Source organism: Panthera tigris, chromosome D1 (assembly GCF_018350195.1).
Source record: "Panthera tigris isolate Pti1 chromosome D1, P.tigris_Pti1_mat1.1, whole genome shotgun sequence".
Classification (NCBI taxonomy): Eukaryota; Metazoa; Chordata; class Mammalia; order Carnivora; family Felidae; genus Panthera; species Panthera tigris.
The window spans coordinates 67,871,096-67,941,979 of record NC_056669.1 but is presented as its reverse complement, the minus strand read 5'-3'; the positions used below and the strand labels follow the sequence as shown (position 1 = coordinate 67,941,979).

The window sequence follows — 70,884 nt, the reverse complement described above, 5'->3', positions numbered from 1 at the left end:
AAGAGGCCATGAGGAAAACGGGCAGAATGGGAAGCCTGGTCTCAACAGGGACAGAATTAAGTCACCGGCTGAGGGATTCTGAGGGGTTCTGTGGGGCAACAGATTGCATATTCCTCCTTGAGCCTCCTATGATGCCAATCAGATGAGGACTTTGCACCCCTAAAGGGACTGTGGGTGTCCATGTTCCCGATACGGGGCTCCTGCCTTGGACTCTATACCACTAGTATCCACACCCCCGGCAGGCCTGTAGCAGACCATGACCTTCACCAGACAGGCCTGGCTGCTCTGTGTCCTGGAAGCCTGTTCTCCTTCAAGGAACAGGAGCCTGCTTCAAACCTCATCCAGAGGCACCTGGGCGGCTCAGTCGGTTAAGCGTCTGACTTTAGCTCAGGTCACGATCTCACAGCTCATGAGATCGGGCTCTGTGCTGACAGCTCAGAGCCTGGAGCCTGCTTCGGATTCTGTGTCTCCCTCTTTCTGCCCCTCCCCTGCTTGTGCTCTCTCTCTCTCTCATTCTCTCTCTCTCTCTCAAATATAAAATAAAATAAAAACATAAACATTAAAAAAAAAACCCTCATCCCGAACTGAAGCTGCATTTCCCATTCCCCTGATGACAACTCTGGGGACACCCCCCTGGCTGGGCCCCATACTTGTTTTGCATGGGCTGGAGCTGCTTACTGTCTGGACGCTGGCCCTCCAGAGCCACCTCTGATTTACCCTGCCAGCCTGCTCCTGAGCACACAGGCCTGCAGGAGGCCCCCAGGCCTCAGCCACCCCGAGCCCTGTAGAAGGAAGTAGAAAGAACGCTGCTTGGACAAGGAGATGGCGCTACCCCCTGGCTTGCACCTTAACCTTTGCAGTCAAGGCCAAGAAGAACAAAACGCACTTGAGCCTCTGCCAGCACAGTGGGGCAACGCAGTTTCTGTTCCCGCCAGCACATTTTTCTAGGTCAGTGTCAGATCAGGGAAATCCAATACCACATGTCCCAACTTTTTATTTGAAAATAGAGAAGTTGCTTTCCAAAATAAATAGTGTTTACAAGCGGAGGCTGGAGAAGCCTCCATCAGACATGGTCTCAGTGCCCAGGCAGGACAGATTCTTCCCGGCCTGGTTGCTGTGAACCCAATGCCAGCCCCAGCTCCAGCCCCAGCAGAGGCCGGATCAGGAGGAGCACACGTGTATATACACATGTGTATTGATGTTTGCCTGCATGTGTGCATACACGTGCATTTGCATAAATGTGCATATGCACATTTCCTTAAGGGTCTCTGGGTATGATGAACATGCACATGTAAGTTGGGGCTGTACGCATGTACTTGTGTGGGGGGTACCTACGGGCACGTGCACATAGGGAGAGGGGCTTCTGCCCTGTGAGTCTGTATCCAGCCCCGCTTCTCAGACCCCTAGTCCAGTCTGGAGTCCCCTCCCGCCTCCACTCACTGCTACATCCCATCTCAGCCCTCACCCTGTTCTTTTTCTCAGCTGCCTGAGGGGCTGGGGCTCAGATCTGGATATGCTGTGAATGCATTTCCTCCATCCTGCTTCCTCTCACTACCCACCCTCTGCCCACGGCCACCTGGACTACTGGTACAAGCCAACTGAGTGCCCTTTCTGGTGAACATGTATGTGAAGGGCCCTCAGTACAGGTCCCTGCTGTCACAGCTTCCTGACAGTCACCTTGACTCCCTCACAGGCCCTCCTCCTGATGCTGGCAGCACAGGCTTCCTCAGTCTCTGCCTGGTTCTCAGTGCAAAGCCCCACCTGCCCAGGAACCACCTGCTTCATCAGACTCAAGCAACTCAGCCAGGCTTCCAAGAGCTGCGTGATTTTCTTAGCAAACCCTTCTGGCTCCCCCTCCACAAAAACCTCGGCTCAGCTGCCTCTCACCGCTCGCACGTTAACCCAGGCCACTCCTTTACCCACCTCGGCTTCTGCCTTCGCTCATGCTGTTCCTCTGCCCTGGCACCATTCTCCAATCAGCTCTGCCCGTCCCACCCGATGCTACCTTGCAGACCAGATCTCTTCTCACCCCTCCCTCTACGAGGCCTGTCACATAAACCTCCTGCCCTACAAATGCCTTTCCCGTTGGGCCCTGTATCGCCGCACAACTCGCTGCCCTGTGTATTGCCTAAGAATTGCGTTCAGGTTGCTTCATGCACTTATCTTGCCCTCTCACCTAGATTGCAATCTCCTTCTAGAATTAAGCCCGGTGCTCCCTTTGAATAAACCTCGGGACCCGACACAGGTCTGAACATAGTAGAGACCAGAGATAAGGGCTTTTGTGGGTTGAGTGGATGCAAGAAGACAGAATCAGGCTGGGGTGGTCAGGCCATAAAACTGCATGCCAGGCATTGCCTCTGGTGACTTACCTGCCCTACCTCATTTAATCCTCCCAGTAACCAGGGCTGTGGGGTGATACTGTCCGCATTGCCTAGATGAGAAAAACGGATGCTGACAGAGGCGAAATGACTTCTCCAGGCCCACAAAACTAGTAAATGGCAAAGTCAGGGGTGAATCCTGGGTCTGTCTGACTCCATTTCTCTATCCCCTGTTGCAAAAACCACAGCAGTAGAAGGTAGTGCACTAGAGTCAAAAGCTTTCTGAAATTCTAGACCACACCCTGTCCCGATGAGGTTAGAGTAAGTTCTGGATTAGCGTTATCCAACAGAACTTTCTGCGATGATGGAAATACTCGTTTCTATGTCGTCTGACATGGGAGCTGCTAGCCACAGTATGGCCACTGAGTGCCTGAAATGTGGCAGGTGTGGACTTCAAATTTTTTAAAACTGTAAGTCATTTAAATTTAAATAGTCACCTGCGGCCAGTGGTTAGCGTCCCTACTGGACAGCAGAGCCGAAGATAAGTGCTTCCCAATCACGTTCATTCCAAGTAAATACAGGTTTGCTGTCCAATCGTAGAACGTTCCTATGAAACCTTTCACAAGCCAAAATGGTGTAAAGCAAAGAAGCCATTATCATTAATTCACACGTGCAGACCCAAAAAATAACCTCTCAGGCCCCCCAAATAACCTCTCTTATACCTTAGGACATATCTCGCTAGTGGATACACAAAATACACCCAGATAAAACACAGTTGCTCACAGACACAGTTCAAAGCTGTGGCAGCTTGGTGTGAAGATGCTGAGCAGGTTCCCGGGGAAGGAGCTTGGCAAAGCTGATCTCTCTGCTTGGGGTACCCACTGCCTCTGTAATGGCTCACTGCAAAACGAATGCTGAACGCTATTTTTGCTTCTTGCCTCTTTTCTTAAAAGCCAAAATCCTCTTTGGGTCTCTTGCAGTGGGCGAAAACAGATATCAACATAGGTCTCACATAAAGCAGAGTGATGTAACATGAACTTTTGGAAAGCGGATATACCTGTGTAGAAAATAATAATTGTGCAATGAATGAGGCTGCTTCTTGCCACAGGCAACTGGCTCAAGGGGTCCCACCCACCTGGTTCCACCAGCCACCCCCAGGGCCGGGACCCCGAGAGTCAATGTCTCCATACACTTGTAACCCATTTCAGGCATGCCAGCTCCTAATAATGGTCAAGTTCTCTGCCAGCTCCCAGTCCAAGACATGGAAATCTTTGTGATGATGGGAAATCCCAGCATAGGAAGTACACGGACAATGTCACTCCTTGTGTGAAATTCTGTCCCCCATTCCCCACACAGACTGGTCAGGGGCTGGGGTACAAAGAGTGGCCCAGAGCCCAGCCTGATGGAGCACGGGGCCCCTGTAATGAGCAAAACGTTCCTGGCCTTCACTGTCAGGGAGCCATTGGAGGGCAGGACCCTGTCACAACAACAGAACCTAAGGCGGGCTCTGGCCCTGAGGAGGGGGAGCCCACCAGGCCCTTCTTCAGCACTTTGGCGCCACCTCCTGGGCACTTGCAGAGTGCCAGCGCATACAAGCTTGCCAGGAGGAACCAAGACTGGGCACTGGTGACTGGCTGGGGCTGTCAGAGACCTCCCAGGTCCCACCTGGTTAGGCCAAGGGGGAATGTCAGGCCGCCTGCTTAGGCCCACTGGGACACTTTCCTGCAGGGAAAGGGCACTTAGGGAAAGAAGGGAGGGAAGCATTGTCCAGGAGCACTGGGGGAGGGGGCGGAGAAGGCTACTCCTGTGTTGTTCCAGTCTGGAATGGGAACATTCCAGAATCCAGGACCTCGTTTACACCTCCATCATTACACTGTGCCAGGCCCTGGATATGCATGGAGAAGCAGAACAGGACTTTGGTGGTGGCCATAACAGGGTGACCGTGGGAAACAGGGTGAATGAAGGACGTGATGTGTGGGCTGGTCTCTGGGGGTAAGAGCAGGCTGTGCATAGAGAGGCAGTGGGGAGCAGCCTGGGGACCAAGGCCTGGAGGTGAGAGGGAGAGTGGCTGGCTGGGGGCGGCTCCAGGCAGCCAGCCAGGGGAGACCGTGTATGGGGAAGATGGCTGGAGCATAAACAGCTGGGTGTGGGACTGAAGGGGTCCGGCTCACCCAGGGCCTTGTTTTCTGCACCCCCCACCTCATCCAGCAGACCCCGAGTCAAACCCCCAGGGGCTTCTGAGCTTGAGTGGTTTTCTCCAAGGCTGTCCACGACAGATCCAGAGCTGCCAGCAAATGCAGTGGATGGACGCAGGCTACGTAGTTTGGTGGTAGAGAGGGGTGCAGAGGGGGGACGGGAGAGCCCAGGATGGGAGTCTAGAGACTGCCACTGACTAGTTCCATGACCTGGCAACATTCCCCCTCTCTGCGCCTCAGTTTCCCCATTGAGAAACTGCAGGGATTGACTGATGGTCTCCAATTCCAACTTAATCGGTCCTAAAGTACAGAGGGAGTGAGATACGCAGACGTTTGTGCTGGGAAGAATGTCCCTCTGGCCAGAAGGCGGGGGCACTGTTGCATGCAGGTGCAGATCAGTCGTAAACTGAGTCTCGAGTTCTGTCACTGGGAGAGCTGGGGCCCTCGTGGAGGGCATACGCCTGCCTGAGCCAAGAGCCTTACGGGGTTCAGACTTCAGCCTCACACGGTTTCTCCACAGCACCAAAGGAGGCCTGCTTTCAGGGTGCTCCGGCGGAGCCCAGACTCTGTCTTGCTCAACACGTGAGAGGAGCCCAGAAAGAGGGAAGAGGCCCAGGAACGAGGCCAGGGAATCCTTTATGGGAGCTGCAGTCAGCGACATCTGGAGCTCTGGAGTCTGGGCAAAGAAGTCAGGGCAGCTTCTAGAAATCCTCCGGAAGCAGAGACGGGCAGACATGACAGGAATAAGGGGCTTCCCTCTCACTGGAAAGCACTTGCTGTGTGTCCGCGAGCTCTCACAGGCTTGCCCTGAGTGGAGCGTCTCAACAACCCCTGAGGCAGGCAGAGCAGGGCAAGGCATGGTTAGGCCTCGTTTGGTGATTGTAAAGCTTCCCTTCAGGAAGAAGCATCAGAGATCAGCAGTCCAGCCCCATATCCCATAGGAAAGGACAGTAAGACCCGCATTAGAGAGTGATTTACGCTGGGCCACAGGGTACATCGGTGACTCAGTGACAGAAAAGAGACCCCAGATGTCCTTAAGAATAGGGCCTGTGGGGGGTGCCTGGGTGGCTCAGTCGGTTAAGCGTCCGACTTCGGCTCAGGTCATGATCTCATGGTCCGTGAGTTCAAGCCCCATGTTGGGCTCTGTGCTGACAGCTCAGAGCCTGGAGCCTGCTTCGAATTCTGTGTCCCCCTCTCTCTCTGACCCTCCCCTCTTCATGCTCTGTCTCTCTGTATTGAAAATAAATAAACATTAAAAAAAATTTTTTTAAATTAAAAAAAGAAAAAAGAATAGGGCCTGTCGTAGGATACCAGTGTCAAATAAACACCGAATTTCAAAGACTTTAGTACAGGGATGGGGGCGGGGAGGGGGGTGGATAAAATATCTCCCTGATTTTTATTTAAAATTTTGTTTAACGTTTATTTATTTTTGAAAGGGACAGAGCGTGAGCAGGGAAGGGGCAGAGAGAGCAGGAGACACAGAATCTGACACGAGCTCCAGGCTCCCAGCTGTCAGCACAGAGCCCAACCCACGTGGGGCTCAAACTTGCAAACTGAGAGATCATGACCTGAGTGGAAGTCAGATGCTTAACCAACTGAGCCACCCGGGCATCCCTGATTTTTATTTTAATTACATGGTGAAACAACAAGCTATTGATATATTGGGTTAAATGAAATATGTTATAGAAAGTAATTGCACCTGTTTCTTTTGACTTTTTTCAAGGTGACGACTAGAAAATGTTAGATCAAAGACGGGGCTTGCATCCACGGCAGGTGGTGTATCTGTGTGGGACAGAGCTGCACAGGGCGGTCAGCTCTGATGCTGGTCAATCCAGCTCCTGGCTGTTACCCCGGGTCTAGTCTACTGAGTGGAAGAGGGTGGGGACAGACGTGGGAAGCTTTGAGGACTTTCCACGTGCTGGGCACTGGGTGAAGTCCCTTACATTTCGTTTTATCTTCCCTGCCACCCTGTGCCAGGGCTGGGAGGACAGGGAGTGCAGGAGGGCTCACTCAGGACCCCCGGACTGGGGTCAGGGTGAGGTCAAGGTGAGGGGTAGTGTCCTCTTGTCCTCACACGTGTCCTGAGTTTCTTGCCCTCCCTCCGTGTACTTTCTGGTGTACCGTCTTCACACCTCGGCCTCACACACGTCAGTTGTGAAATCTGTCCCCTCTCCTTTCAGGCTCTGCCCTCCTTTTCTGGACGCAGACACTGTCCCACGAGGCCCACCTCCCAACAACCACACACCCTGCCTGGTAGCCCTCACTGGCGTTGGCAGTGTGGCAGCTTTCGGAGAAGGGCTGCCAAGGGAGGCAGCTGGGCCTGCTGCTGGGGAGCAGCCTGGACTCTAACACCTGCCCCTTCCCAGTAAATTGAGAACCCCCATTTCCAGGAGTTTGGTCCCCCTAGGAGCCAGCACTTAGCTCTGGGACCAGGCAGGCCCTGCTCCGGCAAGTGACCGCAGAAACCACAAGGTGGCGCTATTCCCACAACCCTCCACTTCCCAGGACTCTCCGGTCACAGGTGCTGGCACTCCAGCATTTGGGAAGAGGCTTTCCCCCGACCGGTGAATTTCTTAGCCTTCAGCTGCCGAAGGTTATTCAGACTCAGGAATGCTGCACTTAAACATGGTCATCTCTGAGCACAGGCTTAAAAATAAAAGGCAAGCAGGCTACAGGTTCGTTGCTGAGTCTTTAAAAAAAAATTTTTTTTTAATGTTTTATTTGTTTTTGAGACAGAGTGAGACAGAGCATGAGCAGGGGAGGGGCAGAAAGAGAGGGCGACACAGAATCTGAAGCAGGCTCCAGGCTCTGGGCTGTCGGCACAGAGCCCGACGCAGGGCTCGAACTCACAAACTGCGAGATCATGACCTGAACCAAAGTTGGGGGCTCAACCGACGGAACCACCCAGGTGCCCCTCGTTGCTGATTCTTAGCAAGGAATTCTGTACCCAGAGGCTCTCATGCACACCTAACACGTGCAAGAGGAATGCATACACGTGACATAAATAGCACAAATAGCACATGGGTCCATATGTGTGTGAACATGACAGAAAGAATGTTACAGATTATTTAGCAGTGAGGGTTTCTTACCCTCCCCCCATTTTAATTTAGCTCCAGGATTTTGGAAAGAAAGAAAGAGAGAGAGAGAGGAAGTTGAGGGAGAGAGAGAAGGAAAGAAAAGAAAAAAGAAAAGAAAACCTTACAATAAAGCCAAATATGTAAAGTTAGGGGAAATTTTTTTTTAATGTTGGCTGCTCTAGTTGTAGATGTGGGGTTAGAAGAGTGTCTTCCCAGTGCATAGTTTTCTGGAGCATAGTTTAAAAGCCATCAATCCAGTCCCCTTGCCTCATGTCATAGGAACATAAACAGACACTCAGGAAGGAGAAATGACTCTTTCAATATCACACAGCTACTCTTAAATATTTTCATTGAAACCTAAGCCCCCCAAAGCAGGTGTTTCCACTGAGGAAGGAAAAAAAAAACAATTTCTATTTTTTCTGACTTATGTCCAGATTCTCTGCAAGTTGTGGTGACACCCCATGACTGGATAGAGGGCAGTAATGGTGACACTCAGACCAGCTCCCTCCATTTCAAGCCCTCTCAGCATCCACTGTCCCGTACGACCCTCCCTATGCCCCTGAGGGCAAGTAGATACCCCACGAATCTTCCCCAAGAGGGGAAACCAAGGCACAGAGACGACTTGATTTGCTTTTGAGCACACAGTGAGTGAGTGTCAAAAAAAAAAGTACGAGACTAGCACACAGGACTCTAGCAATTATTCTACACACTGGTCTAGAGTTGAGTTAATTCTAGGTCTGGTGAGAAGCTTTTTTTTTTTAAGTTTATTTATTTTGAGAAAGAGAGAGCGTGCATGCACACACGTGTGAGCAGGGGAGGGGCAGAAAGAGAGGGAGAGACACAATCCCAAGCAGGCTCCAAGCTGTCAGTGCAGAGCCCAACGTGGGGCTCCATCCCATGAACTGTAACATCATGACCTGAGCTGAAATCCAGAGTCAGTTGCTTAACCTACTGAACCACCTGGGTGCCTTAGGGGGAAATATTTTTTAAGAGGGAGACAGTTGCTAGGTATGGGTGCTCAAGCTGATGAAAAAGAAGAGTGAGAACAAGAGACTGCTCCTTAAGAATGGGAACCTTCTGGGGAGCGTGGGTGGCTCAGTCCTTAAGCATCTAGCTTCAGCTCAGGTCATGATCTCACAGCTCGCGGGTTTGAGCCCCGCGTTGGGCTCTGTGCTGACAGCAGCCTGGAGCCTGCTTCAGATTCTGTGTCTTCCTCTCTCTCTGCCCCTCCCCCACTTGTGCTCTGTCTCTCAAAAATGAATAAACATTCAAAAAAAAAAAAAAAGAATGGGAACCTGCCTTCTTCGTTTTCGTGTCTTCAGGGCCAGGCATAAAGCAGCCGGTACATTGCGGGCCTCTAGACATTCCCTGGATGAATAAATAAATGTGACATAGACACATAAATAATACATTTGGTTCCTGAGACCAGAAATTAAGATTCTGCCCATGCTAATACCATTTCCATAATCCAGTAGGCAGAAACCCTGGAGAGATGTCTTGAGAGGAGGAAGGGCTCGCAGCACACAGTGATTTGTTGGTCTTTCTCGCCTGTCACTCTGAACAGCACACTTCCGGGAGTAGGGTGGCCTTCTGCAACATTTTTATTATGCAAATCATTCATTTAGCTAACATTTTTGTTCCCACCTACTAAGCGTTAGGCCCTGAGGGGTGTAACACAGATCAGATAGCATATTTAATACATTTCAGAACTTTGACGGAAAATTAGAACATTTAAAAGGAACTCTGTGATCGTGAACAAGTGCTGATTCATAGTGTAGGTGGGGACAGGGCAAGCAATAATTAGCCATTCAATCCAGCAACAATTCACTGAACTCTAATAGCCCTGAACACAAGTGCTAGGTGAGCACAGGAACAGGGATGATAGGACAAGCCAGTGGAGCTCACCAGACAGATGGGACAAGACGGCCCCATAAATAACTACAATGTGAGGTGATCTCTGCTGAAAAATAAATATTGTAAGCCTCCCCATTCAAAAACCACTAATGGTTTGGTATGCTTCCCACCTTTGACTTGTGGTTATATAATGAATACATTCCCTTTATATATACAGTTCTCTGTTTTTTCCCCACAGAAATGGAATCATATGGTCCATATTTTTGTACACTCTATCCAGATTAACACTCTGCAAGCAGCTTCATTCTTTCTACAGACTTGGGCACGCCATTCATCCTTCACATAGCATATACCAGGGACCATGCTGGGTGCTGTGTAATAGGGACTAAAACATGGTCCCTGCTCTCGGGTAGCTTAAACCACATAGACGTACCTTAATTCAGTACATAATTTCCTTGTTGCTGGACATTTCCATGGTCACACTGTTCCTCTGTTTGTAGTGATAATGATAGGTAAGATTTATTGAGCACCTACTATGGGCCAGGAACTGTCAGAAGCACTTAATGTGGATCATTTCATTTCATCTTTGTAAAGAGCCCCCTGTTATAATTTCAAATGTAGATGAGGCAATGGAAGATAAGGGCTTATTAATTTATTCAAGACCAGGTAGCTATTAAGTGACAGAGCCCGGATTTGAAGCCAGGCATTTTGACTCCAGAACCAGTCTCTCTTCCACTGGTAGGAGCAAAACTACGATGAATATACCTGTTAATATACCTTTTCACATTTATGTGAGCATTTCTGAAAAATGGATTCTTGGAAATTGGAATTAGTGTTTCAGAGTGTATACAAATATCTTCTAAGTACCCCAGAGACATGACTTTTAAAAGAGAAAATGGAAAGATCTCTTTTGAGTTGTTGAAAGATCATTTTTTTGTCCAATTAAACCTCTGTTTGTCAAATATGGCAGCCGCCAGTCATATGCGCCTGTTAAGCACTTGAAATGTAGTTAGTCCAAACTGAGATATGCTCTAAGTACAAAACACATCAGATTTTGAAGACTTAGTATGGAAAAATGTAAAATATCTCATTGGTAAGTTCTATATTGATTACAGTGGTAGCACTTGGGATGCATTAGGTTAAATAAAACCTATTATTAAAATGTATTGTTTTAATTTTAATTTAATATAATTTTAATTTTAACTTTTTAAACATTTTTTAATGTTTATTTATTCTTGAGAGAGAGAGAGAGAGAGAGAGAGAGAGAGACAGAGTGTGAGTGGGGGAGGGGCAGAGAGAGGGGAAGACACAGAATCCGAAGCACGCTCCAGTCTCCAAGCTGTCAGCACACAGCCCAACATGGGGCTTGAACTCACAAACCATGAGATCATGACATGAGCTAAAGTCAGACACTTGACTGAGCCACCCAGGCGCCCCTAATTTTATTTTATTTTTATTTAAATGTGGGGCTGAGCCCTTAACCTGTGGATTTTATCTAGCTTTATCTGAGCCCTTAACCTGTGGCTTCATCTAGCCATTGGGTCAGAAAAGCAGGTTGCACTAGCCCTGGATAAGTAGTGTCAGAATTGAACTGAACACCAGTCGGTGACCAGGTGTTGCAGAACTGGCTGGTGGTGTGGAGGAAACCCACATACTTGTCATCAGTTTATGAGTACAAACCACTCACGCCATTTCCTCAGCACTCGCAGTATCCCAAGCACTGTGCCCTTTACATGCACAATCTCATTAATGTACTTGACAAGCTGGGGAGGTGGTACAATTACTGTGCCGTGTTACAGATGTGGATGTGAGGCTCAGAAAGGCACAAGGTCATCAGTCGATGCCCAGCAGAGTAGGGATTCCAACCCAGATCTGACTCTGCAGTTAGCGTTGCATTTACAAATAATTCAGTAATTTGCTTTTAGTTTTTCGCATAGGTGATACGTGCACATTTTACAAACGTCACCGGGTACAGAAAGGTACCTGGGGATGTTCCGCGTTGATAGAGACACGGTAATATACACACACCGTTATACACTCTCTTGCTTTTCCTTAGCAGTTTTTCTTAGCGATCATCCTACCCCTCACTTTCTTTCGTTGTTGTTTTTTTCTGAAAATTTAATGAGGTGAGATTCCCATAACACAAATCAGCCATTTTAAGGGAAACAATCCTGTGGCACTCAGTATGTTCCCAGTGTTGTACAACCTCAACCTCTACCTAGTTGCAAAGTATTGTCATCGCTCTGAAGTAGAACTTCTTACCCATTGAGCAGTTGCAGCCCTTTAGCCTGCCAGCCCCAGATAACCACCACCTGCATTCTGTCTCCATGGAGTGAGCCATCCTGGATATTTGGTATAAATGGAATCATACAATCCATGACCTTTGGCATCCAGCTCCTTTCACTTAGCCTAATGTTTTGGAGGTTCATGTATGTTGTAGCATCTGTCAGCACTTTACTCCTTTTTAAAACTAATATCCCATTGTGTGATATACCACAATTTGTTTATCCATTCATCCACTGATGGGCCCTGGGCTCTCATGAACAGTCCTGCTATGAATACGCACGAGCATATACTTGGTTGGGTACCTCTTTTCAATTTTAGGACTGGAGTTACTTGGTCATATGGCAATTCTACACTTCATTTTTTGAGAAGTTGCCCAACTGTGTTTCACACTGACTAAACCATTTTACCTTCCCACGGGCAATGTATAAGAATTCCAATCTCTCTCCATCCTCACCAATACTTATTTTCCCTTTCTTTAACTAACCATCCTAATGGGTGTGGAGTGGTTTTGATGTGCATTTCTGTAATGACCGAAGGTGTCAGATAGGAGGTAAAGGCTGTTGAACCTCTTTCTTGTGCTGGTTGGCCATGTGGATATCTTCTTTGCAAAAAATGTTCAAGTCCTTTGGCCATTTATTTGTCTTTTTGTTGTTGAGTCGTAAGAGTTCTTCGCCTATTCTGGACACGAGAGTTTTATCAGAGCTCATTCTGCACTTTCTTCATGTCTGCTCAAATGTCATGTTGTTGGAGAAGTCTCCCCAAAGCTCACATACTATAGCCCCTCCCCCTGCTTTATTTTTTCTCCTCAGCATTGATCACCACGTAAAGTATAAATTTTTAACATCATTTCTGTGTGTGTGCATGTGTGTTGCGTGCAGGTTTGGAGATCTCTCTATCCTGTGGAATGCAAACTATATAAAAACAGAGGCTTTGAGGGGCGCCTGGGTGGCTCAGTCGGTTAAGCATCCGACTTCGGCTCAGGTCATGATCTCGCGGTCTGTGGGTTCGAGCCCCGTGTCAGGCTCTGTGCTGACAACTCAGAGCCTGGAGCCTGTTTTGGATTCTGTGTCTCCCTCTTCTTCTGACCCTCCCCTGTTCATGCTCTCTCTCTCTCTCTCTCTGTCTCAAAAATAAATAAATGTTAAAAAAAAATTAAAAAAAAAAAAAAACAAAAACAGAGGCTTTGCTCTTGTGTTCATCTCTATCCCCAGCTCCTGGAACAGAGCCTTAGCACCCAATAAGTAATCGTAGAATGAATGAATGAGAACAGATAGAGCTACTTATTCTTTTGATAGGTGAAAACAGTTTTATAAACTATTTGTAGTTTTATAAAATGTGATTCTTAGAACACAGCGTCTCTGCCCACCTAACTCAAGCTTTAAGAGAATTGTTCAGGCCTGTCTGGTTCCTAAAACCAGCAGCGGCCCATTCTAGGGTTTATCTAGCCCTCAGGTCAGAAAAGCAGGCTGCTCTCCAGCACCTACTCACCCCCCCCCCCCCGTGTCAGGTTCCACATCCAAACCTGTTCCTAAGCTGCTCACTTTTTATTTTCTCCCTGTTTCTAATCTCACCTTATGTTGGATGGGACACTCACCATTGTTTTTTCCGCCCTGCCCCCTTGAATTGTGTTCTGGAAACACAAGGGAGATTCTAATATTCACAATGGTTCTGTTTGTCCACCTGGTGCCTGGACCATCTTCCGGGTCCATTTTCTTGAGCAGATCTTTTACCAATTCCTCCTCTCTTGGTCCTGTGATCTGAACCCAATTGAGAATGTTTGGTGGTAGCAGCTGGCAGAAAGCAGAGGGGAAATTTGGAAAACAATTTCATCGACACTCGTACTCTCTCTCTTTCACTTGGGCTGAAGTTCTACCAACAACTCCCTCACCATTCTTCTAGTCACGGGTGATACTTGCTATCTCACCAACAATCAAGAATAGAAGTTCTAAAGGCTGGGTCTCTGGGCAGACAGTGTTAGAATCACCTAGGAATTTGTTAGAGATGCAACGTCCGGGGCCCCATCCAGGAGCCTGCCCCTCCTGCCCCCAGGTGGTTCTGATACTTGCTCATGTTTGAAAGCCGCCAGGTCAAAATGATGGGCACTGGGATGTTCTGCCCGGCAGCGTTGGCCAACCTCAGGGCCAGTGGCGTGCATTCCCCAAGCAGCACAAACTAGTTAGGGGCTATCAGATATGAGGCAAATAGACCCACTCCAAGGGTCTGCTTCAGATCAAGAAGGAACAGGCAGAGCAAGACAGCAACAGGGGAATAAAACCAAGGGACCCGATTTTAGCAGTAGCTATCCAATTTGCTCCCATGGCGGGAAGTCTCCCCTGGTAACTGTGGGACTTTGAACATGTCCTTCATTTGAATCCTGCTCACGTCTCAGCAGAGGGCTGGATGGAAATCTTCTTTCCGACAGGGATGTGCAGACCCTGCGCGAGAAAAGAAAAGGAGTCTAAAATATAAGAGCTTCAGCAACTGGACCGAAATGGGGATGGGAACGTGTTTATTATGTGAACTTCTTCTGACCCTGCCATCCTGGCGGCACTGTGCGCTGAGGCGGATAAAAGGTTTGCCTGTGTAAACAGAAGAGAGCTGTCTGCACCGAGACCCTCCATAACCCTTTGTGGTCTAAGCAAAATTGCTGTAGACACTTCCCTCACCCTGCCTTCCCTGGAGCCCCAGCTGAGCATATACAAAGGGAGCTCTGTTCCCTGCTCACTTGCAAGAGCTCTGTTGGCTGGGCTTGGTAATGACGTCGAGGGTGACAATATAATAATAGTTAACACTCAATGATGCTTACGACATGCCAGGCACTTCGTTGAGTGGCTTAAAAAACTACTTCTTGTAAGACCTACAACATTCCCATGAAGTGGATGCAGTTCCCGTCCTCCTTTTACAGACGAGGGAAGTGGAGTTCTGACGATTGGAGCGACCTGTCCCAGTCCCCCGGCTGGAGAGTAACGCGGGGCTGGGGTTGCCCTTGGCATCGACCCTGCAATGTCTCCCAACAAGGGCTTATTTCTTAAGGTTGGCTTTTATTGCTCTTTTTCAACAAAGGAAAAGTTATTCAAAGGTGAGAGAACTAGATTTTAGAGAGAGAAATCCGTTTATCCAAGATGATAAATCTAGGAGGTAGCAAAACTGTGAGCAGAACACAGTTCGTTCACCCACACCATGATGTCCACCGCTGGCTCCTTTGCCTGACCTTCCTGACCAAGGTCAAGGCCCTCTTTCCTGAGAAGCACCACTTGCACCTGTGGAGCTGCCTATGGTTGGTGAGCGGCTATACTGCAGGGCAGTTCCAAGTCTGGACCCAGGAGTTCAACACAACCTGCTTCAACTCCTGGCTCTGACCTTGGGCGAGCTACTTTATCTTTTTCCCTCATTGTCTTTTAGTTTGGGTAGGATTTATGTACACTAAATTCAGTCCTTTCAGTGTACGATGAGCTGTGACAAATGTATATCCATGCTCCCTGCCCACCACCACAATCAAGGTATAAAATCCCCCAAATGTCCCTGTGCCCTTTGTAGTCAACCCATCTGGCAACCAATGATCTGTTTGCAGTCCCTATGGTTTGCCTTTTCTAGAATATTGTATAAATGGGGCCAGTATATAGCCTTTTGAGTCTGGTTTCTTAACGGAATGCTTAACGGAATGCATTTGAGACGTATCCGTGTTGTCATGTGTATAGGTAGCTTATTCTTTTTTTACTGTTGACCAGCAAGGATTTTAATGTAGCAGAAACCAATAGCAGCAACTGGAAATGCCCTGCCAGGCTGTTGAGCACACCGCCTCTCAAGTCTTGGCCTATTATCTTCAAGATGGCACAATTGTCTTGGAGACAGTGGTGGTGAAGGCAACTGGAAAGTAGGTGCACAAATACACCCCTTAGAGACCTTCTCAGATTATCTTCTTAGTGACAGTGGGATTGGGCTAACTAAGAGCCCTGTGGTTTGGGCACTAACATGTCCGTAAGCTAGAGAATCCTGGTATATTCAGGTCATGGCAGTTACGGTCAGAGTCAGAAATAAAACCCAGGACTGTCTAGTTCCAAGTCCAGCCTTTGTTCCACTATTCCAGCAGCTTCCAACCACATCCATGGGAAAGCAAGCACTGCTGGGCCAGACCGTGCTGTTCCTCAGGTGGAGGGGTGGGGTGGGTAGGGTGGAGACTGATGGTATGGTAGGAGAACTTTTTGGTGAGGCCTGATGATAACAGAATCCTCAGCAAGGTCCATTCCAGAATGTAGCCTGAAGGTCCCATCTCACACCTGCTGGATCCACATCTCCAAAGGGCACCCAGGCACCTGTTTTGTTTAGCAAGCTTTATGGGGGCTTCTGTTATGTCACCTGCATTGAAAGTTGCTCCAGAGAAGAAATAAGCACATTGTTCTGTCCCCAGGCAGTGGAGAGAATTGGGTAGAATCACATACCTAGATATTCTTTCCCTGTTAGTTGCTTAAGGACATCGATTCTTAGCTTTTCCTCTTTTGGCACAGGCCCTACCAAATTCTCTTGCTCCTTAGTCACCCTCCACTTCAGACTCACAGAAAAGCGTACACAGAGCACATGAAACCACCTGCTAAATAAAAAAGCAAGACAGCTAGGCTGGGGGCTCATCCTCCTGGTCTGTGTTCCATGGGCGATGGCCAGGAATATGGTCCCCTGGGTCTCTTTGGTTCACCCACCCATGGAAACTTGGCAAATCACATGTATGTTTTGGATATTCAGTGGCTGTTACTCATGGAAATCCTGAATCCACGTGAACACTCTTTCCAAAACCAGATGGAGTTTCCATTCAGAGAAACCTTGGCACCACTTTCCGCCTGAACAATCACAAGTTACAGGCAGGACCTGGGAGGGCTTCATGAAAGTGGTGGCTGGCACTGCAGACAGGGATCAACTAGGGAAGGAGAGGATGCCCCTGGCTGGCATTTCCCTTTCCTGCAAAATGGGGTGGCCCACTGCCTCTAACTCATGGGTCTCAGAGAGGGGTAGGAACCTCCTCTAATTTAAACCTTCCTTGAAGAGTATTGTTTTGCTAAGATATAAGCAGCCCCACTCCAGACATTTAAGGCAGTTTGGCAGCCACTAATAGAACATCCCTAAACCTAACTCCAACAAAAAGGGGAGTATATGAGAAGAATGCAAAACATCTCACAGAATCTAAGAGCGGCTGGGCTTCAGAAAGACTCGAGAAAGATTAGAACCAGGAACCAGAATGACGTGGTTATGACATCGCCACTCTCTTCTTTCCCATCACCCCCTCTCTGGGGCTCACAAATGTCTTTCTGGATATCTCGCTCCCTCAATGTCTCTATCCCTGAATTTCTCTCTCCAAGTTGGCTTTTGTCATCAAGTAGCTGAATGGTGTCTCCAGCCCTAAATCCAAGACAGAATCTGATGGGTCAAGCTTTAGACAAGTTTGTCCCTGGCCCAAAGGGGTGGATAAGGAGAGTCATCCATGCAGATTAATGGATCCCACCAGAGTTAATGGGTCCTGGCATTATCTGCTTATCTCTCTGTTTCTTCACGCACTAGATTCCTTGAGGGCCAGCCCCCAGCCCCTAGCAGGTGCTCTGGCTGCACTGGAGATCGTTGCAGGGACAAGCATCTTGTGCAATCCCAGGTGACTTTCATTCTGACAGAGAAAACAGACACTAAATAGCCATGCAGATACCTTTTCTCCAGCTAGCTCTTCACATTTTATTTCCAAATTATGTGCAGAGTACTCTATGGAAGGGAAAGAAAAAGAGAGAGAAACGGCCCCCCACCCAGATATAATGAATTATTGTGAATTGTTAACATTTTAAAAATCAGTGCATAATGGGCATCTATGCAGACTGGGTGCCTGTAAGTTCTGGATCTCCGAGGTTTCCTTGTTTGCATGGGGCACAGATAAGCCCCACCCCCTGCCTAGAGCCTTTACCTGGCTCCAGCTCCCTGGCCCAACAAAACACCCCAGGAGAAAAGCTATAACCATTGAAGCAGACAGAAGGGCCTTTTATGAAGAGAAATGCCCCTCCCTGCCAGCCTGTGCCACCTCTCCCCTCCCACCCCCCGTCCCTGCTTCTCACCTCACAATAATGGCAGCCACTGCTGGGCTTTGGGGAGGTGAGCATTTCTGTTAAGAACAGATCTAAGAAACATCTACTTGCCACTAGGAGGTTTTTCATTTTGTCTTGTTCTGGGTGGCGGGATGGAGGTGGAGGGACTTGCCTATTGCCTTTTTGTTTGCTTGTTTCAATTTACTCACAAGCTATTTCAAACATACCAAAAATAGTACAATGGACACTCCCATGCACTTACACGTAGTTAATCAACTATGATGATTAAATAGATACCAATATTTAGATACTTCTAATTCAAAACCTCCCCCTTCTGGCACGCGCTCTTTCCTAAAGAAATAAGATGTTATTAATCCCACTGAAGATGACTTCCATCTCTTCCTCTGCATTCCACCTCAGGGCATTCGACACATGTTCCGTAATTTTTACTATATTTGTAGCATCCATAAGCAATATAAACTGCCATTTTGTGTTTTTACAATATGCACCAACAGTATTGTGTGCATTTCATTTTGCAAATTGCCTTTCCTGCTCCACATTATGTCTTCTGAGATTTATCCATGTCGTTGCCTAGAAATATTGCTCATTACATTAACGGCGTATTCTCTTGTTTGCAGAAACCCCAGGTTATCCATTTTCCTGCTGGAAAGCCACTAAGCAAGTGGTTTTCACATTTTTGTAAAAAGTGGCTTCAGTAAACATATTTATATTATGCCTTGTTAGGCACATGGTCACGAGTTTCTGGAGGGCAGACAGCTAGTCGTGAAATTGCTGTGTAGGTGCTCGCTGTCTAGGTAAATTTTTAGAAGGTTACAACGGCTCTTCTGTCACTTCCTCAACAGTGACATGGGACCCCAGTTTATGATTCTGAGGGTCCCTCGTAGAGAAAGTGTGAGAACTTAGAATTTTTAATTAATTAATTTATTTATTTTGAGAGAGCATGACGGGGGGAGGGTCAGACAGACAGGGAGAGAGAGAATCCCTACCAGGCTCCGCACTGTCAGTGTGGAACCCAACACGGGGCTTGAACCCACGAACCATGAGATCATGACCTGAGCCGAAATCAAGAATCAGATGCTTGACCAACTGAGCCATGCAGGCGCCCATGAGCACTTAGAATTTTTAAATAATAATTATAGAGTTCTTCTAATACCTTAAAAGAGAAAAAACACGTGTCACTAATTGTTACAGAACTTAGACCAGTGATATAATGGAAATTGTGGCATTTTAGAAGGTTCCTTACCCTGAAGATGATTGATCTGGATAGCTCTGCCTGCTCTGTGTGCCCCTGGACCCCTTACCTCCCAGTGACCATTTAGAATGTGACCCTTTCTCAACTCAGGTCCCAAACCCACAGGCCTTCCCCTTCCCCTGCCCCCAAACTTCTTGGAGCCCAGACTGTGTATGGATCCAGTTGGGGCCATCTCCCGGCTGACAGTGCCTGTCCTCCTTGCCTGAGAATGCCTCAGGTTGCTGATCGGATTGGCAAAAGCTCGGCAGGGAGGACGCTTATATTCGAGGTCCATAGATTTTCTTACCTTTCCTTTCTTATTTCCTCCCATTTTTTTTTTGTAGTTTCACTTAATAATGGAACTATCAATACATCTCCCCACCCGTGTAGGAATGCAAAATGTAGACCCCATGTGAAAAAGTACATGCCCCTTTGCTTAACACTCGGGGTCGCTCAACATGTTTTTGTTTTAAAGTTCAGTCTGAAAGTCAAGATCTCCAGACCTCATGGCAAAACGTGTAAGGCAGAAGACGAGTCTTATTTGGGGAAATTCCCAATCTTCACAGCCAGCACCATGGAGGACTGAAACCGCACGGTTTGCTCTGTAAATCTGCACCATGGCAGCTCTCAGCTTGGCCCCAGTGCGCCCCCTGGCCGCAGCCTGCAGTCCTGCTTTAGTTTCTTCCTAGCGAGTGCACCTCAAGTGGCAAGGTAGTGCGTCTGAAGACTTGGCTCCAGCCAAGGGCTCAGCATGGGCTCAGCCACCCCCAGAAAGCTAATGAATAGGTAAGGTGCCACATATCTAGAGGATAGAGCAGTGGATGCTGGGGGAAGGGGCTTTCCCTGGATGTTCAGCAGGGCCCAGCCCAGAGGTTCAGTACCTGAAGAGAACATAGCTAGAAGCCTCATCTTTGCAACAAATGGTGATGTGGAAAGTTCTACAGAGAAACGCAGTCACGAGAAATAAGGCGGAAGAGCACATCCGAGTCTCCTTCCAGACCACCCCTCGCTTGCTGTCTGGCTTTGAGGGAATGGCGTAACTTCTCTGAGTCTCCTGCCCTCACTATGGACTCGGGGCGTGTACAATGCCTGGTGCCATGAAGGCCTCGGATATGCTTTCTCCCCACTCGACACTCTGCTTGTGGACCCAAGTGAATGAATACTACAAAGAGGCCGTGGGCCCTGTAGGGGAGGAACAATTTCTCTTCTACCTTTGTAGGGTCTCCAGCTGGGCCTAAGAACTAAACTGACATAAGGCAGACTAAGAGGAGAAAGGTGGACAAATTGTACTAAAATTCCATGTGAACCTGGGAGCCTTCACAAGAAAATAAGGACCCAGAGAAGTGACCAGAGCAGAAAGCTTATAGATGTTTTAGACAAAGAAACAATAACTTTGTGAAGAAATGACAGGGCAAAGGGCTCTGGGCTTGAGATGGTAAATTGTGGGGTAGCAACTAGATCTGGGGTGGGGGGGAAAGCTGGTGGAAAGTAAGGGTCATTTTAGTAAATTTGTTTGTACAGATCCATTTTGACATTGGTTCCCAGTACCTACTTAGTGATAAGGACATTCTTCTCTTGCTGGTACAGGGAAGGCACCTCTCTCATAGGGAATTTCATGGTGTTTCTAGGTAGGAAAGGGGACGTCTGAGAGCCTTTCCTGCATCTGCTATTTCTCAAGTGCCTTCAGCTCAAAATAATCAGTATGCCAGGGGCACCTCTCGGCTCAGGTCATGATCTCACAGTCTGTGAGTTTGAGCCCCGAGTCGGGCTCTGTGCTGACAGCTCGGAGCCTAGAGCTGGCTTCAAATTCTGTGTCTCCCTCTCTCTCTGCCCCTTCCCCGTTCATGCTCTGTCTCTCTCACTCTTTCTCAAAATAAATAAATAAACATTTAAAAAATCAGTATGCCAAAGTGACATATTTGGGGTGGCATGTCCTGAATTTCTTCGTGTTCAAACACACGTTTTCCAAGTAGTCACCTACAGAATATTTCATTTTATACTCCCAAGTCAGCTCTAACACCACCTGGGCAGTTTATAGCAGAGGAGTTTGGCAGTGAGGGGGTGAAGACTCTGAAGCCAGATTCCTGGGTTTGACCACTTTCTAGCTACCTGGCCTTAGAAAAGTTTCCTTATTTTTTTTAAAGTTTTTATTTTATTTATTTTGAGAGACACAGACACATCACGAGCAGGGGAGGGGCAGAGAGAGGGAGGGAGAGAGAATCCCAAGCAGGCTCCACAGTGTCAGCACAGAGCCCAGTGTGGGGCTTGAACTCATGAACTGTGAGATCATGACCTGAGCTGAAACCAAGAGTCGGATGCTCAACTGACTGAGCCACCCGGGCTCCCCAAAAGTTTCCTTATTAGTAAAATGGGAATAGAAGCAGTAGTACCAACCTCAGAATTAAATCAGTTAATTTGTGTTCCTGGCACACAGCACTCAGTAATGGTATCGCTTTATCAAAATACTAATAGCTGTTATACTAATGAGCCCATCCATTTCTCAGGGGCCAAGTGTGTATTATGGCTGTGGCCCTAGTGACACAAAGGTGAGCAAGTCATTCTCTGCTTCCCAAGGGCTCCTGGTCACTGCGAAGGGGGGGGGAGGGGAATGGGCCAGTGACCAGACAGACCATGGCAAGGCTGGGGCAATGGGACAGCACATGGTGCTGGGGAGCTAGAGGAGAAATGGGGAGGAGCCTGGAGAGCACTGGAGAGACTTCTGGTTCTTTAAAGATGGGGAGAAGTTAGCTAGATGCTGGGGAGACTGCTGTGAATAAAACAAAGTTCTGCTCCCACGATGATTCGCCAACATATCCCACTTACCACATGCCCCGCACTTTTCTGCATGCGTTATGCTTGTTAACTAGTAGGTCCACTTGCCACTCTAACCTCCTTTTTCCGTTTGGACTAACCGGAGCGCAGACAAATCTGGTGACTTGGCCAGACTGGTCAAGTCCCAAGGAGCAGAGCTGGGATTCACACCAGGCAGTCTGGCCGCCGCTGTCTGGCCTCAACCACTCTGCTGTGTCGCCCTAGAGGAGCTTGCTCACATTCTCACGACCTACTCCGGGAGCTACAAGTGGGTTTTTTTTTTTTTTTTTTTGGCTGCAGTGAGGCGTCAAGCACGGCAGGCGTGTTAAGGCCAGCCTGTGAGGGTCCTCGGCCCCCAGGCTGGGGGGCTGGGGCTTTACCCTGCATGCTGGGTACAGGATGGCTTGGAAAGGGCAAGGGGGACGCGGGGAGAACAGCCTCCCCGCGCCTACCGTAAGCTGTATCGAGAATCCAGACCAGGGATGACAATGGACAGGAATGGATGCAGGGAAGGGGCGGCTCGCGCGGCCGAGGAGGCAGGCCTGCGGCGCGGGGTGGCGGTCGCCCGGCCGGCCAATGGCGTGGGACTGGGCGGCGGCCCCTCCCGCGGGGCGGGGGCCTGGAGGGCGGGGCGCGCTGCGGGCTCGCCGGGTACCAGCGCTGCCGCATCCCTGCGCGCTCCCCGTCCCCGCGCCGCTCCAGTTCCCGCAGCCCGCGGCGGCGTCCCGGCGAGGCCTGGCAGGTCCAACCCGAGCGCGGCTCTGTCCAGTTGGGTGCGTGAGAGACTGCGGCGGGGAAGGGGCGGCTCTGTTCGGTCTCGTCTGGACCGGTGAGGGGCTGGGCCCTCGACCGGGTTCCGATCCCGCGGGGAGGGTGGTGACGGGCGCTCGGATCGCCCCAGAGTGGGCTGCCCAGGGCTGGGCTGGGAGTGGGGTCTTGGCGCTCGAGCTGCGCTGGGACCTGGTCGTGAAGGGGCAGTTCTCGAACCGGGGGCGGCGGGGGCGTGATTGGGGGGTGTGGGGGGAGCGCCACGGGCGTTGGGGACTAGGCTCTGTGGCTGCTCCGGGGAGGGGGGCATCCCTGGGGGCCGGGGAAGAGCTCAGCCTGTGCTGGAGGAGGGGGTGGGGGTGCGGAAGGGATGGAGCGGTGGGGGCGGGGGGCGCCGCGCCCCGAGGGCACTCTGTGGGGGTAGAGGGGCGCCGGGGGTGGGCCGGGGTGCGGGGCGGGGCGCCGGGGCCGGCGTGGGGGTGGTCGGCGCGCCTCTGACCGCGTTCCGGGACGCAGGAGGCGGCGGCGGCGGGCGCAGAGCGGAGATGCGGCGGCTCGGGGGCACCCTGCTGTGCCTGCTGCTGGCGGCGGCGGTCCCCACGGCCCCCGCGCCGGCTCCCACGGCGACCGCGGCTTCCGTCGAGCCCGGCCCGGCTCTCAGCTACCCGCAGGAGGAGGCCACCCTCAACGAGATGTTCCGCGAGGTTGAGGAGCTGATGGAGGACACGCAGCACAAACTGCGCAGCGCCGTGGAAGAGGTGGGTGCGTCTGGCGGGCGGGCGGCTCGGGATAGCCCCTGGCTGGGGGAAGCAGTGCTCGGAGCGCTGGCTGGGTTCCTCCGTTCCGCGAAGGGGCTGGAAAGAGCGGGCAGCAGATTCGGAGTGATCCGGCGGCAGCGCAGGGTGATCTCAACTCCCATCTCATTCTGACTTTCCTGCCAAAAGATCTGGATCTGGGCCTGTTCACCGAGAGCCTCCGGCTGGGCTCACCCAGGGGCAGCCGGGGTCACCACCTGCTTACAGGCCGCTGGCCACTACCCTGCAATTGTCTTCAAGTGTGCAGTTGTCCCCTCCCCCCTGTCGTAAGCGGATGCTTGCATGGCCCCTGGTATTCCAGCGCTGTGGTTTTGCAGAGAGGCAGAGGAAGCTCCAGGGATCTCAAGTTCTAGCTTGTACGTCGGGCTCTGAACTTGTGCCATCTTCTCAAGACATAGTTAGGATGCCACGTGAGGACAAAAAGCCCGGAAAGCTTTGCTGCTGGTCTGTCTGGGCTTCCCCAAATGCCGTGTGAGGCAACGAAGGAAAATCAGAATCCTGAATCCCAGCAGTGTATGTTTTCAAATGTGGGGGTGGGGGTGGGGAGGGCAATGTGGAAGGCAACCCACCTCCACCTCAGTAGTGCTTTGGAGTCAGTCCTGGGCTCAAGGTTCTCCTCTGCCACTGACTAGCAGGGCGACATTGGGCAAGTCCCTTAACATCCTGTACCTCGGTTTCCTGTTAGAACTAAATGCCATGGTATGTGTGGGCACCTGGCATATAGTAGGTGGGCAATATACAGCAACTGTTATTATCAGGTACCAGATACCTTAGCAAAACTTTGCCTGGCTTCTTCTTTCCATCACCTCCCAGGTCCAGACACTATGGATGGCATCCTCTATGATGAACACCCATTTGTCATCAGGGCAAGAGGTGCAGCTGGCCCAGCCCTCCCAGCCCAGGTATTAGGAGCTGTCCCTGGTGCCTGGGGTCGGTGGGCATGGTCACTGTCCTGCCTGGCTCTGGCTGTATGTAGCCTGTGTTTGGAGAGAAGCCAGCCATCCCAGTGAAGGAGTCAGCAAGAGACCAGATGTCCAGGCTGGGGGCGGGAGCGGGGGGTGTCAGGCATCTTCCCACCCATTTCTCTACATTCCGTCTGGACAGAGCCTTACATGCTAGCTCTGGTCCACCGAGTCAGGTTGCTTTCTCCCCACAATCTGCATAGTTTGGGGATATTTCCCCTTCCTTCCCACAGCAGTCAGCCTGATGGAGTATGCAGTGAAGGGGACATTGGATTGGGAGGCAGCTGTGTGGGAAGCTGTACTGAACATCCACTGGACAGGCCAGGTTCCAAAACCCATGGACAGACGTTCTATTTCCTGTGAAGACAATAGAATCATGACATGGAACAATTAAAAGGAGAGGGGAATCAGATGGGCCCTAACATCTCTTACTCTGCCCCTTCATATTAATGGAGCTCGTGATCCTTCTGGTGCCAGGGTGGGTCATCTGCTTTCCTTCTCTGGGTTCCAGGATTTTCCCTGTTGCACACGGATTCCCACTGAGACTGATGAGGTCAACTCCATGTTTTTATTCCGTGTGAACTTGTTTGTGCAGCATGGTCTTCTGATGGTGGCGCTTGCTGAGGGAGATGAGGGAGAAGCAGGGGCCTCTTTAGTCCTGCTCATTGATCAGAGCAGTTTGGGACCAGCAGCCCTTAGTGGCCTGTCTACTCCATGGGAGTTGTCCTCATTGGCTCTGCCAGGGCCCCAGCTTCCTCCCTCCAGATGCACCTCTGCTTGGGTTGTGAAGGTGGTCTGGTGGAGGTTTGCCACCAGGAGATCTGCTGGCTGCTACCTCTGTCCTGCTCAGTGGTCACTCCCCAGAGAGTGTCCTCGATGGCAGTGAGGACAGGTTGAGAGAGGCTGAACACCTGCATGGCAGGAGAACAGGCCGTGGGAATCAACCTTTCTCCGTCTGGTCCTAGCTCTGCCACTTACTAGTGGTGGGATTTAGGAAATGTCCGCCCACCTCCGTTAGGCTAAGGGGGGATGTAAACGAGAGGATGCAAGTAAAGCAAGTTGTCTGCTGTCTAAAATGGGATTAAGTAAAACTGTGTAATAGAAGTCACCCCCTGAGTTTGCGGTCAGGGTTATGGGAGATTGTTGGTTCCCAAGAAGAAATGGCTGTCGTGGTCATCATATTAATAGTACCAGCGTGGATGATGACAAAGAACCACCAGTGTCTGATACTTAATAGAGTCTCAATAGATTGTGGCTATTAGTATTAATTTTTTTAAAAGAGACTGCCGGAGGGGTGGCAGGGTAGTTCATTCGGTTAAGCGGCCGACTCTTGACATGGGCTCAGGTCATGATCTCCCAGTAGTGAGATGGAGCCTCCGAGTTAGGCTCTGCACCGAGCATGGAGACTGCTTGGGATTCTCTCTCACTCTCTCTCTCTCTCTCTCTCTCTCTCTCTCTCTCTGCCTTTTTCCCACTCATTGACTCTGTCTCTGTCTCTCTCTCAAAATAAGTAAACATTAAAAAAAAATAAAAGTGACTGCCGGAAAGCCCCTCACATCTCATAAATACAGGATAGTTGCTATTTACTTCCCTGAGGAAAGGACCAGGACAGATGGATTAGTTGTTTACATAGTTGCATAATGAATCTGCTTTCAAGTAATTCCCTGATATTTTAAATATCCCAGCTGACTCGAGCTGCCGATTACTTTTTTTTTTTTAATGTTTATTTTTGAGAGAGAGAGAGACAGAGACAGAGCATGAGTCGGAGGGGGGGGGGCAGAGAGAGAGGGAGACACAGAATGTGAAGCAGGCTTCAGGCTCTGAGCTGTCAGCACAGAGCCTGGCGCAGGGCTCAAACTCGTGAACTGCGAGATCATGACCTGAGTCAAAGTCGGATGCTTAACCAACTGAGCCACCCAGGCACCCCAAGCTGCTGATTACTGTTAAGGGAAAGATGAAGTTAACTGTACTTGTAGGATCATTATTGGGGGAAGCATACGTCCAAATGGTTCAATATAGGCTGTTCCTATTTTGATGTTTTAATATTCTATATGTTACTGATGGGTGTGTTTTGAGGATAAAACCACTTTCTTCCCCTCCCTTCCTTCTGTTCATTGTAACTGACACATTCTAGAATGTTCTTAATCACTTCGGGTATTCCGAGGAAGAGCCCCAATACCAAGCCTCGATTTATCTCCCCAGTTTTTCCTGCTATACCCCTTTAACCGACACACAGAATCAACCAGCTCTAAATGCCATTTTTTATAACATGCACATTCCTCCTTTATGAAGCAACTCCTATTGCTGTAGGCTTGAGTTTCTCTTGCTAGTGGCAGTAATAGTTGTGGTTGAAATTTCCATTGTAAACTGTACTTTTAGTTCATGGTGCCATTAGAGAACTATTAGCTCATTCTATTGAAATAACCACTGGTTGAGAGGGAGAAGGTTTTATAAAAAGAATCTCTGCTCAGCCCGGAGCAAACTTTAGATTTGGTAACTTGTCGATTATTCGAAAGCCAAACTGGAGGATTCAGGTTCCAACGGGAATTTTAAAAACATGAAAATATTCCCTTCTGCTTCTGGATATAGCCTCTCGAGCATCTTCAGTCTCCTGCTCTTTCCAGGTGTATCTTTTCTGTCACTAAACATTCCAGGATCTGTCACTTATAAAAAATTTAAGGGGCGCCTGGGTGACTCAGTTGGTTAAGCGTCTGACCTCGGCTCAGGTCATGATCTCATGGTTTGTAGGTTCGCGCCCCACGTTGAGCTCTGTGCTGACAGCTGGATCTGCCCATGAGTCCCTCTCTACTTCATCATCCACCGTTTTATCCTGTGCCCAACGTGGACCCTGTGCCCCAGCCAACAACACACACCATTCTTGTCCAGGCTGCCACAGCCTTGCCTCCTCGTGCCCCTTTCCGTTCACATCCAACCCATTCTTGGAGACCAGCTCAGTCACCCCTCCTCCTCCTCCTGGAGGTCTTTCTTTTCATTTCTTTAAACCCCTGGCTTGCTTCTAGAAACTGTCATAATCATCCCCAAAGTGGTTTATGTGGGGCTCTGCTATCTCCCCAGTAAATGCATAAGCTACTCAGGGCAGAATCACACTGGACAAGTCACAGTATTCGGAGTCAGATTGCCCTGAGTTCTGTCTGAGCTTTGCCGCTTACTAACAATGTGATGTGATGACTTAGGAAGATCCCTTCACTTCTCTTCACTCGTGTTCTTCATCTGCAGAATGAGGGCAACAACACCTTCCTCCTAGCGTTGCTGTGAATGCTCAGGGAGGCAGGGAAGGCGTGGCGCATTGGCTCAGACGTAGCTGATGCCCAAACGTGGAGGCCGTCTATTGTGACAATGACCACGATGATGATGAACCCAGTGATCAAGTTTCGGACACCTTGGCAATCCTCTCAGGGTCAAACACAGCAGTTGCTGACCAAGTCCTCATTTGTGTCTACCAGACTCGCTTCTAGTTCAGTGTTTTTGTGCTACGTTGCGACATGGCAATTCTTTTCCCGTATCCATCCCAGCTCATCAAATGTGGTTGAGAGACACAGGAAAAGAGGTGCCTTAATTGGTACATGAGAGAATAGAAGACAGTGATTTTTTTTTTAAATAGAAGAATCTTTTTGAGGATTAGTTTTAAGAAGTAAAAATAGCCCAGAGTCAAAGATAGCAGTGTTGGAAAACTGCCAGCCACCAACTAGAACTTCTCTTTGTGTCTCTCGTTTAAATCCTAGAGAGGGTATCAGATTGGCTCAACTGGCCTTTCTTTGAGTCCAGTCAGCTATGAACTGGTCACATTGTCAACTACTCCCTCGAGGTGGGGCACGGTGGTAAACACACAAAGGAAATTGGGTACAGCTTCAGGTTGAATGACATCTCTGGTATAAGTGTCACGGAGGCTCATAAGACTGGAGGATTTGAGACCAGCAGCCTCAGAAATCTGACACCAGGGACACCTCCGACTTCAGCTCAGGTCATGATCTCACAGTTCATGGGTTTGAGCCCCACGTTGGGCTCTGTGCTGACAGCTCAGAGCCTGGAGCCTGCTTCGGATTCTGTGTGTGTGTGTGTGTGTGTGTGTGTGTGTGTGTGTGTGTCTGCCCCTCCCCACTCGCTCTTTGTCTGTCTCTCTCAAAAATAAATAAACATTAAAAAAAAAAAAAAGAAATCTGACACCAGAGAAGAACACATGTTCAAGAAGAGCCAGAAAGAGGGGAGACCCTGGGAACTAGTCAGCTGACCCTCTCTCTACAAGGGTCCCTGTTGTACCCAAGAGGTGGGGTGGGGAAGGAGACATAGTTGTCGCCCTACCTGTATCAGGTAAGGGGCTGTCTTGGGGATGTTTGGCTCTTCCCACCCCTCACCACCAGACCCTGTAGCAAAGGTTTGGGGACAAATAATTTATTTGGGAAGTGATCCCAGAAATACTAGAAGGAAGTGGGAAAGTAAGATGGAGGAGAAGTGAAGGAATAGAGACTGTGCTAATGAGCAGGTTACTGCTAGGCACTGAGGCACCCCTGGGGTTCAGTCCCACTGGGCGTCAGAGAGACTCTGCCTCTTTGCGGGGAGAGGGGGGTGGGGTACTTACCGGCATAGCCTTTGGCTCACTGATTGAGGATGGTTCCTGGGGTATTAACTCCCCAGCGCTTGAGGTCTGTGCAGGCTGAGCACGCTGAGCTGCCAGAGAGAGACAAAGCTGGTTGTTGGCACGTAAGGGAGTTGGATGCAGGTCACGGGGAGATGGACGGGGCACCAACAGCGGGTGTACAAGGGCCAAGACTGTTCAATGGAAGCATGCTCAGATCCCACGTCTGCCCTTTCCTGACAGTCTTTTTTTTTTTCTTTTTATGTGTCTTGTGGATATCCTACAGTGAATTTTTTAATTTTTTTTATTAAAAAAATTTTTTTGACATTTGTTTTTGAGAGACAGAGAGAGACAGAGCACAAGTGGGGGAGGGGCAGAGAGAGAAGGGGACACAGAATCCGAAGCAGGCTCCAGGCTCCAAGCTGTCAGCACAGAGCCTGACGTGGGGCTCGAACCCACGAACTGTGAGATCATGACTGAGCCGAAGTCGGATGCTCAACCTACTGAGCCACCCAGGCGCCCCAAATTTTTTTATTTTTAATTTCTGTAAACATACAGTATAATATTGGTTTCAGGTGTACAATATAGTGATTCAACAATTCTACACATCACTCAGTGTTCATTGGGATAAGTATACATTTAAAAAAAATTTTTTTAACGTTTATTTATTATTGAGAGACAGAGAGACAGAGCATGAGCAGGGAGGGGCAGAGAGAGGAGGAGATACAGAATCCGAAGCAGGCTCCAGGCTCCGAGCTGTCAGCACAGAGCCCAAAGCGGGGCTCGAACTCACAAACTACGAGGTCATGACCTGAGCTGAAGTCGGATGCTCAACCGACTGAGCCACCCAGGCGCCCCAAGTATACTCTTAATTCACTTCGTTCACTGTTTCACCCATCCCCTCACCCGTCTCCCCTCTGGTAACTACCAGTTTGTTCTCTACAGTTAAGAGTCACTTGTTTGTCTCTTTTTTGTCTTTGTTTTTTTGTTTTGTTTCTTAAATTCCACATTTGAGTGATATCTTCTGGTATTTGTCTTTCTCTGAATGACTTACTTCACTTACCACATCTTCTTTATCCACTCATCTATCGATGGACACTCGGGCTGCTTCCTTAGTTTGGCTATTGTAAATAATGCTGTAGTAAACATAGGGGTGCCTATATCTTTTCGAATCAGTGTTTTTGTGTTCTTCGGGTAACTAGTGGAATTACTGGATCATACAGTAATTCCATTTTCAGTTTTTGGGGGAACCTTCATTCTGTTTTCCATCATGACTGCACCAGTTTGCATTCCCACCAGCACTGCATGAAGCCTTTTTTTTTTTCTCTACCTCCTCACCAACAACTTGTTGTTTCTTGTGTTCTTGGTTTTAGCCATTCTGACAGCTATGAGGTGGTATCTCATTGTGGTTTGGGTTTGCATTTTCCTGATGATAAGTGATGTCCTTCACTGATAGTCTTGGAGAGTTATCCAGTCTCCCTGAGCCTTACTCTCCCCGTTTGTAAAATGGGTACATTCACACCCATCTCCTAGGGATGTGGGATTTAAGGCTATAACATATGTAAAACATTTAGTGCAGTGTCTTATTGTAGTAGGTATTCAATTAATGGTATCTATTGCTACCATTATTTGTAATTGCAGAAGAGGAAAAGAGAAGTGGTTTTCTTTTTTTCTAGTGGAATGATTTGTATCAAGAGAAAACAATTTTGCTCATTAAGTTCATTGATTTAATAGATGGAAGCAGAAGAAGCTGCTGCTAAAACATCGTCAGAAGTGAATGTGGCAAAATTACCTTCCAGTTATCACAATGAGACCAACACAGAAACCAAGATTGGAAATAATACCATCCACGTGCACCGAGAAATTCACAAGGTAAGGGTGGCCAGGGCCAGGACGTTCTTCTTTCTGTAGCACCCCGTCCCATCAGAGAACTAAGGTCTTGTTTACAAATTTGATCCATAAGCCAAAAATACGAATAAGGTTGGTAAAACACAGATTAAAAACCAGAGGGAGTAAGGGAGCTGTTTAAGTGGGAGAGTGGTGTACATATCAAAAACCTAAATTGCTTTTGCATTCAAGTAATAAATTCAACTCTAGGCTGCCTGCCAGTCCAATTGCAAAGGAATGGTCTGGGGTTTTTATCATTTGAAAAAAAAAAAGGGTGCAAACAAGTGTCTAGAGAGGTACGTCTCTAGTATTGAATTTGAGGAATTTATCTCATAGGTTTTAATGTATGTTTTAGTAGAGAGTTGAAATAGAGTTCATGTTTGGTGAATAGATCTTCACTGTTTCCTTAGGAGGAACTCAGAATGTGATACACTCCATCTTCAGAATGGAAAGCCCCTATTGCCATGAGATTGAACATCTTTTCATTTGCTGGTTATCCATTCAAACTCCCATAGCAGAGTTTTTCCCAGCCTGCCCCATGTCTAAGTGTTCTTGGTTTAATGTCTGGCATGAAGAGCAAGCAGGTTCATTCATTACCTGACTTGAGGAAGAAAACACCAGAAATCCAAAGGCACGTAGCATTAACCTGCCTTGGCGTGAGAGGTCGCCATCGTGACTTAGGCAGGACTGTGAGGGCAAACCTTGTGAGCCTGGTTTCTCTTGAAGAGAGTCTGGCGTGCAGACATCCAGGGTCATTGTAGAGGCTGTTGAGTTGATGTCCTATCGTTAGCATCAAGGAGCTTGACCTCTAATCTCATCTAAACTCATATACACAGGGCCTGATGGTTCTCACGAGAGAGTCTCACTTTTGTTCAAGGGCCCAGGTAATGACTTGGTTGAAACAATAGCGTTTGTGTGTCATAGAGCATAAAGGGGTCAATTTTTATGGGCCATTGCCTTGACCGTAAAGTAGCCTTTATGTGGCTCTTCTCCCGCTGCCTACTGATGGGCCCAGCTTCAGAGTGTACCCCGTCACCCCAAGATAAATGAATGAGTCACTCACTGAAAAAAAAATCCTTTAGCATTGCTCATCTGAGGACTGCAGAATGTTTCCAAAAGTCATTATTTTATCTTTGTCAAAACCAATGTTAAGTCATTCTTTTTGACAATAACAGGTTTGGCTACTTAAGGATGCTTCTTGTAGATGTTGGAATACCCAAGTGTGAGTCCTTCCAGTAACTAGTATGATTTTGAAAAATTATTTAAATTTTATGTCCCTCACTAACCATACTTATGAAATAAGTATGTCAAGAATATACGTGACAGTAGCATGAGGGGCAAATAGTTTAAAGTACATGAGAGATCATTGTAAACTACAAAGTGCTTGCAACAGCAAGGTCTTATATTCCTTTTTTTTTCCCCAGTAAATTTATGTTATCAGCACAGCGTACTAGTTCTCCAGTAGGTTCCATGGAGCACCTGTCCTATGCAATGCTTCACGAAAGAGGGACTGGGGGGTGGTGAAACATATTTTGAAAACATTTTCCTTACTTCTCCTCCTAGAGATAGAAAAATGCACACTAGTATATACTAAAGACTTTAAGAAGTCCTGCATGTATAGAACCATAGAATTTTTAAAAATATACCATCAGTTAATCTGGCAAAAATCTGGCATAGAGGAAGAAGACACTGCCTATTTGCTGTAGTGGAGATTTATCAAGATAAAAATGTTAAAGGGGCGCCTGGGTGGCTCAGTCAGTTGAGCGTCTGACTGTTGATTTCGGCTCAGATCATGATCTCAGGGTCATGGGATCAACCCTCTCATCGAGCTCTGTGCTGAGTGTGGAGCCTGCTTAAGATTTTCTCTCTCTCTCCCTCTGCCCCTCCCACCTCCACTCACATTCGCTCTCAATTTTATATGTGTGTATATATATGTGTGTTGATTATATGTTATACTACATATATGTATATATGTTGATTATATGTTATATATATATATGTGTGTATGTATATATGTTGATTAAAATATATCTCTTCAGATGGCAGTTGGATCCACTGTGACAGATTAGGCTGAGTTTCCACTTTGTTCTGGATGCAGCCTCCTTGTGATATTAGAGCTGGCAGGAGCTTTACAGATGACCTAGTAATGAGGACACTGTGAATCAGAGAAGTGGCTTGTTCCCGGTTGCATGCTAGATGGCTGTTGGTAGCTGAGCCGAAGCTCGAAGAACACAGATCTCCCGTCTCCTGGGCGGACATCCTTTCTGCTCTTTACCACCAGCACGAGCGTTCGATAGACAGGGCCTTTGGTGGGGCAGGAGTGGCCCGCGGTGCCTGTCAGGATTTGGGGGGCTCAGCTTAGAGGCGCCTGCTGCTGGTTACAGAATCAGATCCAGACCCCAGATAAGGGAGCCTCCCATTGTACTTAAGCACTTTCTTGATAAAATACTTCGCCAGAATCAGGAAGGGGGTAGCTGTGGGTAAAGCCTGCTTGCTTCTCATGAGAGATGTTTGATTAGACACCCAGACCTGTCACTGTTGAAAAGAAAGTTGACGTTGAGTTTCAAGTGACGAGCCCCAAGAACAATAAAAGCAGCCAGTGCTGAGTATGTGCTCGATGACCGGCTCTGTGCTGAGGGCTTTGCACAGACCTCCCCAGCGCTCTGCATAGCAACCCTATGAGGTAGACTCTGTTATGTTCCTTATCGCGGTGCAGAGAGGAGGCCGTCTGTCTGACGGCTTCTGGTGGAGTTCAGAATGAGAGGGGGAGTGGGCATTCTCTCTATTTTGGCAGATGCCCCAGCTTTCAGAAAATGGAAGAAAGAAACCAGCTTGTGGGATGTGCCCAGAATTCCTTCTGTTGCATGCTCACTATACTTGCTCTGCCGTAGATCACCAACAACCAGACTGGACAGACGGTCTTTTCAGAGACGGTCATCACGTCTGTGGGAGACGAAGAAGCCAAAAGGAGCCACGTGAGTTGTCCTCTCTCCTGGGCTCACCCTGGAGGCGCACACCTTTGTTTAGCTTGTGACGGGTGACCCAGACTTCAGGCTGTGGGCAGAAGGGAGCTGACTCTCATTTGCCTCTTCTGCGTCCTTTCTACCAAGATGCCCGGATGCCTGCATTTCTGGCTGGAACGATACAGTCTGGTAATAGGCTCTGGCTCAGTGCTCTCTGCATCAGGAACAACAGGGAAATGAGATTCAGTTGGTATTTGCATGGCTCCCCTTCAGCCTTGAAAGGGAATAAGGAGGTACCAAGTACATTGATTGGGGGCTCTGGCCATGAGATCTGATGCATCCAACCTGGAATCCCCAGAACCTCTGGTGTGGCCAGGCCTCTTACAAGCCCAGCCCTGGTCAGGCAGTTTGAGAGCAAGAAGACCTCACAGGGAAGCCCGTGGTCTAAGGTAAAAGGGCTGTCCTCCTTCTCCAGGCCTCATGCTCTGGCCACTTGTGATTGTTCCTACTACACAGTGGCCTGCTGCTTTGTCCAATGGCGGCATGGTTTTTATAGAACCACATAGTCCTAATGTTGGAAGGGGCATATTTCACAGGAGGAAAGCCTGGGCACGGTCGGGAGATGACCTAGTTGGAGTCAGTGGTCTCCAGACTCCCAGGCCCCAGGTGGCTCACCTGTACTTTACCTTCTCAGAGAGGTGGCTGGCTTCAGATGCAGATGCCTGGTGAGGAGTAGACAAGGTGACTGCCATGTGACATGGTCAGCGGTAAAAATGTGCTTCCTCTATGGGGACCCCAAGAACCAGCCTGTCTGTCCCCAGGTTCCTGACACAGACTTTAACCACAAGTTCTTACCCTCCAACGTGCGGAACGCATCCCTGGCCTTCACAGGGGATCAATGATTTTTCTTCACTTCTTTTGGTATTCTCATAGGAAGGGTAGCAGTGTACCCACAATAGCTAGGGAGGTGGTGCTGATGTGGTTGGTAGTTGGTGGGTCCTTTTTGCTTGGTTCTGGCACGGTGCTCAGACATTTACCTCAGGCTGGGGGGTCCAGTTGGTTGTGTGTGATAATGGTGACCCACCATTCAAGGGACCTGGGGGCAAGCTCTGTAGTGAAGTGGAAAGAGCTCTAGCAGTGGAGGCTGGAAGCAGGGGTTTGTCACTTATGAGTTGGGTCACCCTGGTCACAGAAGCCTTTGAAGTGAAGATAGGGTCGACGGACGGTCTGGAAGGAAGAGAGGCTGTACTTCAAAGGTGGGAAGAGAGAGAGGGAAGCAAAAAAAGAAAACAAAAACAGACAAACAGCCACAGGATGTGGTCATGGTACCAAGAGGGAAAAGCTTCAGAGTGTTATACATTTAGGTCTCTGTTTGGGGCCCCTTGAGGGAAGGAAAGCCTCAGCAGAAACCATGCAATAGAAAGGGTGGGGGAAACAGAACGCTCAGGGCTGTGAACTAGCAAAAATGTCTCTGTTGTCAAGTGTGAGAAAAAAGAAAAAAAAAAAGCATGTTATTGCACAATGGTACATCCTTTTTCCGGGAAGCTTCCCAGGGCCTTATGATGAACACCTGCCAGAGGCCCACCCCATGCCTCCTCTTTTGCCCTCCAAGTGAGGTGAATGTGTCAGGTTTTGAGCCCTGTGGGAAGGGAACTGAGGCCCTGAGAGTGGCGGGGGGGCGGGGGGTCGGGGAGAAACAAGATCTTGAAGATGCTGAGGATGTGCTTGGGCCACACTTGTGTGCCGCCACCAGTGAGCTCACTTCCCAGCTGCCCCCGGTGTGCATGGCCTTGTGTGCCCATGTGTGTCCGTGCTCCGGGGCCAGCTGGGAGGCCCAGAATCCCCACACCTGCCCGCACAGTCTCTTGTGTCCATCCTGTGATGGAGGACCCACAGCGCCCTTGTGCAGCGTATAATCCCAAACCAGTCTTGTGAATGCAGGTTGACAGCAAGGGATAGATCATAGAAACCCAGTTCTTGATTTCTGCTCAAGAAACTCCTTGAGTTTCTCTGTGGGAATAAATTCCACTTTTCTTATCTAGAAGGGAGATTTGGGGCATCGGATACTTGACTGGCCGGTGTCTGGCGAGTCCCGTGGTCTTTAGAGAACAGACTGGAGACTTTTGAAGTCACCTGTGGAAGGGCTATCATGTGGCAGAAATGGTGGCATGTGTACCTTACAACAGAGCCTCTCTCATTGTTGGTGTGGCTTCTCAAGAGTCAGAGAAGCAAGATCTAGTATCGAATGCCCACAGAATTCTTCCATTCAACTCCTCCTTGGTTCCTGGGTCACCATTGTCCCAACACAACTGAGCTGGGGCTTGGGCATCATCTTTACAGAGACGAGGCACTCCTTTTAGTGAATAGGAAGCCATAAAGACTAGATTTCCTTCAAAGGGACACAAACGGGCAAACATTGTCACTGCTGTCCCATTCTGTAGTTTCGTAATATAATGATTTTTGCAAACGGACGAACATTGTCACCACTGTCCCGTTCCATAGTTTCGTAATATAATGATTTTTACAGTTGGCCCTGAAATGCATTACATGCTGAAGAAACTTTCTCTGAAATGGAAAAGAGAGATTTGCCATTCAAAAGAACAAAATGCTATGCTGTTCAAACCTTCAAATACTGTAAACAGGGGCTGAAGTTTCAGGATTTAAAACGCCCAGATGAATTCAATTAAAAATAATCACCGTGCACTCCATATTTTCCTTTCTTCAAATGCTGCAATGTGTATTAATATGTATGGTAACCCAAGGAGGCCCATGGAAAGTTACAGACAGTAATACTATATGGCTGTCTAGAAAATTTAGCCCAGTATGTGCAAGGTCTTGGTCTGTTTTTACATTCAGATGTGAAAGCGTTTTGTTATTTCACCTGAGCGCCCCTCAGATGGTGATGGGGTCTGACGTCTTTCTGTGAGGCTTTTGTTCTAAGCCCTCAGCCTGGCTCCCTTCACGGGCCAGTGGGTGGGCTGATTGATGTTGGGCTACTTTTGAGCGGAGGGGTTAGGAAGAAAGTGGCGTGCCGGAAGCCAGAGAGCGGACAAGCCATTATGCATAAACGAGAAGCTTTTATTTATAGAACAGCGTCCCCAAACATGAAGCATCTTGCCCAATTAGCCAAGGCACCATTTTGAAGGGACATGTCCTCTCATTAAAATACGGCTCACAACTACAAAGCTTAGCACATCATGCATTTGCTGTCTTTTCTGTTTTCACATTCGAATATGATCTAGAAGAGTGAGTTTGTTTTTCCAGCTGACTATACCTAGTTTGAACCTACACATTCAATCACGTACAGCCAACTCCAAGATACCACTCAAGACTTAGGAGACCACAGGTACATTTCACTACCCAAAACATCCAGATGGTAGCAGTTTGAGTGACCAAGACTCCCTTGTCCCAGAGAATGATCAGTGCAGACAGTGCCTTTTTTTACTAGAGATGGTGGTCTATGGACAGTGACAATGGAATTCTCCACAAGTGTGAAACCAAATGTCTTCTCTTTTGTGAGGGTACTTTGTTTTTTGTGTCGAAGGCTGGGGAAGTAGAATGGTAAACCATGGCTGGACTTTTTGAAGACTTATGTTGGTTTGTTTCCCCTTGAATGGTAAACATCTGGTCACCTCAAAGCCCTGAGAGACAGACCCACCAAGCATGTGAGAGAAGAAAGGAGGTTAGATGACCCCCTTCTCCATTAGGCCTCAGGTTCTCCTTTGCTTCCAACCGTTCATTCATCACAGAGTCGACACAGGTGGGGTACCAGCTTCATTTGCTCCCCATCCCCTGATATTTGATGCTGGAGTCGCCCTTATCAATTTAGTGGAATTGCTGAGGGCACCATGATAACAAGTCACTGGAGGTGTATTTTAACAGAAATGCATTGGGCAGGGCATGAGTCTGTTAGAGAAACTCGGTCAGCTCCCAAAGTCCTTGCCTCCTGTTGGGAGTCCTGTTGGGCAGGGAGGCAGGGGTGGCCAAGTCCCGGGAAATACAGCCCTTCCCTGTCTGTGTCCAGGCCGATTGAAGTCTGAACAAGGTAGTCTGAACCTGGATTCAAACCCTGCCTTGACCCTTACAAATTCTGACCTCTGTGATTCGGTTTCTTCATTTATCAAATGGGGCTAATAATCTCTGGTTGACAAAATTGGGTGAGAATCTAGGAAGACAGGGTTTATAAAACCTCTTTGTAAGGCTTGTTGTTATTGAAAAGTAATTAAAACTGGGTTCTAATTGGCTTCTCCCCTGGTTCCCAGCAACCTGTTGGAAAAAGAATGGAATTTGCTTGGCAGCTGAGGGTATGTGTAAAAGGCCTCCACTGGCTTCTTTGCTTTGATGTTTAAAGCCTGGGGCTAAGTTCTTCTGAGGCCTGCCTCACCCTCTGAGTCATGGGCTTTGCCAGAAGCTCTGTGCTCAGGTTGACTCACCCTGCCCCCATCTTGTCCTTGCCAGTCATTTGTGTCTGGTTTGGGCATTGGGGATACACGCTGAAGGAAGGATGGGACACAGTGAATGACAAGAATAGGTGACAGTCAGGCACTGACAAGTTCCGGGAAGCTGGCAGGATGTATACTGGTTTCTATAGAAAATAGCCGACTTAGGGTTGTAAGGGTGATAGCATAGTCTTGTGTGAATGTGCAGGTCTCCAGTCCTGTAACCAAACATCTGGGTATGTTTGCATTTCTAGATTTATAGTTTGAGTTGACTTTGTGATTTCTGGCCAAGTTTAAGGCCCTCATGCCTTAATACAGCAGGAAAAAAATTTAGGAAAAATCGAAGAGTTCTGGATCATTCTGAGAAATGGATAAACAGTCCCAAATAAAGTTGATGTGGGTGAGTGGATTTGAATAAGAAGTAGGCATTTCTCTTTGAGCTATAACCTGGCCGTATTAAATTGTACTCTCCTCGACCTAAGTATCCTTCAAGAAGGAATTCATGAAATATACATGATGCCACATGCAACATGAAAATACTATGAAGTTAATACAAATGAGTTTCATTTAGGTTTCATGGAAGTTAATATGAAAGGATGTCTTCAATTCAATGTTAAGTGAAAAAAGCAATCGCAGAACAGTGTGTATACTATATAAAGTATATAAAATACACTTTACACATACAGCATATAAAAATACCTTATTTTTAGAAAGAAAAGTATGCCTAAAAAGCTGAGCAAAATATATGCTAAATCATTAATAGTAGATATCTCTGGAGGAATTGAAATTTGCAGAGACTTTTCCTTTATTTCTATATTTTAAAAATGTTTTTAAGAGGAGCATATGAATTATTTATAATTTTGCCATAATCATCTGTCTACATATTTTAAAAAATTTTTTTAACATTTTTTTTTTATTTTTGAGAGACAGAGAGAGAGCATGAGCAGGGGAGGGGCAGACAGAGAGGGAGACACAGAATCCAAAGCTGGCTCCAGGCTCTGAGCTGTCAGCACAGAGCCCGACTCGGGGCTCGAACTCATGACCCGTGAGATCATGACCTGAGCCGAAGTCTGACGCTTAGCCAACTGAGCCACCCAGGAACCCCACATCTGTCTATATTTTTAAATGATTTTGCAAGTATTTTCATTGTGTAAATTTAAAAAATTAAACTGCTAAGCCAAAGGGTGTGCATATGTAACATTTTGAGAGATAGTGCCGTATTTTCCTCCAGAAAGATTGTACTACTTTTATTCTTAGCAGTTTCTGAGACTGTATTCCACCAACCCTCATCTATAGTGGGTGTTACAACGGGTGATCATCTAGAGCCTTTTTTTAAATTTCTATTTCTTTGGATACCAGTAGGTTCAGGGCAATGGCTGTCTGAGTGTTAGAATTTGTAGCAAATAGAGGCTCCACAGATTTATCTCATCCTTACTCCCCTTTTCAGGGAGCAAGGTCAGTTTTGCATTCCAGACTGTTCCCGAGACCAAAAAGCATCTGCCCCACTGTGGGGCAGATTAGGAAGGTATGAAGTTCTGGTGGAAACTATCCCAGCGTTCAGTGTACAAGTCACCCTGGGGAGGGGGTGACAGTGACGTGCAGGCGACTGCCTCCACCCCTGTAAACACGAAAAGACAAGCATTGCCTCCTTCCTCCTCCCCCCACCTCCATAAACACTGCAGACAAATGCTTGGTTGCCTCCTGTAGGAGAAGCATTTCAGTGGGGTGGCTAAGGGCTTGGGTCCAGGCGGATCCAGTTCAAAGTGCGGGCCTTGTGGCTTATGAGCTGTGTGATTTTGATTAAATGCCTTAACTGCTCTAAGCCTTAGTTTCTCCATAGGTACAGCGGTATTAATGAAAGTACCTTCCATGTAGTGTTGCCCTGCAGATAAGATAAAAATAATCCAGGTTAAAAAAAAAAAAGCCACACATTGTGTACAACGTAAGAGTAATCAGTCAGTAAATGCCAGACATTTGTTGTCCTTATCTGATTACCCCAAAACCACAGCTGTCAAAATTCCCAATGTTAATTATTCAACTTATTCATTTATTTGCACATTTATTGAGCACTTCTTTGTGTCTGACAGATAAACAGAAAAGACAGTCCCTGACTTCAGAGAGCACCCAGGCTGGTAGTAGACCAAAAAAAAATACACAGGTCATAACATGAATTCATATTTCTTCCTAAGGCAGAGGTCGTACAGGGGATGGTGGGAGGGAGCACTGTGCAGCTGCCATATCAGGTAGCCAGGGAGGACTTTGTTGGGAGACAGTCCTTCATAGTCTGTGGCATTTGTGCTCATTTTATAAACAGAGGCACTAATTGCCCTTTTGCTCCAGACTGTCTTTTCAAGGATGTTTGTACAGCAAGCAACCTTGGAAGATAGAGATGGCTCTTCCTCTTGGGCAGAGGGCAGGTTTGACTGCAGTCTGTTATAAAAGATTTGGGTTTTCTAAGCCGGACATTCCTCAGCTCTGATGCACACCCACTGAATGCACAGCACCCACCTGGGCCCCCGTTGGTTGCCCCATGGGACTTGAAGCCAAGGGGACCCGTCACAGACATGAAGCTCATACTACTTCTGTGTTGTCAGCAGTAAGGTCCTTTGTCTCTGACCCAGGGGTCTCCTGTCTTCTGCTGCCATCCATGAAGCCGTGGAAGGTTCACTTGTCACTTTGCAAGCAGGGTAAAGTCTTAGACCCTTCACATTTCTCAGCCGGCTTCCCGGAAGAGGTGACAGTTGAGCTGTATTTTGGATGATGTCTAGGAATTCTCAGTTGTGGGGAGGAAGGGCATTCCTTGCAGAAACATTCTTGGTTCAAAGCCAGGGAGGCTTACGGAAATAAGACCACGTGTGAGGAACACTGCATAGTTTAGAAAGCCAGAGCGGATGCATGCTTGGGGGGAGCAGCAGATGAGGCTGGGGAGAGGCAGAAATTAGATCAGGAAAGGCTTCAAGAGCCCAGCCAAGGAGTTAGACATACGTGCTGAGTTAGTAACATCCTCCATCTGAAACAGTTTGACATGCCCTGTACTGTGTATACAGTGTATTGAGGCTCCACACAATCCCCAGAGGAAAGAACCAGGAAGACATGGTTTGGTTAGTGGAAACGTTCATTGGTGGGGACAAAGTTTTGCTTAATCCTGGTGAAGTTCAAGGTCTGAATCCCTTGTGCCCTACAAAATGCCCGGCCTCAGAGATTGGAATCTGGAAATGTTTACTTAGAAATGGAATGGTCTGCTTTTGCTTGGTGCCACTAGGCAGGCCAGCTAAATGACAGTGATCGAACTTGAAATCTCATCAGGCTGACGGCATCTGCTGCAGAACAAGCCGACTTCTGTGGTTTCTGAGCAGCCCGAGCATGTCCGGGGCTGGAGAGCTCCCCAGGTAGGTGTCTGGCTGTCTGCTGCTACTGGGACCTAAGGACCCTCCCCCAGAGCAGCCTGAGCGACATTCACCATAGGACCTTTGCATCCTGGCTGTAAGATATGTGGCTCTGCCCTTCCTTGCCCCTTGGCATTGTTCTGAATAACTCCCAAAGCTCGTGAACCCACTTTGTGTTATTTTAAAAGTAACATCGGGGGAAAAAAATAATACCAAGGGCCACAACATCCCACCGTATTCCCTCATTTAGTCCGTATGGTGCTGAAAGTGGCCAGAAAGTTACCACCCCCCCCCCTCCAAGTCCACCTGTTGCTCATTTTCAGGGAAAATCCTGGTAACAGTTCAGACCACCCCATCGGTGCTGTGATGTATGGAGTGCTCAGTAATAACTAATGACCGTAATGACGCTAATAGTAATAGATGATGATGAAGGGAAGAGCTGCCATTTGTGGAGTCCTGGCTGTGTGCCAGGCACTGTGCTTAGGATCTGACCAACTTCCCCTTACCTAATCTGCGTGGGAACCACACAAGGCAGATACATACTGGCCCCATTTTACAGATGAAGTAACTGAGGCTCAGAGAAGTTGTACAAGCAGAGCCTGTACTAAAAGAAAAAAAAACACAAAACACATCCCTCGTGTCTTCTTGATTCCTAAACTCCCAAAACCCGTACACTTAATGGACCATTTTTTTTAATTGTGGTAAGGTAAAATACATACAACATCAAATTTATCGTGCCCAATGATTTTTATGTACATAGCTCAGTAGTAGGTACATTCACACCATTGTGCAGCCAATCTCCAGACATCCTTTCATCTTGCAGAACTGAAACGCTGTACCCATTAAACAGTAACTCCCTATGGCATCCTTTCTTCCAACCCCAACCCCCAATCTTCTGTTTTCTGTCTCTTAGGAATTTGACTTCTCCAGGTAGCTCCTATGAGTGGTATCATACAGTATTTGTTTTTGTTTTTTGTTTTGTTTAAGTTTGGTTTTTTTGGTGACTGGCTCATTTCACTTAGCATGTTGTAGCATGTATCAAAATTTCCTTCCTTTGTAATGTTGAGTAATATTCCCGTTGTATGCCTATGCCATTTTGTTTCCATTCACTCATCAGTGGACACTTGGGTTGTTTCCACCTCTGGGCTATTGCCGATATGCTGCTGTGAACAGGGGTTGTGCAAATACTGTCTTCGAGTCCCTGATTTCAGTTCTTTTGGGTATCAACCCAGAACTGGAATTGCTGGGTCATATTGTAATTCTGTTTTTAATGTTTTGAGGAACCTTCATACTGTTTCCCACAGCAGCCGACCTATTGTCCATCCCACCAGGGGGCATGAGGTGGGACACTTTTTTTTTCTCTTGGTTTCCACGACTGCAGGCGCTGGGGGACTCGAGGGCCCAATCTGAGCAGAAGGGCTGGATAAAACTTCCTGGGCTCTGCTGCCCTTGGTCAAGGCAGTGTGGCCTCTGCAGTGTGACAGCCACAGCCTCAGGGGATGTCTTTGAGGTGGAACTGCCGCCACTGCCCAGAGATTCCCACCCTGGCCCCAGCCTCTAGCACCAGGTTGGCTGCATGCAGGGCCAGCCTCCATCTTGGAGATTCATCTCTGGGATCCAAAGATGTGATTTTCTTGACCATTTTTAATCTATGCCCTGTCCCCTCCCTCCTTTACAAGACCCCCCAACAGAGTCTCCTAGAAGAATCATGGAGGCTCCACAGGCCTCCCACTTTCCTGCCGGGGGAACCACAGACTCCCGGGGGCTCAGGTGGGGTCTCTGACTTCCGGGGAGAGGGTGTGGTGGTGGCAGCAGTGTTTGAATTCCCACTGGTGGTAGGGAGGGCTTTCCTGGGAGGAAGGACAGAGGACAGTGCCAGTGGAGGCCCTGGCCATGCCCTGTCCTCCTCTGGATCAGAGGTAGGGCCAGTGGAGGGGACCTGGGTAAGGAAGGGGACTCACCATCAGGCCCCCAAATCTGATGAGCTTAGCTGGCCTCCCAGTCAGGCAGGAACGTCTGCTCTTGGTGACAGCTCCAGCAGACTGGAGGGAAAACCATGGGAATGATGGCTGCGGATGGGGCCATCTAAATGTTTGCACACATCTCATGGCTCAGTCTAGAACTGCCGTTAGCTTCATTTTTAACCTCCACCTCCTGGAAGAATAAGAAGAAACAAGACATTGGGCACATTTGAGGGAGCACAGTGCAGTGGAATTTGGAGTCGTGAAGTGCCATGGGTTGGAATCCCGTGGAGAGAGGGGAAGGGCTTCCCTCACTGCTCTGAGCGCTGGTCCCTGCTCTGTGAAAGGAGGATTCAGTGACCGCCCCAAGGGTGTTTTAGAAGAGACAATGTGTAGAAAGCATCTGGCACTTAATAGATACCCAGTAAATGTAAATTCTCCTTCTGACCTGCTTTGCCGGACCCCTGGGGACAGGAAGCAGCTTTCTGGACTGTGACAAATCAATAAATATATTTGTTTTGTTGTAAAGTTGCTTCACTTGAAACACAGTAATTCAGAAAGTTTCTCAGGTGATGGCCGCTGAGGTGCTAAATAAAGCAGATGAGAAAGTTGTTGTGTATGAAGACAGTCCTCATGCCAAAGATAAAGTAAAACGATATTGCACTGAGTCACAGAGTTATAAATGGAAAATTTTATCAGGGACCTTCGAGCTCCTGTAGACTAGGGATGAAAGCAGGTGGCACAACACTGCCATTCCCCCCTCCCCCACCACTGTGACTATGGCAGCCATTGCAGTTACTTCCTAATGAGCCCAGATAGGGCCTTGGAACTTGAGACAACCCAGCACTTCAAGCAGCCACTGGAAATCAAGTGGAAAAGCACTATACTTGACATCCATTTCTTATTCCTGCTCTAGACCAAACCTCTCATTTTACAAATGAGACAACAGTTGGGTCCCCTGGGTAGCTCAGTCGGTTAAGCTTCAAGCTTTGGCTCAGGTCATGATATCACAGTCCGTGAGTTCGAGCCCTGCGTCGGGCTCTGTGCTGACAGCTCAGAGTCTGGAGCCTGTTTCAGATTCTGTCTCCTTCTCTCTCTGTCCCTCCCCCGCTTGTACTCTGTCTCTCTCTCAAACATAAAAAAAAAAAACATTAAAACAAAATGAGAAAACAGAAATGAATTTTCTCCAAATCATGGAGTTGGGACTTTATTGTCCAGTTAGGTTTTTAATACATTGTGGACCTGGAGTTTCCTGTTGAGGAAGCAGGTTTCTGGGTGCCACATCTCCGAAGATTAGTAACAGAGAAGACAGTCTGCCTAATGCTGAGAAAGATGATGAAGACCGATGGGGAACGGTCTTCTCAGGCCCAGGGAGAAAATCAGAAGTTCGTAAAGTGGCAGCAGGGAGAAGGGTCTAGAAGACCATGAGCCCTGGTGATGGGGTTTTGGAGTGGTGCTGGGGGGCCAGAGCCAACGGCCAAGAAAGAATTCTTGAGATGTCTTTGGTGCAAAAAGGTGATTTTATTAAAGCACGGGACAGGACCCGTGGGCAGAAAGAGCTGCACTGGGGTTGTGAAGAGTGAGAGGTTATATCCGTGGAGTTGGGGGAGGTAAAGACCAAGGGGAGGCATCTAGAAGGACTTGCATATGCTAAAGAAGACTCATAAGATACAAGAGGCCTTGCTCTTGTCAAGATAAGGCTGTTTCTCTGTAGCAAGGCATTAACATTAAGACAGTAGGGAGTTCCTGGAGAAATGTTATACTCTGTATTTGCCTCAAGTATTTGTCAAAGGGCTGCAGGTCAGGAAGAAATTTAATTTTACCTACCATTTCCTTCTTTGTTCCCCACATCACTATGGAGGGGAAGGTGAGGTGGGGGCACCAGGAAACTGAGTCTAGAGGTGTCTGGAGATTAGGCTGTTGATAAGAGTGCCTTTTTCTGGTAATTTACTAAGACATATGTAAACTGATGGAGACCGCTGTCCTGCATGACTGTGATCTCGATCAGTGAACTGTTCCCTGGGTACTCCTTTCCTTTGGAGTGCCCGAGGGATGTCACACATGTGGGGGTGTTTGCCAGCACGTGCTTTGCCTTCAGCTGGCCTTAGGCTCCCTTCATCACTGGGAAGGGAGGGACTTTGTCACGTTCACCTCTGTGTTGACCAGAGGTAGGCACTTAGTAGTTGAGTGCACAGATTTAATGAGGACTGTATGACCAAGGAATAACTTGGGGAATATAAGCAGGAGCAGAAATCCTTGAAGATAAAGTTCAGCGAAGAGCTACAAACAGGCAGATGACAAGAAAGATGACCCCCTCTGTGTTTGTTAGTTTTCGTTCATTTGTCTACATTACTGAATGCCTCGTGTTGGTCGGGCTGTGCATCAGGGGTTTTTACAGGTTTTATTTTCTTCTAATCCTTTACCATCCTGAGAAGTCAGTATTCTTTCACAGCAGAGGACATCAGAGTGTAGAGAAGTTAAGTTCTTGAAGTGGTAGACGGTTGACTGAGTGGTAGAATCAGGCTGTGAACCTGGGCATAAATTGTGGGCTTTTCGATAAATAGATCTATTTCTGATAGAGAAAGTCGTGCAAGTTTGCAGCCGTGATTTCAGGTGCTTGAAGAGGTTCTCATGATCTCTCCACCTCTCATTACATTCCTATCATTTATCTTATTTTATTTTGTTTTGTTTTTTTTAATGTTTATTTTCGAGAGAGAGAAAGAGAGACAGAATGTGAGCAGGGGAGGGGCAGAGAGAGGGAGACACAGGATCTGAAGCAGTCTCCAGGCTCTGAGCTGTTAGCACACAGCCCGACGCGGGGCTCAAACCCACGAACCGTGAGATCATGACCTGAGTCGAAGTCAGAAGCTTAGCTGACTGAGCCACCCAGGCGCCCCACATTCCTGTCATTTACATTGAGTCATTAAACACTTCCTCCCTAAACACCCAGAATGAAAAACCAAACTCCCCAAAGGGCAGCTCCGTAGCAGTAAATGCTGGAATCTTTCCCTCCTGAGGATGGCAGAACCCCTTGGGGTCACCCAGAGAGGAGAGCAGAGGAGAGTTGTTCAGGAAACCATGGAATCTCTCACCCACTTTCTTCTGTTCTCACCACTGGTCGGTGAGAGACCAGCTGCCACCAAAGAGGAACATGCTAAACCACTGGAGAAAAGCATTTTAAGTGGGTGGCATGCCCACGTATCTGAAGAAGTTGGCCAGTGACAAATCTCAATGATGTGATGTGGAAAGTCCAGCCACAGGGAAACAGCCCGAATTTTCCATAGTCTCATGATTCAAGGCCTCCCTGAAGAGGGAGCAGGCACAAAGGACAGTAAGAGCCCACTGCCTTGCAAGTATGGTCAGGACGGAAAATGTCCTGGCTGGAAGACAGAGGAAGGCCTGAGCCCCAGGCCCTTGGGTGCCTGGGAGGCTAGAGGTGCGTGGAGGCCAGCAGACTCCATCCTTTTCAAGTCCTGGAAGCCGTGGGACATAGGCTCATTCCCACATGCACAAGTTTCCCCACCCAGCACTCTTTTGTTTTTCCCATTGCTTACAGGCCCTGTGTTTCTCCCGACAATGTATACAGGGACCTCCTTCCCCAGAGAGAACACACACCCAGCAGCAGAGAGGCCAGTCGTCCCACTCAGTGCCTGCCTGGCAGAGCTGCTCCCCTCCCCGCGAGTGCTTTGCTAAGATTGGGAGGATGAAAGGAAAAAGAATATTCACTGAGCACCTACTATGTGCCAGGTGCTGTGTGACCATTTCATACATGCTCTTTTCCTTAACTCTTACCAAACCCGCCTTAAACGGGGTGCTGGCTCCCTGTTAAAGACCAGGAAGCACAGGGTGACCAGCCAAGGCCACCCAGCATGGAGGTGGCAGAGCTGGGATTTGGAAATAAGTGTTTTACTTCAAAGCCAAGGCTCCTTCTGGACGACACCACCTTCCAGAAGGGCCAGATGGGAGGCCTCTGACAGCAACGGAATGTGGGGCGCATGCCGTGATAGGTGGCCACACTCACCACCTTTCATCTTCCTGGCGACGTAGTCCGTTAGGTTTCCCCATTCTCATTTTGCAGGTGAGGAAGCTGTGGCCCAGGGATGTTAGGTGACTTACCCAGGCTCGCCCAGCAAGGAGGACTGAGGAAGGAAGCAGACCTGGGGAGCTTACCCTGGGGGGAGCGGATCCTTCCAGAGCGCGGGGGCTAGGTCTCAGCTCCGTGTGGCTGGACTTCTCGGCACCGGCGCCTCGGGGTGTCGGGCGCAGGAAAGCTGGGTGTGCCCACACCACCTTGCATAGACCACTGCATGCAGCCACAGCTTTCCCCCCACCCCACCATCCCACCACGGGGAAGCACAAGAAGATGCGGCCCCTCATGAGCAGGAGGCTAGAGCATGTGTTTTCCACACCTGAAACATATTAAGGCCTTTTCCAGGCTCATTAACATAAGCAGTTCAACTTGGAAGGCTTAACAATTCCACAAGCCCCTTTTTAGCCCTCAGTGTGGTAGAACTTTGTGGGTAGTGTCGGGAGAAGAGAGGATAATTGCTAAGGGCAGGAAAGGGGCCAGGACTTGGGGTTTGGAAGCTCATTCAAGGCCCAGGATGAATGCCAGGCTGGTTCCCCCACCCAGCGGCCTGGCAGAGGGCAGGGGAAGTGACTTTTTCTGCAGGGGGGAAACAACTTTGTGTTTGTTTCATGCTGCTTTCAATTTTCTTTTTTTTTTTTTTTCCTATTAAAAAAAAAAAAAAACAACTTGAAGGGACTCTTTGAGATGTGTTTTTAAAAGAGGGCCTGACATTTGAGGCACTAAAAGCCGTGCTTTTTATTTTTAACCTTGGATATGCATGAGGATCACCTTCTTAACCTGGATAGAACTCTTGGGGGAAAAAAAATACACACTTGTCTTCACGGACTTCGAAATCAAAGTGGTGCTTCCCTCAATCTTGAGTGTAGGCAACAAAGCACAGTGTTATTAGCAGTGCCTTTGTGAGCAATACCAATTTTAAATTCTCTTCCTGTTGCTGCAGATGCTTTGAAACAGCATCTACAGTCACCACTATTTAGAAATTAAGGTCATCATCAGGCCTGCCAGTAGCTCTCACTTACTGAGTGTGTTAGTAAAGAAACTCGTGACACACTGTATCTCAAAATACTTTGCTAATTGTATTTCAGTGCAATCACTTTCCTTTGTAGTCTTGTGTGTTTTCCTTTATTCACCATGCCTTATTCTGAGCGAGGGTCCATGGGCTTCATTCAGCTGCCATAGGAGTCCATGGCACAAAAAAGCTTAAGGCCCCCTATTTTGAAAAAGGCCAGTGGCCAGTCACACTGGGGCCTCTGAGTCATTCGGATTTAGACACAACCTGTTAGGTGGAGAGTTTACTGAAAGGGATCCATCTGTTGCATTTTCTGGAGTGGAATCCCCACCATCGTAGACGGGACTAAGCCCTGAGGCCCAGAGTAGTGCCGGCCTCCATCCAGGTGGTCTGAATCCTAAGGACTGTGAAGATCCATCTGCAGGAAACTGAAGTTTGAACAAATGCTGGTCACCAACATTGCGGGGCTCTTAAAAATGCTGGGATTGGGGTCCATCTCGGATGTAGGTGTGCCCAGGTGCTCCCCAGATCTGCTGTTTGATGCCTGTGTGGCCCAGAAGGGGAGCTGCTTGGGACTCCAGCAGAGGTCAGCCTCTGTCTGGGGAGGCCAGAGACCTTTGTCGTGGCTCGGCAGGGTCAACTGCCTCCTGAAGTATCTCCTGACCTCTGGCTCCCTTGGGGGCCTGCTCATTGATGGCTCAGCCCGAGGATACTGAAAAGACAGCCTGCTGGAGATGTTCAGTGTGTCAGGGGGATCACTGCACTGCCCCGGAGCCTTTTGTCCCTCAGAGAAGACCCCACTCGCTCCACTGACGACTCCAACCCCATGCCTTTGGGATGGACGAGAAGAGAAGGTGCTCTGGTCTCCACCACCCGCGGTTCTCTCCAGTGTATGTGCTTAGGGACCGAGTCTGAGAACACCAGCCTCTGAGAAACCGGATCTCGTATAGGCACCATTTCCCACGGCTAAGAGTAAGAAGGAACGGGACACATCTATTCCTTCCCAAGGCAAAGGAAAATCATTACGAAGGGATTGGGTTAGGCTGAGTCAGCTCACTGACTCATAAAAAGAGTAAACAAGATACCAACCGAGTAAATACTGTGAGACTCTATCCATCCCCAACGATGGAGGCAGGGTGGTGAGCGTAACCAAGATATGACTAAGCAGAAAGAACACTCTCAGAACCCAGTTAGCTTTTGGTAATTACTGAAAAACCTAGCAGATGTTTGCCCCCTACCCCTGAAACCTGCCCTATTCCTACTCTTCATTTCCTGCATTACTATCCTTCCCCCCACTGTGTGAATGAATGATCACACAACCAGTCACATGGACAATACCCGGGTTAGTGAGCGCCAGTAGACGACCTGGATGTGACTGAGCGTTAGCCTATTAATTGCTTTGTTTGAAGCAAGGTGATTTCATCAGAAGCTGTATAAGATGTCTGAGGGTGAGGACACAAAATCCCGGCTACCCCACAAGGCCCTGACTGGCTCCCACCCGCCACGGTCGCATGGGAGCATCATCCTGATCTGCTCCCGAGGCACTGCTGTGGCCTCTAGTCATCACAGCAGTGTGAAGGCCCAGGACACCACTGCCAAGGGAACGGCATTGCTGTCCTCCAAGGCTGAGTGCTATTTGTCTGGGGCAGATGCCAGCACCAAGGGGAGCTCTGGTTCTGGCTGCATGTGTCACAACGAGTGGCCAAGGCTCGGCAGGACTAGAGGCGAAGGGATGCGGGATGTGGATGAAGACGTGAGCCAGACAGCTACGTCTGTTCACAACTGGAAAAGGAGGAAGAGGAGGGCGGTGGAGATTTGCCTGAAGCAGCAGAATTTGAAGATGAGAGGCCGGGAGGGGTCAGGCAGCATCGACCCTTCAGAGTGACGCCAAAAACCTGCCTTCCCGTAGACATTCCTGTCACGGCTTCCTGGAGCCGTCTCCTAGGAAACCTGCCTGCGGCAACCCCCATCCCTCTCCCCCCAAGGAGGACTGCTCACAATGCCGCTTCTCCTTCCAGACCCCTGACCCGTAGCCAAGGAGCCTGGAGGGCCTGCTGTCGCTCCCCAGACGTTGCTTGTGACACCTGCCGTTCATTGCCCAGAACATTTATTTCAAAAGACAGAAAGCACAGGGACACCGGGGTGGCTCAGTCGGTTAAGCATCCGACTCTTCATTTTGGCTCAAGTCACAGTTTGTGAGGTTGAGCCCCGTGTTGGGTTCTGCACATTGACCGTGTGGAGCCTGCTTGGGATTCTCACTCTCCCTCGCTCTCTGCCCTCCCCTGCCCATGCTCTCTCTTTCAAAATAAATGAATTAATTAAAAAAAAAAAAAACAAAACACCAGAAGGCACAAAGATCCTCCATGGATCTCTCTTCCAGCACCGTGGGGTCATGACTAGGATTGAGGGGTGGCCTCTTCCTCAGAGACCAATCAGGACCACAGGAGGCACCCCCAGCCGCCAACCCCAGAGACTGAACATCAACAGGGATTGGTATTTTCTGAAAATCACTTGAATTCATAGAAATGCTAGCTTTGGTGGACTTTGAAACAGTGAGTGGAGCCATCCAGCCAAGGAAAACGGCATCAAACCTGCTTGGCCTGGAGGGAAGCCAAGGGCCAAAGAGGCTGTGCTGTGGTCACGGCCAGAGAGGGCCAAAGTGGAGATCAAAGATTCCTGACATCAGCCACCAGGCTCTGAGGCAAGTAAGCAGAGGGATGTGGAATTGGCTGCCTCGCTCTAAATGGCTGCCTGAGGTTGCCGCAGGGGAGCGGGCCCAGCATAAGCACCGGCAGCTTTGGGAAGCACTGCTCTAGTTGTCTGCCCCCCCCCCCCCCCCCCGCCCAGTGCTGTATAACAATATTTGTTATGCTCACAACGAGGGGTCAGGGATTTGGAAAAGGTGCGGCGGGGATGGGTCATCTCTGCTCCACACTCTGGGAGCTCAGATTTGAAGCCAGGGGTGACTCAGTGGCTACGGCCAGAATCATCTCGGGGCTCTTCGCATTCAGCTGCCAGCTGCCAGCTGGGACGCTAGCTGGTGCTGCCGGCCTCTCCATGAAGCCTGAGCTTCCTCCCTACATGGAGGCTTGGCCCAGAGGCCGTCTGGAGAGGGGGAGAGCTGAGCAGAAGCTGCTTGGCCTCGTAGGACCCAGCCTTGAAGCTCACGCAGTGTCACCCCCTCCACCTTCAGTTCAAGTGAATCCCTAGAGCCTCTGTGCTCTCTCGGGGTGAGGACGGGATGATTTGGTAGTGGGTATGCTGCTCCTCCAGTTTCTCCTACTTCTCATTTCTGGAAACAATCCCTGGGCTCAAAGATTCCATAAGTGCTCTGGGTGAGAAGATGCTGGTGACTCACGTAAAGGTCTCAGGGGGTTTTGGGGACTGAGGCAGTTCCCAGCTTGGGTTGCCTAGTGACACCAATGACCGAGCAGCCAGGGGTCATGTTGGCCAACCCAACAGAGAGAAAAGCTCCCCCTGCAACCTGAATCTAGGCTTTTGCACTGGGAGTCTAGACAAGTCTTACAAACTTCCGTTGGTTCTTTGAGACTAAATGCCTTCCTCTCTTCACCCAACTTCTACTGGGGTGGATAGAGGGCTAGGGGGGTACCAAGGAGACAAGTGCTAGCTTCCCGGTGGGGAGAGTCAGGGAGGGCTTCATTGAGGAGGGCACACTTGTGCTGCTTCTTAAAGATGAATCAGTGAGGACATTCTAGAAGTTGGAACTAAGATTGGATCTTAGGGGGGTGGTAGGAAATCCGACAGGAAAGCAGATTGGGAACTGTTACAGGCTCTGTATGCCATGCAAAGTTTAGACTGCAGGTTATGGTTGGCAGGGAAGGTAGAAAGACAGTGAGTTGCAAGGTAGAGTGTCCTTAGGGTGAAGGTCTTGTGGGGACTCACAACCTTGGTGAATTTACTAGAATCCAGGACCCTTGAGCCCTGTACATCCAGAGACTGGGCATTCTTGGCCCTCTTGCCAACTATATCTCGAGCCTCACTGGTGCATAAACCAAAAAGCAAGGTTGTTAATTTGCGAAAGTGAGGAACGCCTCTTTGCAGTGGCAGAAACATTGAGACCCCATCCAGGACACCCCCTATCTGGTGCCGAGGTCCTGGGGAGCCAGGTTGGCTGTCTGAAGGTTGCTGGATAAGAATTCAAGCCATGGGAAGACAGTATTACGGAGGGCAGTTCACAGGTTCCAGGCGCTGCCTGCTGCAGCCAGAGTGAGAGACCCCACCACCTGAACCCCGGGCGCCCCCTCCCAGGTCACTGGGGGACACACCTGTGTTTTTACTCACTGCCCCCTTGTCACATCATTTTATTATGCTAGTGTCACAGATGCAGTCTGGCCGTTCCCAGGCCTGGAGGGCAGCTTGTCTCCTTCTGTTAGGTGTTGATTGAATTAGTTGCTCGTCTGCTTGTCTGCTTTCTCGAGGGCTCTGCTGGGGCTTTCCGAATCGCTGTGATTGGGATGTGCATAATCAGGTTTGTGTTTTAGGAAGATAATTCGGGCTGCAGCAGGAGCCTGGAGGAGAGGCTGGCAGCCAGCCTCTTCGCTACAAGAATGGTGCCGGGAATGAGGTGTGACCTCAGTAGGTGGGTAGGGCCCTCTGTGAGGGCCATCAAGCCCTCCCTTGTTGGCGAGGCGGCGTCACTTTTGTGTTTGAGTCTGAGAGGGAGCCCCTCTCTCCCAATTTCCAGGCCCTAGAAGGAGCGGGGCAGGGATAGAGACCTCTCGGGGCAGGAGCTGGAAGGAATGAAGCCTGCTTTGTCTCTCTCTGGCACTCAGCGTCTCCTCCTGGGATCCAGTCCGGATTCAGTTCCTGGGAACCTGGCAAGAACCTGGCTCTCTGCCTGTTACTGGAAGCATTTCTCCTAGAGTCCCCTGCCTGTTACTGGAAGCATTTCTCCTAGAGTCCCCTTAGAGTTCAGCCTGAACGGGGCACTGGGGCTGCAGCCACCACAGGCCTGTGGGTCCTCAACAGAAATAGCAGGACAGGGAGGGGCTACTGCCAATGGGGCCCAGCCTAGCCCCGCCTCCGCTTCCCTGAGACGAGGGCGCAGTGGCGCCCCTGTGACTGGAAAGCACAAGGGGAGGTGGGCTGTATCCCCCAGTGGGTGGGAGAGACAGAGCAGCTAGGAAAGTTGGGGTTCAGTTGCACGATTTGTGCCTTTCCTGGTACCAGGGATTGTGCCCCCCTCTTCTGTTGGGGATCTTCTTACCCAGGAAGGAAATGCTCACGGGTGGAGGGCAAGGCTGGCTGGGAAAGGCAAGGCCCCGCAGGCTTCTGGATCCTGGCTCCCATTTCTTGTCTGACCTAGCTAGGAGCCAGCAGGTCAAGGTTCACATTCCAACCTTGCTGCTCACAAGCTGTGCGGCTTTGGGCAAGTGCCTTGAGCTTTCTGTGCCTTTGTTTCCTTATCTATAAAACAGAAATAATAAAAGTACCTCTCTCAGCGGATTGTTGTGGAAATTACATGAGTCAGCATCTAGGGTGTAGGACAACTCTGGTGTACAGGAAACATGAGAAGTCCAGAAGCTGTGCCTGCACACACAGCCTCTGATGGACGGCCCAGACTCCCGGTGGTCCTCTGCTCCCAGCTGACGGCCCAGCGTCAAGAGGGGGCTCCCCGATGTCCTTGCTGGCTCATCCTCATGGGTATCTTTGAGGCCACCCTTTTCTGTGGCCACTGGTCCCTCCTTTTCATCCTCCTTCTGCCCAAGGCCAATCTCACTGTCTCTCCTCCAAGAAACACTCCTGCTGAGCTGATAGATTTGGCAGATGAAACACAAGATGTCTAACACGAAAGTAACTTTTAGTCTAAGTCTGTCCCATGCAATATTCGGGGCCTACTGTACGAAACTATTCTCCACGTATCCGAAATACAGATTTCACAGATTCATCCTGTATTTTAATTTGCTAAATCTGGCGGTCCTACCACTGTGAGGCCCCAAAACTAAGGGGTCTCATGCGGGTCCAAGCAAGGAGACAGTGGTGGGGGTCGGCGGGACTGGGTCCTTTCCTCATACTGGGGGACCTGGGAGGTGCTGCAGTCCTGGCTGCTGCGACGTTGTTGGTGCTTTGGGACCCGGAGTTCCTGGCAGGCTCCTGATGACTTGAGCAGGAGGCACCTCCTGCGTGTAGAGCGCCGACTGTGTCCTAGATGTGTCTGGCAAAGGTCAGACCCAGGCGAGGCCCAGGGGTCCCACCCCACTGTCTGCGGGGGTGGGGACGGTGCAGACCCCAGGAATGGCATGGGGTGTGGAGAGGGCTCCCCGCACGGTTTCTAACGTTGGTGGGGCAACGGTGCTCAGTTGGTTAGGGAGAGCTTGGGCACAGGAAGGAATTTCCTTTGGAATTAAATACGGGCGTGACTTTGACAGGGGAAACCTCACTCAGGCCTAAAGAATGTGCTGGGAAGTTCTGAGTGTGAGGCTGGCCGTCTCCCTTGACTGGCAGCATGACAGGGCCCCGGGTGGAGGAAAGGCTTTTGTCTGGAACACCCCGACTCCAGCCCTGAAGACCACCGGTGGGTGTGAAGGCTCCCTGGGCGGCTGGAGCAGCGAGGAGGCTGCCAGAGGGCCCAGGGTCAGGTGGCTGCATGTGCTGGGGGCAGGGGCAGGAGGAGAACGAGAATTGCAGGACTGTTTCCGGAACCATCCATGGCACTAAAGGGTCGGGAGCAGGTGTTCTCCACAGGTGGTGTGCCTGCCCAGCTGCGGGGTGCAGGCTCCTGTTTCATGGGCTGTGTGACTTGGGGAAGGAAGAATTGGGGGAATGGCACCAGGAGACCCACGCTTCTGCACACGTCGGAACTTCAGGAAAAGAATGGCTGGCGTTGGCTCCTGGCTCCTGCCTGGGTTTTTCCACAGGGTGATCTCTGCTTCGTGGGTCAGGCCAGAACTCTTGGTGAGGTTTGGGGCCCCCTACCTGTCCTGAGCTGGCTGAAAGTTTCCAGGGCAGGGTCCAGGAGAGGCTGGGGGCACCCTGCTGTGTTCGAGACACATGTGTGGTTTACAGGTTCCTGTGACTGGCCTGGTTTTAAGGTCAAATAAAGACCCACGGGGCAGGAAAGCCTGATTTGGCAGTCTCGTAGAGCTTGAAGGGAAGCTTCTTGCTGATTTCTCATGGCACCTCTCCTGATCTTGCACCAGGGCCCAGCCTTGGGGACCCTGCTGTCCTGCAGAGGCAGCGTCAGGGCCCCCTGCCTGCCTGCTCCCAGGGTCTGACCTATCTCCGTAGAGCACTGGGTTGGGCTCCAGGGTGAAACAGGAGGTGGTCTTATGGTGATGGATGAAGAGCCCTGGCTTGACCTGGTATTCTGGGCCTTTGCAGTTAGGAGAGGCATTCCATTAATGGGACAAAATGCACCGGCTCAAACTGAAGCTTAGAAGGTTGTTCAAGCCTTTTCATGGCCACCTTTAAGCTCCCGCTGTGAGTTAAGCATTGCAGATGGAGGTGCGCCCCGGGGGTTACGTCCTGGGGCCTCGGCACTGCTCTAAGCAGGTGCACCTGTCATCTCTTAAAAAAAAATTTTTTTAAACACATTTATTTTTGAGAGGCAGAGCGTGAGTGGGAGAGGGGCAGAGAGAGGGAGACACAGAATCCAAAGCAGGCTCCAGGCTCTGAGCTGTCAGCACAGAGCCTGATGCAGGGCTCGAACTCATGAACCGTGAGATCATGACCTGAGCCGAAGTCAGACACTCAACCGACTGAGCCACCCAGGAGCCCCACCTGTCATCTCTTTTAATCTGCATGACAACCTCACGAGGTTCACAATTTACAGATAAGCGAACCAAGGCACAGAGAGGCTCAGTAATTTGCCCAAGATCACCCAGCTTGTAAGTGAACCCATATTCAAGCCCAGGCATGGGCGCCAAACCTGTCTGCCCCTCATGCCACCCCAGGTACACTTGGCGCCGGCTGACCATGAGGGCATGGGGAAACAAGTAAGCCAGCAGCGTGGCGACTGCAGGGACGGGGCTGGAGAGGGGAGTGTGGGAGCGTGCACTCCACACAGGGACGGCTCTCCTGTATGCCCCTGACCTTCTGGTGTTGGCAGCCCCCAGTCCTGGGCAGATCAGGACGACTGTTCCCCATGGTCTGCTCTGCTCCACGGGAGCATCTCTGTTCAGAAGGGCCAGAGCTCAGACGATAGCCCCACATGCAGGTGGGTCATCAGTTTATTGCACAGACCATACCATCTGTCATCCTGGGAGCATTCAGGGCCTAGAACCCCATGCTCAGGGCCAGGAAAAGACCACTCACCCAAACCTCAAGTAACAAGTTGGGCCTGGGGTGCCAGAGCCTAGAACTTTCTGGTTGATGGGGGGTGGGGCTCAGCCAGGAAACCATGCTCTGGTCCCTGAGGTTCGACAGCCTTCAGAATATGCCAGTGCCTCCCCACTGGCCTCCTCTCTGTCACCTTCCCCCAGGGAAATGCTGACACTCAGGACAGAGGCTGAATGCGGTGGAATCTCCAAGATGGAGAAGATGTGGCCGTAGCTTGCTGGGGGCAGGGACTTGTGTTGGATTCCTAAGGGAACAAAGCACCTCAGCCTGGGTGACTCAGATGTATTCTCTTCCAGTTCTGGAGGCTGGGAGTCCCAGGTCGAGGTGTTGAGCCCGTTCCTTCTGAGAGCTGTGAGGGAAGGACAGGTCTAGGCCTCTCTCCTTGCTTGTGGATGGCCGTCTGCTGTCTCATATCAGCTTTCCTCCATGTGTCTCTGTGTCCAAACTTCCCTTTTATAAGGACACCACGTCCACCCTAATAACCTCATCTCAGTAACTCATGTGTAATAATCTTATTTCCAAATAGGATCCCCGAGGTACTGGGGTTAGGACTTCGGCGTATGAACTACAGGGCATACAATTCAACCCACGCTGGGCATTTGGAGGCAGCAGGTGCAGTGGGAAGAGTGAACCTTGGCTTGTGTGGGAAGATCTGACAAACTTGGGTTTACATTATCTTGGGTTTTCAAATGCTATCAGCGACTTTGGGCTCTGAGCCTCAGTTTCCTTACCTGCAGAATGGAGGTTGAGAAAGAGTTCATCTGTTCATCTGTTCATTCTTCCTGTATCCTTTTCATGAATGGCAGCCAAGCCCATGCTGGGGGGTACGTCATGGGCGCTGACCTCACAGGGTGCTGCGAGGACCAGGGAACCCACCAAGGCTCAAGTGAGTGCTGGCACAGAGTAGGTGCTCTCCGAGCATCCACCGCCGTCCTCTCCCCTCCAGCCGTGGCGCAAAAAGCTCTGGAGACGAGCAAGTTTCTGTCGGTGGAGGACCCCTGGGCCTCCATTCCGTGTGTCCTCACTCCTTCCCAGGCAAGGAGTTAGGCCTTGGGCTGGAGCAGACACCATGGATGGCCCTGGTCACGAGAACGAGACAGTCTGGGGCTCCCAAGGAGAGTGAGCAGTGCCCCTGGCCAGGGTGGGAAAGCCCAGCGCGGTAGCACAAGGTTCCACAGAGAAGCCACATGCTGCTCGCCTTGCACGTGTACTGAGGAAAGCCTGACGGGGCTCCTGTGCTCTTTTCTCCCCACTGCTCTGGGCTTCTGCCTCCTCAGAGCCACTCTCCTCTGATAAACGCTGAACGCAAAATCAAAGACGCAGAACAGCACCTTTGCCATTTTCCACTATTTCATGATCGTGTCGACGCACCGGGGTTGTTTCCAGGCCCGGCATCCTGCCAGATCTCTGGTGTGCTCCCCGCCTGCCCCACCTCCCACAGCATCTGAACTGAGCCCTGCGGGGCCTCTGGCCAGAGCTTTCTAAATATAGCTCCGTCCTTCTCCAGACTGCACAGACCAGATCCTCGGAATGGCTTCTGTCCTGACGGCCAGCCTGTAGGCTGTTTGTCAGTTGGGAGGGAGGAGCGGCACAGACGGGGAGTGGCCAGGCCTGGAGAGGAGCCCCAAAGCCAGGACACCAGCGACCCGAGACCCAGATGCCCAGGGGCCATGGCCTTCACCCTGAGTTCCTGTCTTCTGTCACTGGGGAGGTGTGTCCCTGGCAGGCTGTGCTGAGCTGTGACTGAGGGACAGGACACTGGTGAGGCTGAAGAAAGAGAAAAATGGTGATCTTCCTAGGAGGTGGAAAGAGCCTGCCTGGAGGGTTGAACTCCTGACTTCACGTCTGAGCTGGGTGACTGAGCGGATCCACCACCTTAAACCTCAGCTTCTTGGTCTGTGAAATGGGGGTAATAAGACCCTGTTGAGGGGCTTAAAGAGAGTTTGTGCCGAGTGGCAGGCACCGGTGGGCCTGTTGTGCCAGGGCTGTTACGGCTCTGAAGGACACTCTGTGACATCTCATCCCAGCTGCTCTGTGGCACTCAGGTGACCCCGACAGTCTACACTGCTGTGTGTCTTTAGTTTTGCCTTGGTGTAGCATGAGTTCCCTCTTCTGGTCCTAATGGTCCAAGAGGTACCCCAAGCCCAGAACCTCCACGGCCCTTTAGATAGGGAAGCAGCCAAGCCTTCAGAACTCACCTCCTCAGCCATCCTGCACCTAGCTGGGTGCCGAGGCCCCCTTAAGACATCGGCCCACATGTGGGCAGGGAAGAGGAGCTGAAACTACTAAAAAGAATAAAATCCTTCGGATGCCTGAGTGGCTCAGTTGGTTAAAGCATCAGACTCATGATTCCAGCTCAGGTCACGATCTCACGGTTTGTGGGTTCGAGCCCGCTTCAGGCTCTGCGCTGGCAGTGTGGAGCCTGCTTGGGATTCTCTCCCTCTCTCTCTGCCCCTCCCCTGCTTGCCCGCTCTATCTCAAAAAAATAATTTTTTTTTTTTTTTTTAAGAAAGAATAGGGGCACCTGGGTGGCTCAGTTGGTTAAGCCTCCGACTTCGGCTCAGGTCATGATCTTACGGCCCATGGGTTTGAGCTCCACGTCGGGCTCTGTGCTGACAGCTCAGAGCCTGGAGCCTGTTTCAGATTCTGTGTCTCCCTCTCTCTCTGCCCCTCCCCTGCCCACACTCTGACTCTCTCTCTCTCTCTCTCTAAAATAAATAATACAAAAGAAAAAAATTTTTTAAGTAATAAATCCTGGATTTCTCAGCTCCAGACTTGGCTCTACTTAGGAGGCACCAACCCATGTCCACCACACTCCCCACCTCCCATCTACTCAGTTTTGTTTAAGGTGGGAGGACCTGACCTGTTCCCAGGATAGTTGGGTCCTTGCCTCCTGCAGTTAAGAGTCTTTAGTGGAGACACTTAAACTAACAACTGTTAGGATCAGGCATAAGGCAGGGTAAAGATAGGAGTCAGAGGCTAAAAAATTGTGCAGTCAACGGCTTTATTTGGGAACTAAGGTCTCGGGCGAGGTTCCATGACTCAGGGAGAGAGAGAGAGAGGAGTCAGGGAAGTCGCTCCCAGGTGTGGCGGGGTGGGGTTTTTAAGCTGCAGTGGTTCCGGGTTTAGGTCCGGGTGGGTCTTTTTCGCGTCAGGTCGTGCTCGGTGATTGGTTGACCTCCAATTCATTCTGGCAGCTACTACGGGCTTTTCGTTGGGTTGCTCTGGCAAGATGGCCGTCCCCTCTACTGTGGTTCCAAGGACATCCTAACAACAACCTTCTATGGAAAGCCTGATCTTCATACAAGGAGAAGCCACTCTGCTCCAGGAACTTTACTCCTATTGGGTGTACAGGTCACTGCCCATGGATCTGACACTCTCTGGATCGAGATAAGTCAGGACTAGATAGCGAAATCCTCAAGTGTTTCCAGGGATAGAAACAGAGAGTTGCTGGTAGAGACAGCAGCCCCTGTTTAGACTTTCCTTCCGACAAGCTGGTCCCCTGGCAGGGGGGTTAGCTCTCCACGGGGATAAGGCATCAGATGGGCATGGGCTGTCCAGCTTTGTGTTGCTATGGCTACCATTCACAGAGTACTAACTCAACACAGCAGCCCTGTGAAGTGGGTCCTGTTATCACCCTCATTTTCAAAAGAGGTTGAATTAATATCCCAAGGTCACACAGGTACTCAGTGAAAAAACCAGGATTCAAAGTTTGTGCTTTTTTGGCCTTTATGATTTCTTCACACCTTGGAGTTCCAGGGTTTCCAGGATGATCACAGTTCTTAAAGAATAGTCGCCAGGGCTGCTGAGAGGACATACCCACAACCAACAAGCTGCCGGATTATTAGAACAAAAGCACCCGGCTTTCTCCAGGGGAAGTCATGCTGAACTAACTTACCAGAGCTCTCTGGTAGTTAGCAAAAACATGTCAGCAAAGGAAACCTGTAGGTTTAGTGTATTGAGGCTTTTCAGAAGTGTTTGGCAATGTTCCGTGCCAAAAATATTTTCATATCTGGAAGAAAATGAGTTGCTTTGCTGTGGCTTTGCAGAGAATGCTTTGTCATTAGGGTAAGGAAGATATTCCAAAGGATACATGTGCACCCCTCCTGATGGAGATTGGTAAATAGCAGTGCCTCCCAGGGATTGGTGCTAGTAAGGTTGTAGCTCATATATACATATTTATTTTTTTTAATATGAAATTTATTGTCAAATTGGTTTGCATACAACACCCAGTGCTCATCCCAACAGGTGCCCTCCTCAATGCCCATCACCCACTTCCCCTCCCTCCCACCCCCTATCAACCCTCAGTTTATTCCCAGTTTTTAAGAGTCTCTTATGGTTTGCCTGTACATATTTTTTAAATTAAAGATCTGGAAGAGGAAGCATATATAGAGGAAAATTCCAAGTCTGCAGGATTCTTGGGAAACGGGAAGCCAGATTAATGGAATGTGTATGTTTTTTGCTTTGGTTCCCAAATCCTTGCTAATGATCGGCATTTTGTTGGCCTGATTGCCACAGTAATAGTCAAGGGGTTTCATCCATTCCACGCTTAACTATCGCGTGCCCTCCATATGCCAGGCGCCGTGCTGGACACAGGCATGGATCGCACATAGTTATTCTGCTTCACAAAAGTGGAATTCTGCAGGTCCTCCATTTGCTCTTTTTATTTCTTGAGCCATTGTAAACAGTGCTACCGCATTCTTTGTAATGTCCGCCCTCTGGCATTTCCCTAAGAAGTGACCGCATATATGATCATTTAATTGGTTCCCTCTCATTGGGCTTTCACATTATTCCTGGATTACAATAAAATAACAGTATAGCCTTAAACATTCCTGTATTCCAGGACGCCTGGATAGTTCAGTCAAGTAAGCATCTGATTCTTGATCTCAGGTCTTGATCTCATGGTCATGAGTTCAAGCCCCGCATTGGGCTCTGCCCTGAGAATGAAGCCTACTTAAAAAAATAAAATCCATGGGGCACCTGGGAGGATCAGTCGGTTGAGCCTCTGACTTCATCTCAGGTCATGATCTCATGTTTGTGACTTCATGCCCCTCATCAAGCTCACTGCTGTAAGCACAGAGCCTGCTTCAGATCCTCTGTCCCCCTCCCTCTCTGCCCCTCCTCTGCTTGCACTCTCCCTCTCTCTCAAAAACAAATAAACGCTTTAAAAAAAAAATCCCTGTGCTCTGATATTTGTCCATATGGAGAAGTGTTTCTGAGGATAATCATCTGGAAGAGAAATTATGAGGTCGGGAGATACACATTTAAATTTTTTTATAGAAACTGATGAATTGCCTGCAGAAAACATCGAGCTCAGTTTTAATTACCCCCAAAGCATCTGGCAACGCCGATTTTCTCAAATCCCTACCAACATGGGATATTATAATGTTTCCTATCGCTGCTGTAACAACCATAAATTTGGTGGTTTTACAACAATATAAATTGATCATCTTATGGTTCTGGAGATCAGGAGTCCCACTCAAGACTCACTGGGCTGAAATCTTAAGAGTATCAGCAGGACTGAGATCCTTCTGGAGGCTCTAGGAGAGATAGATCTTTAGCCCATGGCCCTCTTCCATCTTCAAAACCAGTGAAGTCTGGAGTCTTTCTCACGTGGCATCACTCTGACACTGACCCTTCTTCTGCCCCCCACCTCTCCATTTTCAAAGCCCCTTATGACATTGAGCACACCTGGATAACCAGGAGTCTCTCCTTACCATCAGGTCAGCTGACTAGCAACCTGAATTCCACCTGTGTCCTTAATTTCCCCCTGCCTTGTAATGTGAGCATTGATCTCACATCAATGCTCCGGGTTCCAAGGAGTCGGACATTTGGGGAAGGGGTATTTCTCTGCCTACCACAGATATCATCAACCTTTTTAATTGGGTCCATTCTAAGTGAAAACATGCTATCCTGCTCTTTTAAGTCACATTTTTTCAAGTGTGAGGTTGAACATCTTTTTCTGTGTGAAGAGGCAGAAGGGTTTTTGTTTTCGTAAGTTGTCTGTGTCTTTTGTCTCCTTTTCTGTTAGTTTTTTGGGGGGTGGGGGATTGTTTTCAATGCAGTTAGAAGTTCTTGAGGGTAAGGACTTTTTCATATTCTTGTTTACATCCCAGTGCCTCAAGACATGGCCAGATTCAGAGAAACTACCCCCCGCCTGTTGGCTCTCCTTTCTTCTCTCCCACCCCATTCTCTTACTTCTCTGCTTTGGAAGCAGTGCCTGGACCTGGATGCTTCTGGCTGAGCCGAACGTGTCTAGGAGTGGGTGGTGGTCTTATGGCTTACTTACGGCGCCGTGGACTTCTCAGGCCGTGACAGGCTCTGGGGTTCAGACAGATTGGGGGCACAGCCCGTGACCCAACCCTGCGCTGAGGCAGCCCTCTGCCCCTTTCTGAGCCTGTTTTCTCACCTGTAAAAACCACGATGGTAGCATGCTGGCATTTTAGGGTTGCTGGTATGGAACAGGACAAATATTGACCCCTCCTTTTGAGAGCAAGGACCCCTCTCGCAGAGCTGCCCCACTTGCCTTGGGGAGGCCAGGAGGAAGCCCTACTAGGAGGACCCGGCAGGGTGCCAGCCCCAGAGGCGCTCCATGCCCCCTGATCCACCTCGTGGCTCCGCCCAACAGACAGCAGGTAGAGGTGGCTTTCCCCTGCCTCTGACCTAGAAACAGAGGTGCAGAGAGGCCACGGGGCCCCAGACGGCGTGGCTAGTTTGGTGTAAGGGGACTCTTCCCGACCAGCCCGCTCCCACGGCCTCCCTCTCTCCCCCGCTTCTCCAGCCAGCTGGGCTGCAGGGCCCATGCCAGCCGCCCTCCTCCTTCCTTTGGAAGCTAGCAGCTGCCCTTGCCTGGCAGCCCCAGACCCGGGACTCTGAGGAGGGGGGCCACGGGAACCCTCTGCGGCCCTTTCCTTCATGGTCAGCAGCCTGGGCTCCAGCCCCTCCTGTGCAGCCGCCTGGGGCTGGAACTCATTAGCTCTTTTATTAAATCCATCTGCTCTGCTTGGAGATGGCCCCGAGTCTCTGTGCTCCCCGCCCTGGGTATGTGAGCCGGGGGCTGCACACATTTGCCATTGTGTGAACTGGGTCCGCGTCCTGGAGGGGAGAGGCCCAAGGCGCCCTGTGTGGGCGAGGGCCCCGCCCAGCCTGGAGGGTGTGATACTGAGGAGCAGGAGTTCACATGGCCGTGGAGTGAGGGGGAGTCTGGAGAACCCTGAGCCTGGGGGGGGGGCGTGCTGGGATAAAATGGGACACTGCGGGTTTGCTGCTCTGCCTTCCGCTGATGAAGCCACCCCCTCCCCCTCCGCAGGAGTGCATCATTGATGAGGACTGCGGGCCCGCCAGGTATTGCCAGTTTGCTAGCTTCGAGTACACCTGCCAGCCTTGCCGGGACCAGCAGACGGTGAGTGTGCCCAGAGGCATCTGCAGCTGCAGCACCGGGGCTTGGGGGCTGAGCTGGGTCCCAGAGAAGGAGACCTGGGGAGAAGCCTTCCTGGAAGCCTTCTGTGGGGCTTTTAACCATGTCCATGCTTGGAAGAGCCTCTCCATGCGGCCCAATGGGGCTGACTCCTGGAGTGACGAGGAGGCCATCAGCAGACCTGCCACCACCCTCACTCGCCGCATGATCTCATGGGTGACAGAGGAGGGAGGGAAGGTGGGGACCGGGTACCTGTCATTCCCCCGGGGTAGACCCATCCCCGTAGATGCTGCCAGTGACACTATTGCAGCCCCCACCCTCCACCCTCCACCCTCCAGATCTCTCTCCCCATCTGCCCAGAGAGGGCGGAGGGAGGGCCGGAAGAAGCCAGAGGACTTCCCTGATAGAGATTCCACAGAGAAGCATGAAGCCAGGGAAGCGGGGACTCCCTCCACCCAACAGATGTTTTGGACAAAGCCATATGGGCTCATTGACTTTTCTTGTCCTTTTTCATTACTGAGGCAGTAATAACACAGCATGATAACAAGTTTGGAAAATAGAGGGCTTCTTCCTCCCCTGTCTGGTGCCCGCTGTGGTCAGGCAGCTGCAGGTGTCCCTCCAGCCTGCCACCTCCAAGTGTGACTGTGGGGCCCCGGTGTGCTCCGTGCTTGTCAGTCCCGCGTGCAGCTCCAGACTGTGGCACCCCCACGCCCTCCCCATCCAGATGGCCTTCTGGGCTTGGGCCTGGATTTAGTCAGCTGTCGAATCAGGCTGCTGCCTGCAGCTGTGGGCCATAAGCCACATTCCTTCCTGACCTAGGCGCCTAATAAAAAGGAGGCAAGGCACAAGTCTGTGGGGGACACACTGCGTCCTTTGCAAAATCTCAAGCTACATAGGAAATACTCCAGATACGTGACTCACCCCAGGTGCCATCTTTCCAGTGTTCTGACTCCTCCCATCTCACCAGCCCGGCTCCCATCTCTGCTCCCTTAACTTCCACTAAAAGCCCCCCAAGCCTCAGACCTCAGTTGCCTCCTCTGTATAATGGGAGCATGTGGTTAACCCACGTGTGGCATTTTCAGGGCTGGGGACAGTGACAGTACGTGAGCCAGCATGCTGTTGTTTGCCCGCAGCTCTGCACCCGGGACAGTGAGTGCTGTGGAGACCAGCTGTGCGTCTGGGGTCACTGCACCAAGGCAGCCACCAGAGGCGGCAATGGGACCATCTGTGACAACCAGAGGGACTGCCAGCCTGGGCTGTGCTGTGCCTTCCAGAGAGGTGGGTGGGCTCTCCACTGGGTACGGGGCAAGCCCTGTCTCAAGCTCCACCATCCTGGTCTTCCTAGGGCCCCATCTGTGCCAGAAACACCTTTGCAGGGTCCCACCTCCTTGGCAGGCTCCCAAACACTCAGGGTGCATCCCAGCCCCACAGCCTGGCCTGAGGCAGGCCCCCACCTAGAGCAGACCACCAGGTCTTCTGTCTGTGTCTCCTGTTGACACCTAGAAAAGTTAAATCCCTTCAGGATGCGTGAGCCCAGGGCAGGAGGAACAAGCCCTCTCCACTCTCCACCTCATTTCCCAGGCCCTGAAGGTAGCACCTGGCCGTGTCCTATCCTCTGAGGATGTCCCCCTTCTAGTCCTGTCTTCCATTTTCACTGGCCCTTGTGGGCAAGGTCGCTCAGGCTCTTCCCTCCTGTAGTGTTTCTGAAAATCTCTCCTTCAGCTGCCTCCCCAGTCAGCCTCTGCAGCCCCCAGCCCGCCTGGTACCTGCTGTCCCAGCCATTTTCCTCCAGGTCGGTGCTCCGTGTGGCTTCTCTGGCAGCTGTGGTTGCTCTGTTCTGTCTCATCAGACTCCTCTGTCTCCCTTCCAAGGCTTCCCCAGGCCATGCCCAACCCCCCGCCTCTGTTGCTGCTGTGTCCCAGCCTTGAGGGCCTTTCTTACACTCTTTATTTCTCCAGACCTTCGACCTCAAAACCGAGCACAAGCCCCCCCTCTCCAGGCAGTCCTCCCTAACTGCTCCAGCCTTCCAGACTCATTCCCTCCACAGCCCATTCTGCCAATTTGTTTCTTCTCATTTCACCTCTTTAATTTTAACCTCCACTTTGAGGTTGAGGGGCTGGAAAGTTGGGGCTCCACCCCATTTCTCTGCTTCCTTCTGTGGTACCTGCCTGCTTGATGCTGGGCACACAGGGGTGACTTTCCCCTGGCCCCAGGTCTCTTGTTTCCTGTGTGCACACCCCTGCCCGTGGAGGGTGAGCTGTGCCATGACCCCGCCAGCCGGCTTCTGGACCTCATCACCTGGGAGTTAGAGCCTGATGGAGCTCTGGACCGATGTCCGTGTGCCAGTGGCCTTCTCTGCCAACCCCACAGGTGAGGCCCCACCTGCCCTCCCTGTTAGAGGTTGAGAGCAGATGAGATGCCACCCAGTAGGATCTCAGGAGCAGAGGGGTGATGTGGATTTAGTTCAGGGTAGGTTTAATTTGAGGTGTCCTTGGGTCATCTGGATGGAGCATCTGATAGCAGTCAGATCTATCATTCTGGGGCTCGGGAGAAGGTGTGGCCAGGGGTACAAATGCGGAGCTCATCCGCATGGTGGTTGAAGCCTCATCATGAATAGGTGACCAAGGGAGACAGTGTAGAGGCAGAAGAGCTCCCGCCTAGGGAGCTGTGAAGGACAAGCTGAGAAGTTGCTGGCAGAGATGACTGAGAAGGCACAGAGGTAGAAGGGAAACTAGAGAGTGGGCCACCAAATTGGAGGGCACCACTGATGGTGTCATAAGCTGCCGAGAAACCGTGAAGGAGAGGTGTGGCCTCTGTGCAGTCACTCTCAACCTTCCCTCCAGCAGAACCCAGGGTGGCCGGGCAGACAGACAGAACTCCCTGGCCCTGTCTCGTGATATGACAGGCTCCACCCCGCCGTCAGGAATTGTTCCCACCAGGAGGCCCAGTGGGCAGGGGGCTGAGAGGGGTGACACATTGCCATGAACTGTCGGGCCCCCAAGTCCTCAGGGCCTGCCCCAGAGAGTCTCACAGGAAGACAGACCTCCATCAGAGGTGTGCAGCCATCCCTCTAAAAGTGGCCTTCCCTCAGCAATGTTTGTTAAAGTAAGATGTGGACGGGAAGGTGAGACTCCACTGAGATCTTAGCGGAGGGGTGAAGGTGAGTTCCAGGCGCGGGGCCTTTGTTTTCCTGCTTGGGTCTCCCCGTGTTGATGAGTCCAACTTAACATACCCTCTGCCTGCGGGGACACATGGCCCTCGGCTGAGTCCCTGTCCGGTCTCTCCCTAGCCACAGCCTGGTGTACGTGTGCAAGCCGGCCTTCGTCGGGAGCCGTGGTGAGGACGGAGAGAGCCTGGTGCCCAGAGGGGCCCCCAACGAGTACGAAGATGGCAGCTTCATTGAGGAGGTGCGCCAGGAGCTGGAGAACCTGGAGAGGAGCCTGTCTGTGGAAATGGCTCTCGGGGAGCCCGGTGCTGCCTCTGAGCTTCTGGAGGGAGAAGAGATTTAGACCCAGGCTTGTTTTGTGGGTAGACATGCAATAGAAATAGCTAATTTATTTCCCCAGCTGTGTCCTCTAGGTGTGGGCTTTACCGGGCTTTTTTCCACGGCCTCTTCCCAGTACATGTTCCCTCTGGCTTGAAACAAAATGAGGTGCTGTGTATTTGCCCAACACCCCCCCGCAGACTGTGCACGGTTCCCGTGCCTGGGGAAGATGGTGTATGGGAGGGTGGAGGGCTGCTAAACTGGTCCAGATCATTGGCTGCTTTGCCTCTGCTGGTTGGCACCTGGCACGTTTCATTTTGTTCTACATCCCTTGGAGAATTGTTGGAGGGGAGGCAAGGGGAAAGGATGCAGATTTCCCCATGATGGGTTTTGGGGAAGTGTTGACTCTTACACATGTGGAGAAGAGTGCCCTGCTTTGCAAACGTAAACCTGGTGAAAATGTAACAAGTGGCTTTTCCACGCATTTCTTCCCACAGGCACAGGCAGGCTGTGCCTTCAGCTGCTGTGGGTGACGTGTTCTGTGCACTCTGTGTTCCATGTGTCCCTGTTCTTTCATCAGTGTTACTCTGCTCCTACCTCTGTGCCAGGGGAGCAGTTCTGCATCACTTGCCAGTCCGGTGAGGAGGGTGGTGGTCTCCCCATCTGTCAGGATTTTGGTGTCTCAGAGACATCAAGTTGCTTGCCCAAGTCACACAGCTAGTGAAGATCAGAGCAAGATGCACCCAGGTGTGATTCCAAGCCCAGTGCTCTCCCCACCAGCCTCAGGGCCACAGAAAGCACTCCGTAAAAGGAGGGAGGATGGGTTTTTTTTTGTTTGTTTTTTGTTTTTGAGGCGTCTCTGGAAGTAAGGCCAACCTAGTTCACTGTAAGATTAAACTTCTACTGGTAGAAATAGCATTCTCCTCAGTGTGGGGGTGGCCATCATTCTAGTGGAGACCAGCGATATTGACGCTGTCCCCCTATGGCAGTTAGTTATGTTAGTGACTTTGAAAGTACTACGATTGGTGCATAAGATATATGTTAACTTGTCAGAAACAGTGATTGTAGGGCCAGGATTATAAATGAAATTTGCAAAATCACTTACCAGCAACTGAAGACCATTATCAACCACGTGGAGAAAATCAAACCAAGCAAGGCTCTATGAAATATGGTTTTAACATCCACACTGAGAGCACTGGACTGGATGCTATTCTGCAAATGGTATTTTCAGGTGCCATTGACTGTTTCCATCATGTATTCATCCAGAGTTAAATTTTAAAATTGCACATGATTGTATAAGCATGCTTTGAGTTTTAAATTATGTATAAACATCTATGTTGCATTTAAAAATCAAGCATAAATCACTTAGACGACTCCTTTATAGTTCTTGGATGTCTTCTTTCTTTTTGACTTTGAATAAATAAAATGGGAATGATCTGCATTGTCCAAAAACAAACAAAACCAAAAAACTCTTCCACGTAAGTGACTTTAACATTCAAGTGAAGCCCACCGGTTTTAGCATCAAAATATTTTAGAAATGTTCACTGCTTTTGTAAGGCATTAGTCTTAAGAGTGTCAATACTTCACTGTCTTCTGAAAGAGTAAATGGAATGTATATGACTCTTCTTTCCACTCAAATGCGGTTCTGGGCCAGAACATAGATCTTCAGAGACTATAATAATAAAAAGACAATATATTAAGGTCCGCTGGGGGAGGGGGCAGGCACCGGATTAGGCAGTCTACCTCTATCATCTCTAATCTTCATTGAATCCACGAGTATTTTTTCATTTAGCAGATGAAAAAAAAAAAAAAAAAGGAAGCTCAAAAATATTAAGTGATAGTGCTAAAAGTCAAATAAAAAACAGTATCTCGTACAGTCGGCCCAGGATATACTGATGATTTTAAGATCAAATATAGAGCTGATCTCTACTCAGTGTCAAAAGTCACCAGGACCACTCTACATCCTTACTACTCAACAGGTACTGACTGAGAGCCTACCTAGAACCAGGTGCTAAGATCTGCTGTGGGGCTGCCAGGTTGAGCCAGATAGGGTCCCTACCCTGGGCGCATCACAGCCTCATGAGAGATACACATTAAACCCAGCACCCACCAAAGCAGTCAACCCAATGTCAGAACGGTGATGGGAGCCCCAGAGAACACTCAGCTGCATGGGAATTGGCTCTCAGAGATCAGAGTTTATCAGGTGATCAGAAGGAACAGGAAAGGGCATTCTGAGCCAGGGCAGAGGGAGAGAGGTGAGAAAAAGGGATGGCACATAGAGGAAACTGCAAGTAATTCACAGCGCCTGGAAGGCAAGGTGAATTTGAACAAGCGTGTGGAAACGAGGCTGAAGGTTATTTTGTTCGGCAAAAATTTTGAGTTCCTACTGCGCCAGGCCCTACCTGCATGAGTACCAGGAGACCATGGTACATAAGATAAAGCTAAGTCCCTCCCTCACAGAATTTATGTGCGGATCCACCCTGCTCCCCTGTCCTCAGAGCCCACTTCCAGTGGGAAACTGCATTTGACAGAACACATTTGGCACCATTACTGGAAAAACAGAACCACTGCGTATTTCTCTCTCAACAAACCGGTACTCCTTAATTAAATGGGTTACCTAAGCATTATAAAAGAGGCTGAACACTCAGTGTGCCCTCTGTACTGGGGAAAGAGGCAGGTTGGGAGAAAAGAAAGCGGAAAGGAAGTATGTTCCCCACTTCTCAGGCAAGGCTGTAGGGTCCACTAATCAATCATTCCTGACCTGGTGAATTCTCAGGCTCTGACCGGTCAGAAGACCTGTTTCTCCAGTAAAGATGAGCTGGTGAGGGGATGAAGAGGCGTGCTGTCACGGGGAAGGGGCAGAGCATTTCTCCCCAGTGCTTTTTTGCCCTCCTAGCTTGGCCCCTAATGATCGCTGTGTGCTTTTCTGGATGGTCACACACACTTTCACACACTCTTGATCTTG

At 49.8% G+C, this 70,884-nt stretch overlaps 1 protein-coding gene across 1 annotated transcript; it reads left to right on the top strand.

Annotated features, from left to right (window-relative positions):
* The first annotated feature begins 22,507 nt into the window (after window positions 1-22,507).
* Window positions 22,508-69,302, top strand: DKK3 (dickkopf WNT signaling pathway inhibitor 3). Its single transcript, XM_042958735.1, has 8 exons — window positions 22,508-22,619; window positions 23,131-23,372; window positions 30,720-30,857; window positions 33,764-33,847; window positions 64,328-64,420; window positions 65,569-65,713; window positions 66,649-66,805; window positions 67,725-69,302. Exons 2-8 carry the CDS (start codon window positions 23,160-23,162, stop codon window positions 67,942-67,944), a joined length of 1,050 nt encoding a protein of 349 aa, XP_042814669.1. The 5' UTR covers window positions 22,508-22,619; window positions 23,131-23,159; the 3' UTR covers window positions 67,945-69,302.
* Window positions 69,303-70,884: the final 1,582 nt, after the last annotated feature.

Bases quoted from the DNA above. Each gene is read 5' to 3' on its own strand.
- DKK3 (XM_042958735.1), top strand. From the start codon at position 23,160: ATGCGGCGGCTCGGGGGCACCCTGCTGTGCCTGCTGCTGGCGGCGGCG. The intron at 30,858-33,763 runs GTAAGGGTGGCC...GCTCTGCCGTAG, and splicing joins TGCACCGAGAAATTCACAAG to ATCACCAACAACCAGACTGG. The intron at 65,714-66,648 runs GTGGGTGGGCTC...CCCTGGCCCCAG, and splicing joins GTGCTGTGCCTTCCAGAGAG to GTCTCTTGTTTCCTGTGTGC.